Here is a 72,089-nt window from a genome sequence, read left to right as displayed (position 1 = left end):
GGAATGTTAAACTGAATACATAGTGTTGGCTACTGAGACAACTAAGATAACACAATTCTATTTCAGAGTGTTTGAGTCGACTACACAGAAACACGCTTTTGCATAACTCCAAAGGTCCTTGGCTATTTTTACACTGTATTGTACTGAAGACTATTCCGGTTTCTTTTCGCAGTGAGGGACAAAAGGCTTTCAACGTAGACAAAACGGCACTGTCTGACAGGGACTTTCTGAAAAGATACAAGATACAGATGTCTTATTAACAAACTATAGTTTTGGCAAGTCGGTTAGGACGTCTACTTTGTGCGTGACACAAGTAATCTTTCTAAAAATGGTTTACAGACAGATAATTTCACTGTATCACAATTCTAGTGGGTCAGACGTTTAGACACTAAGTTGACTGTGCCTTTAAACAGCTTGGAAAATTCGAGAAAATTATGTAATGGCTTTAGAAGCTTCTGATAGGCTAATTGACATCATTTGAGTTAATTGGAGGTGTACCTGTGGATGTATTTCAAGGCCTACCTTCAAACTCAGTACCTCTTTGCTTGACATCATGGGAAAATCAAAAGAAATCAGCCAAGACCTCAGACAAAAAATGGTAGAATCTGGTTCATCCTTGGGAGCAATTTCCTAACTCCTGAAGGTACCACGTTCATCTGAACAAACAATAGTACGAAAGTATAAACACCATGTGATCACGCACCGCTCAGGAAGGAGACCCAATCTGTCTCCTAGAGATGAACACACTTTGGTGTGAAAAGTGCAAATCAATCCCAGAACAACAGCAAAGGACATTGTGAAGATGAGTCCTATATGGACATAACCTGTTTACAGACAGGCTGCTCAGGGAAAAGCCACTGCTCCAAAACCACCATAAAAAGCCACACTACAGTTTTTCTAACTGCACATGGGGACTAAGATCTGACTGGAGAAATATCCTCTGGTCTGGTGGAACAAAAATAGAACTGTTTAGCCATAATGACCATCGTTATGTTTGGAGGAAAAAGGGGGAGGCTTGCAAGCCGAAGAACACCATCTCAACCCGTGAAGCACGGGGGTGGCAGCATCATGTTGTGGGGGTGCTTTGCTGCAGGAGGGACTGGTGCACTTCACAAAATAGATGGCATCATGAGGTAGGAAAATTATGTGGATATATTGAAGCAACATTTCAAGACATCAGTCAAGAAGTTAAAGCTTGGTCACAAATGGGTCCTCCAAATGGACAATGACCCCAAGCATACTTCCAAAGTTGTGGCAAAATGGCTTAAGGACAACAAAGTCAAGGTATTGGAGTGGCCATCACAAAGCCCTGACCGCAATCCCATAGAAAATTTGTGGGCAGAACTGAAAAAGCGTGTGCTAGCAATGAGGCCTACAAACCTGACTCAGTTACACCAGCTCTGTCAGGAGGAATTGGCCAGAATTCACCCAATTCATTGTGGGAAGCTTGTGGAAGGCTACCCAAAACGTTTGACCCAAGTTAAACAATTTAAAGGCAATGCTACCAAATACTAACTGAGTGTATGTAAACTTCTGAACCACTGGGAATGTGATGAAAGAAATAAAAGCTGATATAAATCATTCTCTCTACTATTATACTGCCATTTTTAAATTTTTAAAATAAAGTGGTGATAATCACTGATCTAAGACAGGGAATTTTTACTCTGATTAAATGTCAGGAATTGTGAAAAACTGAGTTTAAATGTATTTGGCTAAGGTGTATGTAAACTTCCGACTTCAACTATATATCCTACAGCAGTACTTCAGGGTCTGTGTTAGTTAAAGACTCACTGGCAATATTTAACCACATGGCACCCTATACCCCTACTGAATCTGGTCAAAAGTAGTGCACTGAAAATATAATAGGGTGCCATTTAGGACACTGCGTTGCCTGTCACTAAACCCATGAATCAAATATTGCGCGTGCCCAATCCACACGGTCCACACCATGTGACAGCCAATGGTGGAAGGCAGAGGCCCCCACAATACAGACACACATACATGGATGTCACTTTTCTCCTTTCTAGAAATACTATTGGGGCACAGTCGAAGGAGCTCAGTAAAAAGGAAGTGGTCTTTGCAGACAGGAAGTCGAAATATAATGTTCACATGGAGCAACTCTTTTAGTTTATTGTGGAAGACAGAATATTTCCGAAAGACAAAGTCATGGATAATAACAAAAACAACTAAGAGGAAGAACATACACAATGTAGACTTCATGAGAGTAGAAGATGGCTTTATTCTCATTGGTTTACATTTAATTGAATTAGTTCCATTAAGTGTGGATACCACCAGTATTTTATCTGGACATTCCTCAGTAACACTTTATTTGGATACTCCGTCTGTACTTGCTCAACAGACTATCTACAGACTACCGGTAACATTACAACTAACTATCTACTAACCCTAACCCTAACCTTAACGCTTACCCTAACCCTTATCCTAACCCTAAGCATAACCTTTACCCTAACCATTATTCTAAACCTAACCCTAACTCTAACCGTAACCTTAACAAGCAGTTGCTTATCAACAGATAGTTTGTTGATAGTATGGCCATCTGAAGAGCAGATCTGGACTATCCAAATAAAGTGTGTCCAAAAAATGCTTTACGTTCCTCATTACTTTTATGTGGCCCTTTTACGTACCTTCGATGACGCGTATACAGAACTTCAAAATGTCATAACTCCAGTACCTTCACAATTCATTTAGTGTGTGTCCCTAATGTCACCCTAGTCTCTATGTAGTGCACTACTTTTGGGCATGGTCTATAGGGGAATAGGGTGCCATTTGGGACACTACCTCAGACGTCCAAACCAGAGATCCCACTGCCGGCCTTACACGGTCTAACATATCACACACGGCTCACATTACATAGTCTGAATAGGGATTTCAGACGAGTTTCAAGCCCCTCAGCAGTTTCCTCCATAAAACAGGTCACCCCCTTCCCTGTATACAGATGTAGGATCTTAATTTGATCACCCTGTTGCAGGAGAACTTTCCTGCAATGCAGCACATTTAAAATGTATCAATCCCTACAAAAACTATCCAGGAATTATAATCCACATAATAATTCACATTTCCAGTTGCTTCAGGATTATATTCCTGCTGTAACAAACTGCCCCCAAAGAGCTCTGGTCAAAAGTAGTGCACTCTATAGGTAATAGGGTACCATTTGGGATGCAGCCAGGCCAGGGATGTTAAGGAGGGCCCAAGGCTCATACAGAGATCGAAGCACTTAAAGCTGAACACATTCCTCAGGAATGTGACAAACGACCCTTGCCTGTCCAATGAAGAGGGAGTATGTCAACATAGTCGGACGTAGATCTATTAGCGTGGCTAGCGCTTAACCTTCCTGAACATTAGCAGGTCGCACTAACGCATTGAACTAGAGCTAGAACGGACAGAGAATCCCACCAAGCACAATCATCCATTCTGGGGATCATGCTAAGTAACAGGAACAAAAACTGAACAATGAAAACCTGCTCAACTGATTTCACCAAATCCCCCAGGGCTCTATATGTACTCTATTGCCCCTGAACAAGGCAGTTAACCCACTGTTCCTAGGCCGTCATTGAAAATAAGAATTTGTTCTTAACTGACTTGCCTAGTTAAATAAAGGTTAAAAAATAATAATAATAATATCATGATTTGTGGAAATGATAAAATAATAGTGCCTCCGTCAGTATTAGGCCTGGTTTATTAATAAAAAGGGCAATCATAAAAGGAACCTTGCAATGGTACTAAACAAAATGCTCAAAGAAAGGTAATTCCATTGTAATTCTTATTCTCCAACATACAAGGAGCAGCAGCATCATCAATGAATTAAAGCGTAGAGAGATTCCGGATTGCCCCCCGTGAACTGGCTCTAATAATACAAGCTCAGTCGCAACCAGAGTCATCACAATCAGCTGCCATTTGCACTTATCTAATCTTGATAATACGCCCTAAGAGACACATGTTATTCTCTATGGGCCATCCCTGAATTGAATATGGTCTGCAGGGTGAAATGTCCCTCTCTTTCCCGCTCTCTCTTTCTCTCTCTCCCTCCCGCCCTCTCTCTCTCGCTCGCCCTCTCTCTATCCCACTCTCTTTCCCTCTCTCTCGCTTTCATCTTTGCTCTTCAATCCACCTATTCCCTATAATAATGCACTACTTTTTTACCAGAGCCTATTGAAAAGGTGGTATTCATAAGAGAGAGAAGGAGCTCGGTCATGTTCATGCAATGACACCACACCATCAGATGCAGTAACAGGACTAATGAGAAATTGAGATTGAGAGAACTTCATCAAGGAAGTACAAGCCAGGATCTGATGTCGTATCTTGATTTGAGCCAGTTTGCTACAGCAGGGAAATAATCCTGCAGAAACAGGAAATGTGAATTATTAAGAGCGTCTGCTAAATGACTTAAATGTAAATGTAAATGTAATGTGGATTATAATGTAGGGGTTGATACATTTTTCATTTGGGCAAATCAAGTCTGTCATTTTAAAGTTAGAAGCCTTTTTTACACCTTAATTACACTGCAGGTTGTGCAGGACAATTCTCGGCAACAAAAGGGTGATCAAATTAAGATCCTGCATCTGTAGTTAAATCGTTGTTCTCTCTGCTGTTACAGTCTTGTCCTGTGCACTGGCTGAAACAAATGATTAGCCTGTGGTACTTTGAGTAGGAATCACATACTCAGCTCCACATGCAGGAGTGGGGGAGGGGGGGGTGGTCAGTCATTCATACACCAACAGCATAGTTCCATGGCTCCAGTCACCTTGACATGTCATTCATGTCACACAATGCATGTGGTCGAATAACGGCCATAATAACAAAGCCGGAATTATGGAAGTTACTTAGTCTATAACATATTAACAACTCATGTCATAGGGTTTAAAAAATAATACAGCTTTGTCCAAAGACTTGCTGGACTTCCCCTATACAATAATCAGGTGTAGGAAGAGCTCCCTGAGCATTTGATAACTAAGAACACAAAAAGACACCATTGGTGACCATTATTATTGCATTCATTGACAGGGAGCAATATCTACAGGACCAATTTAACTGGCTCACGCTAAACAAGACCTGCGCCTCAACCTGAGGGCTGGTACTCTATAAGCCCTTGTGCTTAATGGGGGCTGCACAAAAAGACCCTAGAATAATATTGCCATTAGCCATTGTTTTTCAGTACTGACGAAAATGATGGTGAAGGATGACGACCTCTGAACCACAGCAACAGAATGATGCGATGGAGTGAATCATTACAGTTCTAGTACATTCTAATTCTTTAGTTCCAACACTGGGTTAAGAGTTTGCAAGACAGACCGATCTTTTTATTAGAGCAAAGTGCATTTGTTTGAACATTAAGGAATAGGTCAGCAACCTGCAATTCAGTTCCTTTTGCTCAATTGCACTTGGTGGTAAGCAGCTAAAAATGCTGTCTAAAATGCTGTTATACATTAATGAAAAATATAATCAGTGGTAAACGCTGTAAGCAGATTATTTCCCCATCATTCTGAGTAAGTCGCTCTATTTCATTCTCTTCATATACTGTCGCATTTGAATGGCTGATAGAGGAATTGAATGGCCAGAATCTGATTTACTTCTCCCCCACTCTTGCAACAATCATCAACTGACTTAGCAGTTGTAGCCTCAAGGAAATTCCAAAACACACAACTCTCTGGCAACGTGGGTACAAATCATGTCTTGGCCCTTCTCACCTGTCTGCCCCCCTCCCTCTAAATTCGGACAAAATAATAAATAAATAAACTACATTTTTAACACACTACCATCTCTCTGTCTGCGGCCTGCAGCGTACATCAACCTGGAGCTGTGTTGTGAGACAGGACAGGGAGGCCGGGGGTGACTACGGAGCCGAGCAGGGCAGGCAGAGGTGGCCCTGGACAGTATGGCGGCCTGCAGGGGAGGGGAACTTCCCCACTGGCTTCCTGGACCCCCCGGGGACAGTCCCTGTTCCCCTCCACCCCTCCTACAGGATCACAAATATTACATGGCCTGACCTACAGTAAATATAGTCCCGGAGTTTCAATACTCCCACACTGGGGTTGCGTCACAAATGGCACCCTATTCACTACTTTTGACCAGGACCCATCGGGCTCGTATTCTCTGAAAGTGAAGTGGTGAGAGAGTTTATAAGCATCTCTTTCTGGTATGAACCACCATTATTAATGTGATGAAGTTGTATTGTTGACCCAGATAATATGGATAGTGGATATACACTCCCCTATGTATTTATTTGGACAGTGAAGCTACAACTTTTAATTTGGCTCTATACTCCAGCATTTTGGACATGAGATCAAATGTTTTATAAGAGGCGGGGGGAAAAAATGAACGTTTAGTCCGCCCATTTGGTCCCATATTCCAAGGACTAAATGAAGTTTGTGACTTAATTTGCAGTTTGTTCGGATTGTGTTGTGCCGTATAGAAATGAATGGTAAATAATGTACTGTGTCATTTTGGAGTCCATTTTATTGTAAATAAGAATAGAATACGTTTCTGAACACTTCTACATTAATGTGGATGCTACTACCATGATCATGGATAACATGACTTGTGAATAATGATGTAATGATGAGTGAGGACGTTACAGAGGCATAAATATCATATGCTAACCTCGGTTATTTGTAACAGTGAGAGGTTAGCAATACTTTTTTTGGTACTTTTTACCCCTTTTTCGTGATATCCAATTGGTAGTTACAGTCTTGTCCCATCGCATGGCTATCCCGTACGGATTCGGGATAGCCATGCGTCCCCCGAAACACGACCCTGCCAAGCCGCACTGCTCGCTTAACCCAGAAGCCAGTCGCACCAATGTGTCGGAGGAAATACCGTACAACTGGTGACCGAAGTCAGCATGCATGCGCACAACCCGCCACAAGGAGTCGCTAGAGCACGATGAGACAAGGACATCCCGGGCCGGCAAAACCCTCCCCTAACCCGAACGATGCTGGGCCAATTATGCACCGCCTCATGGGTCTCCCTGTATCGCGGCCGGCTGCGACGCAGCCTTAGATCGAACCCGGGTCTTTAGTGATGCCTCTAGACCGCTGCGCCACTCGGGAGGCCTTGAGGTTAGCATGTTTTGAGGAGAGGATCTTTGTCCATCTATAACTTTCTCACTCATCATTATTCACGATTCATGCATGATTATCCGTAACCATGGTAGCATCCACATGAATGTAGAAGTGTTCAGAAGCATTCTATTCTTATTTCATGCCTTCTATACTAGATGTAAGGGTATTGTTTCGTGCAAGATTGAAGGCCAAGCAACCTCATTGTCCACTCTTTTACCATATCCATGCAGTTATATGATATACACTGTATGTTTAGATTGAGGAAGAGAAAAGATGCGATGTTGCACTACTATGAACCATGTTATGTTACAACGCTTTCCTTTGGTTTCCCTTGTGGCCATTAAAAAAAAAAACAGAAAAGAAGTGAGAGTGAGTTTTACCTACATGCATTTAAGTTGTGTCATTGCTGTCGCGTCAGCCAACCATCATCATAACAAAAGGTTGTGTTTCTGCCCTTTACTCAAGAACCATACCAGAAAAAAACAGTGTTTTACATTACTCTGTGTAATTGTTACACAAAGACAAACTGCGAATGGTAACCAGTGAATATGTTGTGGAGTAATGTAGTGTACTCTGGTGATAAAGCCCTCTACAGCGAGCTCCAAAAGTATTGGGACAATGAAAATGTCTTGTTTTGGATCTGTACTCCAGTATTTTGGATTTGAAATGATACAATGACTGTGATGTTAAGCTTTATTTTAAGGGTAATTTCATTCATATCGGGTGAACCCTTTAGAAATTACAGCACTTTTTGTACATAGCCCCCCCCCCCCCCCATTTTACGGTACCAAAAGTATTGGGACAAATTCACTTAATTAAATGTAGCTTACAGGAAAAAGTGAATATGTTGTTGAGTAATGTAGTGTACTCTGGTGTGCATACCGTGTCTTCCGTTTTTCATTGCCTACCACAGTATTTCAATGTATTGCAAAGGCAGGAGGGAGAAACTGCCTCTCAGCTAAACAACCACTGGAGCATCTATTGTGTGCAAAACACAAGTGTCACATCCATAGCAGAAACTTAAACACAAGTTAACACATGTGAAAACCACAACTCTATACTGTTGCTCTCTTTTCATCAAATGCATCTTTTTTTTCCCACACTGGTGCTCGTTTTATAATATAAACTGGGTGGTTCGAGCCCTGAATGCTGATTGGCTGACAGCTGTGTTATATCAGACCGTATACCATGGGTAGGCCAAAACATTTATTTTTACTGTTCTAATTACGTTGGTAACCAGTTTATGATAGCAATAAGGCACCTCAGGGGGGTTGTGGTATATGGCCAATATACCACTGCTAAGGGCTGTGTCCAGGCACTCCGTGTTGCGTCGTGTATAAGAAAATCCATTAGCCGTGGCTATATAACACACCTCCTCGGGCCTTATTGCTTAAATATAATGCCACACGTCATGGTATAATACAACACATGTTTACGGTCTACAAAACAGTAATTACTACAAAAACAGTGCAAATGTGAGCCGTGAAACCCTTGGAAACCAACAAGATCTTTCAAACATTCCGTTTCAAATATGTAATCAGTAACACTATAGGCTAGACCATGGCTCTCCAACCCTGTTCCTGGAGAGCTTACCCTTCTGTAGGTTTTCAATGCAACCCCAGTTGTAGCTAACCTGATTCACTTGATCAACCAGCTAATTATTAGAATCATGTGCGCTAGATTAGGGGTTGGAGCGAAAACCTACAGGACGGTAGCTCTCCAGGAACAGGGCTGGAAGAGCCCTAGTCTAGAGTGTAGACTACAAAGCAATGAAGTATGACATGAAATGAAGTGCATGTCTTCATGCATACCCACATACATCATGAGGAGGACTATGCTATTGTACACTACTGCCCAGAAATGATTAGAGACTGTATTTACCTTTTGATCCACTATTGAACATACAAGCTCCTTCACCGCAGCTAGCCCGGACAGATCGCTGGCATCCAAGCTCACCGTTTCCCTGGTGAGTCCGATCTGGAGGAGAAAAGACACCCCGTGGAAAGAGCACTGGGAGTTGGTGGGGCTCGGGGCGCTGAGACTCCCATTTGACAGCCGACCGTAGAGCGTTGCCGGCGGGCTTGGAGACGGCGAGGGAGTCGGTGGGGCCACTGGGTGGGGGGCCACAGAGAGGGGGTAAAGTCTAGGTAAGGGCGGAAGGGACGAACTGCTGCAGGCAGACATTGGCTAGCTTATGTCTTCTTGACGGGGTAAAGACGCAAAGTTGAACGACGTGTGTGATTTAGAAGAGCAGCTCGCAAGTTATTTTCAGCGCCATCGGGTATGTTGAAGCATCTTGGTCATCTTGTTGATAATATCCAGTCGGTTGAATAAGTAATAGATCATAGTGAACACAACCCCTATAGAATTAAACAAGTAGGCCTACTCTGAAGTGTAACTTGCGCCCTGTACACGTTTCCTCTTCGACAGCTCACATGAGATCCATAACAGTAAGTCATGTTTTAACGAAAGCCTGTTGATTCGTCCCACATTCTCAGCTCTACACACCATTCTGAGCACAGGTGTATCTGGAGGGAAAAAAATCGAGCTGCCAAAACTCCAAAAGCACCCAACCATTGGAGAATGTTCAGCCGCAGGGCAGAAACAGCCAGTTCTAATGGTGAGTAGAAGAAACAGGCACAGAGCAGCTCTCATCAGTTGCTCCTTGTAGCGGAACGTTTGTCATTCCCGAGAAATGACCTGGCAACAAAAAAAAAGCAAACGATGAAAGTAGGTAGGCTAAGGGAGAGACACTCCGGCCGGATCAATGCGCCAGATTATCATTGCTCATTGATTAGCCGTCAGTTACTGTCAATGAATAGTCTGCGAAACAGCTTGTTCTGTACACAATAATTTAATAAACATATTTTAAAGGGTAATAATAATATTGTCATTACAACAATAAAATAACAGTATTATTAGTGGTATTACTATGATCACTTGTTGTGCCTTTGCATAAGGAATTACAACTAGCCTAACAAACATCTGGAACCAAGAGACACATCTGGATATGTGCTCTCATTAGGATGGGAGACGTAAAACATGTTCATGCAATTGCTTGTAACTGTTATGCTATGCTTGATATTGTTCACTATAGCTTAACTTCCCCCATAAAACCTATAGGCGTGTACATTACCTTTTCGAAAACGGCGGTTTTTGCTCTCTGGAGATTAAACATTTGTTTTATTTCCAATCTTCCAAGAAGTTCGAACGCTTGAACTGTGAATTCGCGAAGGCAGAGTGTGCCTACAAACTCTATATTTTGGCATTGAGTGCGAAGCCAGAGTATTTTGCCAACTATCCGTTACTTTCCTCTCAAAACTTTTTCCCGTAGCCAGATCGCAACCAGTTCATGCGTATCCTATTATCGCACCATAGTAACTCCCGTCCCCACTCATTCGGTAACAACAGAACACAGGACTTTCTGGGACTAGAAGTTCTAGTTTTTGTTCCACCCACCAGCTTTGATGGTGCAGCAAGACAAGAAGAACTACATTACCCGACCGGCTTTGGGTGTGTGACGCCCTTGAAGTATAAGCTATTTTCTCAGCTATTTATCCCGTTATTTCTCTCAAAACTCTATGATGGCTGTAGTATCTGCGACCTCTAACGGTGCAAATGAAAACTCCTTGCTACATTGTTGTCCTGTTACCATAACAGCGTGCCTTTTACTGCTACAGTAGCAAGGTGGCAAGGTCTCACTCAGCTCGGTGTGTGGAACACTGTCTCAGAATACAATGTCAATAATATAGTAAGTAGGTTATTGTTATTTAGTCTACATGTATCCTTTGCATGTAGAGACAGTACTTTTCATTCATTGCATTTCATTACAAGGCAGCAAAATATTGACCTAGGTCATATATGCATCCCAAATTACACCCTATTCAATTTGTAGTGCACTACTTCTTACCAGGGCCAATGGTGCTCTGACCAAAAGTAGTGAATACCAATTGGAATGCAGACCATATCTGCCATCTAAAACAACATCACTTCTTCTTCCAGAAGCTTCTGAAGAACATCAACCTGGTGGTAGAGGTTGTTGACTTTATTATTTTACCTTTATTTAACCAGGCAAGTCAGTTAAGAACAAATTCTTATTTTCAATTACAACCTAGGAACAGTGGGTTAACTGCCTGTTCAGGGGCAGAATGACAGATTTGTACCTTGTCAGCTCAGGGGTTTGAACGTGCAACCTTCCGGTTATTAGTCCAACGCTCTAACCACTAGGCTACCCTGGCACCCCAGGAGGGGATTGATCATTCAAATGGACTCCTAAGGAGAGGAAACGGACCTTCTTCCTCCAAGCTGGCACCACATCAGAACAGCAGGGATGGGTGGAGGCTATATGTGAAGCACAGCTGAGCTCCAGGGACCATGCTACTAATGCATGTGTTGTGCAATAGACCTATTTGATTTGACATAGATTGTTTTACACCTTTATACTCATGTGGGCCTACTGGACTGTGGCAATGTGTGATTTTTGTGTGTGAAAGTTTTGCCAAAAGGAGGCATGGCATTAATATGATATTTTAGGCTTGTGTTTGCTTAAGTCGTGCCCTCAGTCTTCGATATCATCAGTGCTGCTGAAACAACTTGAATTGGGTTTTTCACTAGTCTACTTTTCACATTACATCCACCTGTTATCATTATTTGCTTTCAGTTGAATTCCATTCTTTAAAGAGCAATAATACCTTACTAGATATTGGTAGGAATCTACTTTGGCAGGATTCGTGCATTTCATGCTACAAGAAAGGAACCCAGTAGCCTATGTAATCCTTTGTTCTTTGACTCCGCAGTAGAACCATTTCCTGTGCTACGTGCATAATACATATTGTTTCTGACCTCAACCCCCTTTTATCTCCATCTGTATACATTTGCACAGCGGTGCCACTGGACCTGGCCAGAATGTATTGTAAATATTGACAGTTAGTTGCCATGGTACTGTATAATTCTCTTTCACAGGAATCCTGATACTAAAGCATTGGCCTAATGGATCAATAGATGTGTGTGTGTGTGTGTGTGTGTGTGTGTGTGTGTGTGTGTGTGTGTGTGTGTGTGTGTGTGTGTGTGTGTGCGTGCGTGCGTGCGTGCGTGCGTGCGTGCGTGCGTGCGTGTGGAAATACCTCAGGAAACACAGTAGTTGGAGGTTAAAGATTAAACAAAGGAAAGAGAAGACCGAGCAGACTGAGATGGAACTGAATCTGAGTGTGTGTCGAAATACAAAATACAGGTCAGCGCCAAACCTCAGGTTCAGTTGGAAAAGGAAGGAAGATCCTCTCTCCATGGATGTTCCTCTTAGTCAAGTTCTCCTCTACCTTGGTGCCAGACCCAGACCACCCTCTGAGAGGCATTGACCAGATCCCAATTGGCATCCTATTCCCTACTTTTGAACAAAGACCTGTGGGCCCCGGGAAAAAAAATTGCCATTTGGGACGTAACCTTGATTACACAGGTTACACACACTCCTGCAAACATGCTCACAGAGAGGGAGAGGAAGAGGAAGAGGAAGAGGAAGAGGAAGAGGGAGAGGGAGAGGGAGAATGAGTGTTTTAGAGCTAAGATCCATCGTCAGCAGAAAAATAAGTTGACTGTCAAGACAAATGTGTTATTTTTAACAGCAAGTCTTGAAATGCAACAGTTTTCTAGTGTGAGTAATGCACACACAGAAGTCTATGTCAGACATCCAGTTCAATACGCAGTGTGAGGCTGCTTACAAAATGGCACCCTATTCCCTATATAGTGCATTACTTTTGACCAGGTCCTTTGGGCTCTGGTCAAAAGTAATGCACTATACCGGGAATAGGGTGCCATTTAGAATGCATCCAGTGTCTCAGCCAGCTTATGTCAAGCCGTGCTTGAGCCAGTGCTCACGGCAGAGCAGAACACGAACGCACTAGTCACACAGGATTTATGAACACAGGACATCTAGAGACACACTGCAGGTGTGAACCGTTCAGCACTGGAAGAAACAAGCGTTTACAAACGCATTGATGGAGATTGTACGTTGTGGAGGCACGTCAAGTCAAGGACCAAAATAAAATAAAAACTCCAAAATCGCCAGTTTATTATTCTGCACACAAATATAGAGTGCAAAATGGAAATGTTTTGTTTATTCTAGAAATTCTTTATTTCTTGAGTTGGTGTATTGGGGGAGTTCTCAAACTGCTCAAGTGATCAGTACAGCTAGTCAATACAGTAGCAAAAAAAGAACCTCTCTCCTGGTGTCAGAAGATGGCAGTCTTTCCTTAAAGAAACAATTACTTCTCGTGAAGTTCAACAAGTTGTGGGTTGTAAATTGCCAGGAAAATGTATAGGCTACATTGTTTATATGTATGCAGACGCCTGTCATTTACCCAGTCTCCGACATGGATACACGTAAAATGTCATTGTGAATTGATTGAATCAATTAAACATGACACCCACACACATAAAACAATTGTTTTGTTGTTGTTCATTTACACTCTTGTCATCATAACATTCTTCTCAGAACCCATGGAACCCTAAATGTCCCCATAAAACCCGTACAAGTCCCATATCACTGGCACCACATCACTCTTCCCATGGGAAACTTTGGGGAGATTTAATTGTCGTACCAGGCAACACCCAACTTATGAATAGACTCACGCTTTGAGACTTAGACAGGATGAGAGGTCTAATTTGATACCACCAGATCCAAACGTTGTGTGTGAATTTGAAGTATGATACATTGAAGAAAACATTTAGCACATTGAAGTCTATATTTGATTATTTTCACAAAAACCTGTTGAGTAATACATTCAAAGGTTTTCACAATAATATTTTATATTTGCCTCCAATATAATGTATGTTATTAAATAGCCTATGCATTGATAAAGCTCACTTACTAGCAGTAACGGTTTTGGTTGAGTAGTGGTTGATGACCCGCACTGAAATCTGATACTCCCGCCCCTAACTTCTCTCATGTTTGCGCTATTGCACTCACTGTAAACTTGTTGTTTTCCCACATGCGATCAGTCGGTGCTGGGGGCTGTAGCGGGAGCAGAGTGCTAGGACTATTTCCATGCAATGTCGTTGTAGTTACATGTCTATTACTATGTGGATTGACTGATTTATCATCAAAACTAGCTTAAAAGGCAACGACTTACTGAAAAAGACTGTTACATTTTTGCAGGCATAATTTCAAAGAAATGGATCCCATAAGGAAGTGGACCCCTAAACAAGTTGTCGATTGGATGAGAGGTGAGTTGAGTGCCTTGCTGATTATAACATCACGTTAAACTGTTCCCAATCATAGTATAATAATGTCTGTGTAACCTCATTTATTTATGAATATCCTGTTTAACTGTATTTAAATTTCGTTGTCATAGCCTAGTTAATTGCCTGTTTGAATACAACTTTATGGTTTAATGTTTAGAATGAAGAATTTAACCTAGGTTTGAAGCTAGAATCCTTAATTGCTATATGCATTTTTTTTACTTATAAATTAATTATGTATACCCATTGATTTTTGAAGAATATAACTTAGAATTGTCCCATGAGCTCAGTTCAATTGTCATACCCTATCAAAACCAAAAATCTAAGATTGTTTTACACAAATGTCTGTAAACAACGGAATTTAAAACAAACACTGTACAGCCTCAAAACATGGTTACGACTATACATTTGATATCATGGACGGTCAGTCCATGCATCCATAGGTCTGTCTATGAATTTGAGAGTGGTTACATTTCTACAGTCCCATCCATCCCTTAGCTTTTTTTCTTTTTTCAATGAAGGATTCTAGCTTTAACTTTGATTGCTTTTAGTAACCAACAACTTTTAATTGCGTTTTGAGAACGTTGATTGAATAACTGTTATAAATGTCCACAAAAGTTACAGGTGAGTGTCGGTGTCTCTTATAAGTGGTTGTCGCATTGCAACTTTGTAACAAGGAAGTGTTATATTGCTTTTTGTAGGGGAGATATTAAGTATAATCTTTAAATCCATAGAAATTTTGATTTGATGAGAGGAAATTGTGTGCCAAATGCGAGGAGTGTTTATTTATGTTTACTTTAAAGTACACGTGCGCACTGAACAGAGCTCATTTAGGTATAGGTCGGTAGGCTACTAGGAGCTCGCAATTTTCTGTTGTTGAGAACCAAAGCTCAACTGTCATCTTGTATGATTCCACAAACACAGTACTTTTATCTAAAAACAGCACATTCCTTTTTGCTTTTAGCCTTTACGAAACCCATGTCACACACTTAGCTCCTTTGAATAGAGCCAAAATATAACCATGGCAGTGTGTTTCAAAAGGTGTTATGAACCCCTACCCCTGTCCTGTCTGTCATATATGACTAAATAAATTCCTCAAATTCCCAATGCATCACCATGCAGAGTTGATTCCATTGTAGACTGCACACTTTTCCATTCTGATAGAGATCATTAAATTTATGGAGGCAGGGTGACATCTCAGTGTGAAAGTCAGAGACACACTTCTATTGCCTTAAATATAACTCAGGCTGATTATATTCATTCCAATGGAAATACATGCTGTGGAAAAAATGCCCTCAAGTGTAATCCCAGCAACACTGAACCAGGGAAAGCCTTGCTTATGCCCTTATGATAAAACAGTATTGGTTATAAACTATGGGATTGTGATAGACATGACAGCATCTATCACCTTGCTTATTTCCTTACAATATAAACCTACTGTAGTCCCAGTTAAATTATGGGATTATGTTTGAGATGTGACAGCATCTGATCTGTAGGATTTCTACCAGGACAAACACATGGCACCCCATTCCCTTTATAGTCCCCTACTTTTGACCAGAGTCCTGGGGTCCTGGTCAAAAGTAGTGCACTATACAGATGTAGGATCATAACTTGATCACCCTGTTTGCAGGAGAACTTTCCTGCAATTCAGGAATGTAACACTTGCAGTGTATTTGAGTTTTAAAAAGGCTTCTGAAGTTAATTTCCACTTGACTTGATTATCCCTTATGAAAAATGTATCAACCCCTACCAAAACATCCATTAATTATAATCCACATAATAATTCCAATTTCATGTTGTGGGAGGATTATTTTCCTGCTGTGGAAAACTGGCTCAAATTAAGATCCTACATCTGTATATGGAATAGGGTACCATACAGGATGCAACCAAGCATTGGCCATTGTGTCAGCATTAACGGTGTATTCATATTCATTGCCACGTGTCGTTAAACTATGAATGATAACAGCAGGATACGCTTGACCTGTTAACAGGTCATCAGATTAGGAAGAGTGGACCGTCAGAGAGCCATGAATTAGCATTCAGTCAGGAGATGACAATGAAGGAAGCTATCTTTATTTAGAGTACTGCTGCTGTCATGAATTGAAAAAGTGTTTTGGACCGATGAAAGGAGCCAAGCCATCAAGCTAATGTGTTGCATAACATTTACATATTGTACATCTTGAGTCAGTCTATATATCTGCCTAAGGAGCCAAGCTAGAGAGAGTCCTTATGAGCTGAACTGCCAATGCACAATAAACAAAGATGCACGACTTGTTTATTAAAATGGGTGGTATATAGGGCTGTTTAAAAAGTACTGTGTTTGTACACAAAATCTCTGCCTCCCGTATCTACTGATCATGGTAGAATTGAGCTCTGTTCTGTCAATAGGCGATTAACAATGCAGCCCAACCCCACAAAACCCTCTGCTTTGTTCTGTTATTACTGACCGTACCCATCCCTTTTAGAGTGGGGACAATGAATGGCCAAGCAGTAATTCCAGACAATAAAGGGGGTGACTGAACAAGAGCTCTGCTACAAAGGTCCGCAGCATCATGCTGTGAGCGGGGTCAAAAGGTTACGGCAGGAACTCATCAGCCATGCTTGTCTGTATTTAACAGGCATCTGCTCTGAGCTCAGATTCATCCTGCAGGAACTTGCTATGCTTCTATGTACAGTGCATTCAGAAAGTATTCAGACCCCTTGACTATTTCCACATTTTGTTACGTTACAGTCTCATTCTAAAATGGATTCATTGAAAGTTTATTCCTCATCAATCTACACACAATACCCCATAATGGCAACGCGAAAACAGGTTTTTAGAATAAAATAAAAAAACAGAAATACCTTATATATACATAAATAGTCAGACCCTTTGCTATGGTGTGGTCCTTCTGTAGCTCAGTTGGTAGAGCATGGCGCTTGTAACGCCAGGGTAGTGGGTTCGATCCCCGGGACCACCCATACGTAGAATGTATGCACACATGACTGTAAGTCGCTTTGGTTAAAAGCGTCTGCTAAATGGCATATATATATTATTATTATTTATTATATTATTTTATTATTATTATTATTATTATATATTATTATTATTATATTATTATATTATATTATTATTATTATTATTATATTATCAACATCCTTGAGATGTTTCTACAGCCTGATTGTAGTCCACCTGTGGTAAATTCAATTGATTGGATATGATTTGGAAAGACACACACCTGGCTATATAAGGTCCTACAGCTGACAGCGTATGTCAGAGCAAAAACCAAGTCATGAGGTTGAAGGAATAGTCCGTAGAGTTCAGAGACAGGATTGTGTCAAGGCACAGATCTGGGGAAGGGTACCAAAACATTTCTGCAACATTGAAGGTCATCAAGAACACAGTGGCCTACATCATTCTTAAATGGAAGAAGTTTGGAACCACCAAGACTCTTCCTAGCGCTGGCCACCCGGGAAAGCTGAGCAATCGGGGGAGAGGGGCCTTAGTCAGGGAGGTGACCAAGAACCCAATGGTCACTCTGACATTGGGACAACCTTCCAGAAGGACAACCATCTTTGCAGCACTCCACCAATCAGACCTTAATGGTAGAGTGCCCAGGCGGAAGCCACTCCTAAGTCAAAGTGATGCTCACTGAAAGGGATGTCAACAAATGTATCCACAACATAAGCTTTTAGTGTGTATGGAACTTTTCTGGGATCTTTTGTTCCAGCTCATGAAACATGGGACTAACACTTTGCATGTTGCATTTATATTTTTGTCCAGTATTAGATCAACACAAATAAGATTACATGGACAGGGGGGTGAAATCCTAGATCAGCACTCATATTCTGAGAGGCTTGATACACACGCCATTGATCTGAGCTCAGATCTTACCTACCATCAGGCCTCAAGCTGTTGTGATCCCTGTGGAAAACGTGCTGAACGATCCGTGAACTGGTCCCGTAGCTCCTGTTCAGTGTTTACAATGTTTTTTCTGTTGGCAAAAATGATTGCCGTCCTCAATCTTTGGCTGTGGCTCAGTTTGTTTACACCACCAGCCAGACACCAGCAGCAGGTTCCTTCATGAAAGGAACCTGCATGGACACATGAGTAGAGTTTGCTGGCCGAATGTACTTACAGTAGCACCTCTGAACAGAGTGCCAGCTGTCGTTTGCAAACCGAGTGCAAATCGATTTTCGACATGGGAAAATGTTGTCGGTCAGACGTCCACCAGCTGGTTGGAGATGAACAGCAGCTGAACGGCAGATCAACATTCAGTGCGGTGTGTGTGTGTGGTCCCTAAGGTGTCTTTACATTGAAATACTTTCTATTTGAATTGGCATACCTTCACATGCATGTAAATAGGGAGACACCATTTTGTGGAGCTCTCTTGCGGGTATTTGGCCCCAGCAGTTAGGTAGCTATAAACACATGAATAAACAGAGCATAATATAATAATAACAGATAACTGATTGACTGTGAGCAGTAAGAAATTATATGTTGTATATCCTTCCCCTATGAGAAGAACTTTGAAAACACACAACTCACATACACTAGCAGTAAATATACTGCACTAGTGTTCAGGCATGTCCGCATTTTCCCCCGCTCTTCTGACAGGTGTGATTACAGAGGAAGATTGTGACTGATAGTAAATCAAGATTTAAGACTTTAGATGTAGGTAATGGAACTCCCAATTCTGTTACTGACTGAAGAAAGTGTCTGATAAGTTGCAAAAGTTTGAAATAAGGGTTATCAAGCGGTTATCCTTATTTTATTAGATCCAGCCATAACACAAAATGTAGCTGCACTTTAGTATCTTTCATTTTGGCATGACACAATGCCACAATGTCTTGCATTGAACTTGGGTTCTTCCACAGCCACAGGACAGGAGCATCCAGTTTATGTACTTGTTTATGAGGGAGGAGGACGACTCCTTGGAGCAAGTCTCAAATGGCACCGTCGCCCCTATATAGTGCACCACTTATGATTAGAGCTCTATGAGCCCTGGTCAAAAGTAGTGCGCTATATAGGGAATAGAGTGCCATTTGGGACATATACCAAGTTTCATCTTGGCGACACCTCAGTCTGAGTCATGAGACTCTTTCACCTCACCACCCTCTGCCATTGGCTAAGCTTATCAGGAGTGAAACCAGGCTTATTTTTACGGGTCCACCCACTACCACAGTCCAAAAGGGTGACATGTCACATGCAGTACCAGTCAAAATGTTGGACACACCTACTCATTCAAGGGTTTTTCTTTATTTGTACTATTTTCTACATTGTAGAATAATAGTGAAAACATTAGAACTTTGAAATAACACATATGGAATCATGTAGTAACCAAAAAATGTTTAACAAATCCAAATATATTTTATATTTGAGATTCTTCAAAGTAGCCACCCTTTGCCTTGATGACAGCTTTGCACCCTCTTGGCATTCTCTCAACCAGCCTCATGAGGTAGTCACTTGGAATGCATTTCAATTAACAGGTGTGCCTTTGTTAAAAGTTAATTTGTGAAATGTAGTTCCTTCTTAATGCGTTTGAGCCAATCAGTTGTGTTGTGACAAGGTAGGGGTGGTATACAGAAGATAGTCCTATTTGGTAAAAGACCTAGTCCATATTATGGCAAGAACAGCTCAAATAACCAAAGAAAAATGACAGTCCATCATTACTTTAAGGCATGAAGGTCAGTCAATACGGAAATTTTCAAGTGCAGTCGAAGAAATCGTCAAGCGCAATGATGAAACTGTCTCTCGTGAGGACTGCCACAGGAAAGGAAGACCCAGAGTTACACCTGGTGCAGAGGATAAGTTCATTAGAGTTGCCAGCCTCAGAAATTGCAGCCCAAATAAATGCTTCACAGAGTTCAAGTAACAGACACATTTCAACATCAACAGAGGAGACTGCGTGAATCAGGCCTTCATGGTCGAATTGCTGCAAAGAAACCACCACTAAAGGACACCAATAAGAAGAAGAGACTTGCTTGGGCCAAGAAACACTAGCAATGCTTTTCTGATGACACTGTCAGTGGTTTATTTATAATTCAGGGCACACTTACCTAGCATGGCTATCACAGCATTCTGCAGTGATACGCCATCCCATCTGGTTTGCGCTTAGTGGGACTATCATTTATTTTTCAACAGGACAATGACCCAACACACCTCCAGGCTGTGTAAGGGCTATTTGACAAAGAAGGAGAGTGATGAAGTGCTGCATCAGGTGACTGGCCTCCACAATCACACAACCACAACCCAATTGAGATGGTTTGGGATGAGTTGGACCACAGAGTGAAGGAAAAACAAGTGCTCAGCATATGTGGGAACTCCTTCAAGGCTGTTGGAAAAGCATTCCTGTCACGTTCTGACCATAGAGAGCTGTTTATTCTCTGTTGGTTGGGGCGTGTTAGTGACTAGGGTGGGTCATCTAGGTGATTAATGTTTTATGTTGGCCTGGTATGGTTCCCAATCAGAGACAGCTGTTTATCGTTGTCTCTGATTGGGGATCATATTTAGGCAACCTTTTCCTCATTGTCCTTTGTGGGATCTTGTCTACAGATAGTTGCCTGTGTGCACACCAGTAACTTCACATTTCTTTTGTGCTTATTTGTTTTTGTTTGGTGAGTTTCTATTAATTAAAATATGTGGAACTCTATGCACCAATTATTTCGACGAGCGTGACAATTCCAGGCGAAGCTTGTTGAGAGAATGCCAGTGTGTGTAAAGCTGTCATCAAGGCAAAGGGGGGCTACTTTGAAGAATCAAAAATATATTTGGATTTGTTTTACACTTTTTTGGTTACCACATGATTCCATATGTGTTATTTGATTATTCTATAATGTAGAAAATAGTACAAATAAAGAAACACCCTTGAATGAGTAGGTGTGTCCAAACTTTTGACTGGTACTGTACATATTCTTGCTTGTTGCATTTATGTGGGACCAGCCCCCCAATGACTGATTTCTGTGAACAATGAACCTATACGGCCTTGTAGTTTAAACTGATTAATGGCACAACACCAGCGCTTCGTCAATGTATTTTGATTGAAACAAGGAAGATTGGCAGGCTAGGATAGGCAGCTGCATTTAGCATGTGTTCTGAATGAGTGATTGGAATGACGCTTACGAAAGCCTACAGGTCTTGATACGATGCGTTATCACTATGCCGTGCACACCAATGGTTGGCCACAACATTATCACTATACAGTACACCCTAATGGTAGGCCACAACATTATCACTACACAGTACACACTAATGGTAGGCCACAACATTATCACTACACAGTACACCCTAATGGTAGGCCACAACATTATCACTACACAGTACACACTAATGGTAGGCCACAACATTATCACTACACAGTACACCCTAATGGTTGGCCACAACATTATCACTACACAGTACACACTAATGGTTGGCCACAACATTATCACTATACAGTACACCCTAATGGTAGGCCACAACATTATCACTACACAGTACACACTAATGGTTGGCCACAACATTATCACTATACAGTACACCCTAATGGTAGGCCACAACATTATCACTACACAGTACACACTAATGGTTGGCCACAACATTATCACTATACAGTACACCCTAATGGTAGGCCACAACATTATCACTATACAGTACACCCTAATGGTAGGCCACAACATTATCACTACACAGTACACACTAATGGTTGGCCACAACATTATCACTACACAATACACACTATTGGGGGCCAGAACTGACTCATCCAGAACAGCACATCCTGTTTTAGCCTACATGTTACCACTAGTTTCTCTGACGTACACTATCACCCGTGGGAACATAGATAGAGGAGGCGGTTACTCATTTGATATTATTATCACTATCATGACTCACTATTATGTCTCATAACTTTTCAGATTAGCGGGGCTTGGAAACTTTCTCTTCATTGTCTCCATCCAGTTCATGTCTGTCAGAAATGTTTCCATGGGAACAAAAATTATATTAATTAACCCTGCTACCTAGAGCCATGTATTAACCCTTTGCTGGTCCCCAACGTTTGGAGAGATCTGTGAAGACTCGGCACTGCCACCAGTTGTGCGAACTCCATACATTCAGAGATCACAGGATAGGCTAGTATTGTACCAATTCTGGATTTTTTCCCCCAGAATACGCACACACACAACAACACAGTATTTTGTTTAAGTTCAGCACAATTGTTTTGTCTGGTCAAGGAAATCCTTTGTTTGAGATAAGGTGTGTTCCTGTGTTTCCTCTTTCGTTCCCTGTCTGAATGGCCAGTGTGTGTGAGAGATGGATGGGAGTGGCAGAGACAGCGTTGAGTCTATGAATAGTTTCAATGCTTTCGAACACTCTCTCTTCCTTTCGATTCCTGACCACCACCACCCCTGTTCTATTGTGAGGGGTGAAGTAAACATTCTGCCTCTGGAATGCAGGTCCAAACTCCACTCATTCATGCCATGTCCACCCCAGCCAGCACAACACATGCCTTTTGTGTGCTGTGCTGAACAAGCCAAAGGCCGCTTTCACTTCAGTTCAGTGTAATGTCCAATCTGTCAAACCTACAGTGCTCCTGAATTACTACGAACACATTGACTCTCCAATTCACTGAGATTCTACGCTGGACCACTGCTACACGTCTTTTCGACACAGGTATAAAGCCATCTCTCGTCCTCCTTTTGGCAAATCTGACCATGATTCCATTTAGCTCCTTCCCGCCTACAAAACAAAGACTCAATAGGGAAGTTTCGGTATTCAGGTCTGTACGACTGTTTTGATCACGTGGACTTGAATACGTTCCAGGTCGCCTCTCAAGATAAAATCAATCAATGCGCAGTCACCGGATTGATAAAAAGAATTCATAGATTATGTGATACCTAATAAAAAAACTGTGGATTGATGGCAGGGAAGCTGAAGGAGAAAGATGCTGCTTATGAACATGGCAAGGTGACCGGCGACAATAACATGGTTAGACATTACAAGCATTGTAACGGCAGATTTCCTCTTCGTCTGAAGAGGAGTAAGGATCGGACCAAGATGCAGCGTGGTAAGTGTCCATAACTTTAATCAAAGAAAGCACTGAACACTGAATACAATTATAACAAAAGAAACGTGAAGAAACGAAAACGAAACAGTACCGTGTGGCGACAAACACTGACACGGAAACAAACACCCACTAACCAACAGTGAAACCCAGGCTACCTAAGTATGATTCTCAATCAGAGACAGCTAACAACACCTGCCTTTGATTGAGAACCATACTAGGCCGAAACAGAAACCAAACATAGAAAAACAAACATAGACTGCCCACCCCAACTCACGCCCTGACCATACTAAATAAAGACAAAACAAGGGAAATAAAGGTCAGAACGTGACAGTACCCCCCCCCCCCCCAAAGGTGCGGACACTGGCCGCAAAACTTGAACCTATAGGGGAGGGTCTGGCCATGGTGGCAGCTCTGGTGTGGGACGTGGACCCCACTTTACCACAGTTTTTCTCCGCCTCATTGTCCGCCTCGACCCTTGCCGCTGACCTTGGACTGGGGACCCTAGAAATGGGTCTCGAATGGACGGGAGATTCCGGCAGCGCCGGACAGGTGGGAGACTCCGGAAGCTCTGGAGTGAAGGGCGACTCTGGCATCGCCTGGCTGACTGAAGGCTTTGGCAGCTCCTGGCTGACTGGCAGCTCCTGGCTGACTGGCGGCTCCTGGCTGGCCGACGGCTCTGGAAGCTCCTGGCTGACTGACGGCTCTGGCGGCTCCTGGTTGGCTGGCGGCTCCTGGCTGACTGGCGGCTCAGGACAGACTGGTGGCTCAGGACAGACTGGCGGCTCAGGGCAGACGGGAGACTCCGGCAGCTCTGGAGTGAAGGGCGACTCTGGCATCGCCTGGCTGACTGACGGCTTTGGCAGCTCCTGGCTGACTGGCAGCTCCTGGCTGGCCGGCGGCTCTGGCGGCTCCTGGCTGGCTGGCGGCTCCTGGCTGACTGGCGGCTCAGGATACACTTGCTGCTCAGGACAGACTGGCGGCTCAGGGCAGACGGGAGACTCTGGTGGCGCTGGAGAGGAGGAAAGGCGGCTCTGGCGGCTCCTGGCTGGCTGGCGGCTCCTGGCTGACTGGCGGCTCAGGACAGACTGGCGGCTCAGGACAGACTGGCTCTGGTGGCTCAGGACAGACAGGAGACTCTGGCGGCTCAGGACAGACGGGAGACTCTGGCGGCGCAGGACAGACGGGAGACTCTGGCGGCTCAGGGCAGACGGGAGACTCTGGCGGCGCTGGAGAGGAGGAAAGGCTCTGGCAGCGCTGGACAGGCGGGAGCACCTGTAGACAGAAGACGGAGAAACAGCCAGGTGTGGGGGGCGCCTCTGGACTGAGGGGGTCGCCTCTGGACTGAGGGGGGCGCCTCTGGACTGAGGGGGGGCGCCTTTGGACTGAGGGGGGGCGCCTCTGGACTTGAGGGGGGGAGCCTCTGGACTGAGGGGCTGCGGCACTGGATTACTAAAAGAAAGCCAGCCACGTCGTGGACACCAAGTTTCTGGCCCAGATGACAGCTCCTTCGCCACTGACCTTTAGCTGAATGTCCCTTTGGGTGCACACTGCCTGCCCTCCAGGACACCTACAAGAAGGCCAAGTATATCATCAGGGACCTCGGCCACCTTCAAAATGATGTCACCGTGTGACGCACCGGTGCATCAATCGACTCTATTAATGAACACACAATTAGCCATGCCATGCTTGGTTAAAACATTTGAACTCACAACACATCATGGTATATACATCCTTTTGAATTGATGGTTTACCTTAAAAGGAAAGTGACATACTTGAGGAGGAAATCACCAAAGTTCTGGATGAAGCTACATGGGTTTTGCTTTGTTTTTATCTTGCTGAAAAATTATTAACTGGATATTTCTGTGGAATGCGATTGCAGCCTGAGCCCTCTATAGGGGTTTAGTGACCTCAATGATGTTCTCAGTAACCCACTTTTTCTTTGCAGAAATCTCCCTAATCAGGTGATCAAATGTCAATACTCGTAGAGACCGTATGGGTGATGTTTGCTTTCCTTGTTAGTGCTGTCTATGGGTCTATTTTCTTTATCATACACAGTTGAGTGTACTGTTGAAGACTCCTTTATATCAGTGCTACTGTATTAGAATGATATTACATTCCGAGACACTCATCAAGTTCTCATTAGAGTTATCCGAAGGTTCTGTCTCAACTTGGAGACATTTGGGAAATCTTGAAATTCTGTCAATAAAGCTCTCAAAACAATGCTCTTACACATGTCTGTTGTTACTGGATAGAGCTAGGGGTGTGTTATAGAGTTGAACTGAGGACATGTTCCCTGCATCCCAAATGGCACACTATATTGATGGGCTCTCATCACTCTAAAGGGAATAGGGTGCAATTTGGGGTGCAACCAACAGGCTAACATGTCTACAGTTCAACTCTATAACATACCCCTAGCTCTATCCAGTAACAACAGACAAATGTAAGAGCATTGTGTGTTATCAATAGCGGGTGATGGGCTGTGTAGCATGACAATGGCTGGTGGTCTCTGGCTGTTCAGAGAGATTACTGCCCTCATCAGGTATCTGAAATGTTATCCTACACGCTAGTTATCTCTTAATCACGACCCTTATGGGAAACATATGAACCCTCAGACCAAGAAACCCAAACATCAATCAAACATTCTTCAAAACAAACCCAAAGTCAACAGTCAACACGGTCAGTACACCCAAGTTGATGGAATTAATGACCTTGGTCAAATGTCTTGGAAACATATTTTGGAGGAGGAAAATGTCATTTTCTCCACTTATTGCAACTGGTTGTTTACCAACTTAATTAGAACAGTAAAAAAAAAAGTGTCATACCCATGTACACAGTCTGATATACCATGGCTTTCAACCAATCAGCATTCAGGGATCAAACCATCGAGTTTATAATTGTAAATAAATCAGTGTTTTTTTGCACATGTGCATAACTATAGATAAACCCGACAGTTTGAGTGATGAAAGTTGGACAGCAGATCTCTAAATCTCTGTACAAGAAACACTTGGACAAACTTTTTTTCAACCCTCTAAAAAATAAAATAAGTAAATAATAATAATTTTTAAAAAACATTTGGACAAACTTTTTTTTAAAAGTATTGTTAGGCTGTTTTCTGGCAATGGTGAAGTTATTATGTGCCAGATGTTAAGACAACAAACTGTTATAAATGGCCTATTTGTGAGATTAATCTGTTATTTCAATAGACATAGGCTACTGACTAAAATCTGGGTTTATAATTGCAATTATAGTTGTCTATCTACAACTGTTAAAAAGTTGCCGTGCAACCCGCAAACCAATTCCTTTCCAGTGCACTCCATACGATCGATCGAGTCGGGAAAGTCTGTGTGCGCGGTCAGGACTGATTTCTTTGAACAATAACATGACTACAACCTCATCTGCAATATGTCAAACTACCGCAAATAAAGCACAAGCTACACGCTGTTTATATGTTTTGTATTTTGCAACTTTCTCACTATCTATTACCAGAGTGTGCATCTGCCTGGCAGTGTTTCATGTTACAAATCAGGTTGTGGGGGACTCAAGATAGGCAGGTTTGTTTCACTGTCTGGATGTTCTGGCTGTTTTTTCTTGTGTTTGTGTGCACTGGGCAAGTAGGCATGATCATAATCCATAACCAACCCTCCAGTAAATCGCGATGAACTCACTTACAAAACTCCTGTTTTGGACAAGACTGACTTTATTACCAAAATTATCCTACTTAAACTTTGAAGTCAATTTTTACACTAGAATGAATGTTTCTGACTCATGTCGATGCCACATAGGCCGTTTAAAACCAGAGAAGTTGGTTCTATGGGGCAAATTCTACTTTCTGTGGGGTGTGGCCAATTCAAATTCATGTTTTGAATTGAATTAAATTCCCGGAAATCTGAATTGGACCCAACCCTGGCCTGACATCTTGCTTTCCCTTTGCCCTCCTAGAACTCCTTTCCTCTCTCACTGTCATCCTTTGATTTCTTTAAGTATACACCAAGGGCTTTCTTCTTCTTCCTCAATCCTGACACTAGAAAATGGTCAACAAGGTCTCATACTCCTGGCCCACCTACATCTCCACCCTTTGGCACAGGGGATAATTAAATTGTCCAAGCATTTAGAATGTGCATTTAATCAAATATGTACAACCTCTATCCCCACAGAAGGTCAAAACACTTAGAAACATGACTTTGATTGTGTACAGATTAACCAGAGTATTTTAGTGTAACGACATACAGTCATTAGCTTGTGCTAACACAAAGGTGGCAGGAGGCAACACATTAATGGCTAGTTAAGAGGGGTCTCTGTAAACTCTGGGCATGTGGCCCAAATGGCACCCTATTCCCTACATAGTGCACTCATTTTTACCAGAGCTCTGTGCCCCTGCGGTGTAATCATTAGTCGAAACAGTTGAACTAGTGTTTCTATTGGACAAATTCATGTAGGTCCTGTCCCGTTTTGTTCTGATTTCTTATATGGAATCAGTGTAATGAATATAATCTACCCCTGGTCAAAAGTAGGGCACTACATAGGGAATACGGTGCCATTTGGGACATAGTGTCAGAGTGAGCCATCTGTCATGTAGCACGGCATTCCAAGCCAACATGAGCCATGGAATTCAATGGCGACATATGGCGACAGTTGCTTTTTTGTTGACTATTTACAACAAACATGTCCATTTTGGGGACCAGTTGCTGATGCCGTTTGGGCCAGAAGGTCTGAACAACAGATGAGAGCACACTATGTGATAGAATAGCCACTGGTCATAACCGCTGCTATGTGCAATGTGTGGAATTCTGGGTGGCTCGATGTGTCATCAACGGTGGTCAGAGATCAGTTTCATCCGGGTTCTTGCTAGACAGTGCTATCCTGAGAAATGCCTGAGTGATGGACTTGTATTGACTCACTACCAATGTTTCCTTCTTTGGCACGTGTGTGGTATCTCTGTCACAATCCGTCTCCGTCTCTCTTTCCCAGGCCTGGACGACAGCCTACAGCAGTATGTCCCGTACTTTGAGCGGGAGAAGATTGACGGGGAGCAGCTGTTGAAGATCTCCCACCAGGACCTCCTAGAGCTGGGGATGACCAGGATCGGACACCAGGAACTGGTGCTGGAGGCTGTCGACCTGCTCTGTGCTCTGGTTAGTGATCTAAAATGTCCAGTATCCAATCAGTGGATAACGTTTAGTCACCCTTTGGATAGTCCCCTAGGCGTATCCTGTGTATGATTATGCAGATGCTCAAACTATCAACAAGCTTCATATCCAAGCATCCAATATCTGTGCATCACGTAGTTTGATCATGGTTTTATCCCGTCAATTTTTCATTGCCATGTCCCAAATGGCAGTGCAATAATCTATAAATCACTCTAAAAGTTAAGTGGGCATTAACACAAAGGGTCAAATTGTGATAACATTCATTCCACTCTGATGTTGAATGATTCTGGTGGAGAGGTCGTTTTTTTCTAAGACATGATGGGATTGTGCAGTATGTAGTCCTACTGGGTCAAGGGGTTGCTTCTGGTGCATATGATAGTATAGTTAAGATACTAATAGTGAGTTGGTTAGTGGATTATGCCACAGCCTTCGTATCAAGTGGCTTGCTTGACTTTTTTAGGGGGGTATCTTGAAATATCATCTTGTTTTCGAGGGGTCTTGGTCCTTCTGTAGCTCAGTTGGTAGAGCGTGGCACTTGTAACGCCAGGGTAGTGGGTTCGATCCCCGGGACCACCCATACGTAGAATGTATGCACACATGACTGTAAGTCGCTTTGGATAAAAGCGTCTGCTAAATGGCATATTATTATTATTATTAAACAAAAGCAAACAAACCCCTTGTTGTGCCCTCAGGCAGAGGGATAGTCATCTAGCAAAGAGTCAGCTCAGCTTGAGCGAGTCTAAGCGGCCCATAGATGACAGAAGCTGGCATTGGTCAGGAAACAGGGATTAGGGAGGAATGTCCGGTCAGATGCCTCTCTCTCGCTCTCTCGCTCTCTCACTCACTCTCTCCCTTAATATTTCTTTCTCTATATATCTTTCTCTCTCTGCCCCACCTCCCTGTCTCTCTCCCACTCTCTCTCTCTCTCTCTCTCTCTCTCTCTCTCTCTCTCTCTCTCTCTCTCTCTCTCTCTCTCTCTCTCTCTCTCTCTCTCTCTTCTCTCTCTCTCTCTTTCTCTCCATTCTTTTCTCTCAATTTTTCCACCCTCCCTCTCTCTTTCTCCATCATTCTCTCTGTCTCTCTCTCTTTGCACCACGCACACACGCTTTCTCTCTATCCCGCTCTCTCTCATAACCCCTTCTCTCTCTTTTTCTCTACCCTCCCTGGGCAAATGACTGGTTCCAGAACAGAAGAGGGATGGTGACTGTCGATTATGAACACAAACAATGCCCACAAAGAGTGTCTCTCTCCTCCTCTCTCTGTCTCTGTCTCTGTCTCTCTCTCTGTCTCTGTCTCTGTCTCTGTCTCTCTCTCTGTCTCTGTCTCTGTCTCTCTCTCTCCACCCCCATCCCACTTTCTTTATTCACCTCCCCCTTCCTCTCTCTATCTCTCTCAGTGTGCTGATGTAAGAATTATACACTGTGCTGGGTTGGGTTTTCAGGCCCGGATGGAAAAGCGGTGTGCTAGCCTGGTCGCCCCAGATCTGTTTGCGCCATCTTTTCAACTCCTATTGGATATACACAAACAGATCTACCCTGACCAGGCTAGAAAACCATGTGCTGCATGATAGTGCTTCATTCTCTGAACTAGGTTCAGTGTGAAGTGTGCGATACAGTACCCCTCTGTGGGAAATTGAAAAAGGAGAGTACAGTATAATCCGTGCTTTACTTCATTGTGAAGTCTGGGTGAATAGGGTCTGGCCCACAGGCTAGAGAATGGGGCCTGATACCTCCTAGTGTGAGAATTTACTAACTCAATAGTAGGACAGAGAGTAACCGACTGGCACAGGGCAACTGACTGGGGACGAAACAGAAGAGTGACTGTCAATTATGAACACAAACAATGGCCACAAAGAAAGTGTGTGTGTGTCTCTCTACAGTGTGCTAGTCCAGTGTTTTTTTTGGTTCTGCTATTTCAGCCCTCAGTTGTTCAATGAACCTACAGTTCCATAAGTTTACCTTACTGTACATTTTTGTTTGGTCCCATCAATCCCCCAGCATTCTGCAGTGTCAGATATTTCCCTTTTCCCATTTTGTGGCCTCATGGTCCATCCGTGATCCATAAGATGGGTGAAATGCTTTGGTGGTAGTGTGCCGGATCTTGTTATCTTTTAAGAGAGGTTTGGTGAGGAAATGAACTGGGATCTTGAACATGTCCAACTTAAGATGTAATAGATACTGCCTGCCCATTATATAGAAGTAAGAGAGAGGGCTTGCTTGGTGGGTTGCATCCCAAATGGCACCCTATTCCCTACATAGCACATTACTTTTGACCCTCATCCTATGAGCCATGGTAAAAAAGTGGTGCACTATGAAGGGAATAAGGTTCTATTTGGGATGCAACACGGGACTCTCTGGGCAAAGCTTTATTTTCTCAGGGAGAAATCTCCTGGTGCTCAGGAAACAGATGTGACTTCACCCCTCCCACCTGTCTCACACACACACGTCCCTTTCAGGAAAAGCCATTGCACCACTGTTCCTGCGGTTTCCGTCCGGTGGTGTCAGATAATTCGCTCCACCCCCAGCCTCACCTCTCCACTGCATCCAAAATGGCACCCTATTCGCTACATAGAGCACTACCTTTGACCAGAGCCTGAGTCAAAAGGAGTCCACTTGGGAATAGAATGCCATTTGGGACGCAGACCCTCCTCTCCAACTGTGTCCCATTCAGCGGAACCGCTGTACATCTCAGAGTCGACAGAACACTTTCTCCTTTTCCTCCCTCTCTCACACGCTCTCTTCCTAGCTTACTTCCCTCTCCCTTTTCCCCTCTTCAGTGCCTGGACAGGAACAGGAATTCCGTTGGCTGCAGATGTTTTCATTGCTTCTATGCTTCAGGATAGGAACAAACGCGCTGAACAGCTGTTTAGCTGGAGGCTTGTGTGTGTGTGTGTGTGTGTGTGTGTGTGTGTGTGTGTGTGTGTGTGTGTGTGTGTGTGTGTGTGTGTGTGTGTGTGTGTGTGTGTGTGTGTGTGTGTGTGTGTGTGTGTGTGTGTGTGTGTGTGTGTGTGTGTGTGTGTGTGTGTGTGTGTGTGCGTGCGTGCGTGCGTGTGCGCGCGTGTGTGTGTGCGTGCGTGCGTGCGTGTGTGTTTAGTGATCATGTTAATGATTAACAGAGATTGGAGCGTTTGATGTCAATCAAACCTTGATGACTGGCTGTTGGGCTCTCCCATCCTATAATTCTTTGCACTTAAATAAGGCTGTTTTAGCTCTGTCTACCACAGCTGTGGTACAGGGCCAGTGATCTTCAGGTGTTAGCCTGCTATAAATCCTTAGAGCTGTGTTTAGACATCATAACATCCTGGAAGATCAAACAGTGTAAGCGTTTAAGTATATTGTCGGTGGAAGCGGCGATCACCATTCTTTCTATTTTTTTTTCAATCTTTTCCTTGTTCACACACACACACACACTTTCTCACAGAACACACTGGTGATTTGAGGTCATTGAGGTAGACGTGGTGGGGAATATGTTGTAGTCAGATGATGGGCCATGCACAGGCTGCCATGGTGACTGGTCCTGAGGAATGTAGGAGGACTTATTAGTCTGGAATATGCACACTATTCTGTCTGTAGTGCACTACTTCAAATAATGAAACATTGTAAAATCATCCGCACAACTGGACCGTTTTGTGTTTTGGGAGCATTTTGTGATGTCCCCACAATGTTCCCACAACGTAAATAAACATTCAGACATAATGTGTTCTGGGAGCGTTTTGTGATGTCCCCACAATGTTCCCACAGACTGTTCCCACAACGTAAATAAACATTCAGACATAATGTGTTCTGGGAGCATTTTGTGATGTCCCCACAATGTTCCCACCAGACTGTTCCCACAACGTAAATAAACATTCAGACATAATGTGTTCTGGGAACGTTCCTGCAACATCAGGTGAAGGTTTTTTGCACCCTAAATGAAACATTGTGGAATCAGAAAATAGGTGTTCTAGGAACGTCCAGGCGAAGGTTTTATGCAAACATTCTATAATCATCAACACGAATGGACAGTTTTTTGTTGTTGTAAGAACATTTGCCGCAACCTGGTTTGCTGGGATGAGACTCTGGCCAAGAGTAGTGCACTATAGATGGAATAGGGTGCCATTTGGGACACGGCCAATGTTTGCTGAACCCAAGCCGTGTGGTTTTCAACGGAATTGACAACAGCACAAATGATCATCATGCTTAATGACAGTTTTGTTATGCGACTATGCGGAAACTGAATCAAAATACCTGAGTGCATTTTTCAGCTATGATTGTCGTGTTATGAGAATATTTCCACACATTTTACAGGACATTTTAGTCACTTAGCAGATGCTCTTATCCAGAACGACTCAATTAGGGTAAACGATACGACCACATATCCCCGTCATTAAAACTAAGAACATTCTTTCAGAACTACGGGGTGGAGACAGACGACCTGAAGACTCTGGTGTGTCGTATGAGAGCGGCGTCCAACAACCTCCAGAACTCAGCGTCTGAGCGCAGGAAGAACCCGTCGTACGAGAGGCAAAACTCCCACAAACCCCCCAACGACTTCCTCTCTGCCGTGGTGGAGCTAATCGGAGCCGCCAAGAGTCTGCTGGCCTGGCTGGACAGGTAGACGCAACACACACGCACACACACATCCATGCACACACACGCTTGCAAACACACACAGGTAAGCATACACACACACACACACATGCATGTGCGCACACACACAGACACGCTTAGCATTTCACCAGGAAGGAAGGCGTTCTATTAGGCTCTATTAGTGCCTATGTTAACATACATGTTATCTTGTTAAAGTCCTGACTCGAGGAATGTTTTTACTGTCTGCTAGTCAAAACAGAGTGAAGTAATGCAGGGTTCGACATCAGGTATATTTCCTGTGCTTGTATCAGCTTCAGACACACTCCGTAGGGTCTCAGCTGCGAAATAAAACATCCGTATTGACAGATCACAGCAGTTATGATCAGTAACCCCTCAAAACACGTGAGGGTGTGTAGTGCAGCCCACGTACATGACGAGCAAAAGCACTTCTCATCAGATCAACAACAATAATTGCAAATCAATCACAGACCTGGGTTGTTATTGTTGTTTAAATGCTTTTTTCATGCGCCTGTCACATAGCAACTCTCCTGAATGATTATACAGAATATACAGATACACTATACAGAATTGTCATATCCACTTCCAGAATTGCACCTGGTATTGTTGGCCGTGTTTGTAACACCTACTGTTGGGTGTTCCTATACTATTTCCATTGTTCACTTGAACGTCTCTAACCATCCTGTCTTTTCTCTGGTATGGCTGACTGATTGTTATGTTTGTACTCGCATTGAGAGGATTCCTGTGTTACTTGTTTAAAGTTTACTGTGTGCTGTTTGACTGTGGTTAGGGCTTTGGCTGTCATGAAATGTTTTCAGCCGGAGGTCGTCAAGCAAATAACTGTCAAGCAAATAACTGCCAAGTAAATAACTGCCAAGCAAATAAATGTCAAGCAAATAACTGCCAAGCAAATAACTGCCAAGTAAATAACTGTCAAGTAAATAACTGTCAAGCAAATAACTGTCAAGCAAATAACTGCCAAGCAAATAACTGCCAAGCAAATAACTGCCAAGCAAATAACTGCCAAGTAAATAACTGTTAAGCAAATAACTGCCGGTCTCACTGTAATTGCTCGTAAATTAACATAAACATATTTAGCATCTCCTGGCTTCCACGCATAGCCTACAAGCCACTGAAGCAAAAGTTTTGGAACGTAACATTTTTTAAAAAGTCCAATAAATCCATGTAATATAGCCTACACCTTCACAGTAAATTCATGATTTATTTTAGATAGGTCTAAAAAAAAAACATGATATGAAGAAAATGTAGTCTATTTCAGAAGAACAGAATAGCATACTCTGAGTTGTCCTTATGTTAGGCTCTGATATTGCTATGCCGTATGGCTGTGGGCTACACTAGTTCATGTAGCAAACAAAATTGGCTTAAAATTCCATGTCATAATTTAAAAAAAAATGTTACAGTATGAAGAATACAATTGAACAAAGCTGAATAAAATAGAAAGGATATTTTCGCCAAAAGATTTCCAGGGAAGTGCGCAGATGCGGCTATTCTGTGTTGAGTGGCTAACAAAGAAACAGGTCCTCCTATATGCTTAATTTAGAGTTATTCATGCAACTTAATTGTGATACAAACTTTGGGCTATATATTTTGATTTTTAAAACATTCCAAGGCTGAATGATGCGACTCTAATTATGATTTGAAAAAAAGTCACACGAAAGGCATTAGGTCTGCTTTGTTTCTTTTGCAGGCTGCAAATATCATCAGTGTCTCATTCACAATTTGACAAGCACTTGATCATATTCTCACCAGGCCTTGAATTTCCTGAATTTCCTGGTGGCATCCCCCTTGTCTGACCGTAATGCCCCATAAAGAAATTCATGCCTTTTGCGGCTAAAATGGCCGTTGTGCGCGTGGGCTGAATATAATAATTATAATTCTCTTCTTCCAGCTGCCGTGCCTCGAAGCACCTCTCACTCATATAGCTCTCTCAGATATCAAACTGCTCTTCATGTAATTGGGTCATTCTCACAGGCATCTCAGCCAAAAAACAGGCTACAAGTGAAGACAGACACTTTGGGGGATGCAAATTCCGAGGTGCATTTTGAAGATGTTAGATGAACTGTCAACATCTAGCCTACTTTCTGTCAGTCAACAAGATGAGTAGGCCTTACGAACAGCAAGCGCACTAGCCTATGTCAATCTACTATCCCCCAGAGGTCAACTTGTCTTTCTGTGCAAGAAATAAATATTTCAAACATAGTCTGGGACAGTTGTAGGATGGGATAGATCCCAAATTAATACAACCACTCACATTAAAATGTTTTAAAGCAGTGAGGCTGATGCAACAGATCAGAACGTTTAGCTTAAAAGATTGATAAACTATTTGACTATTTCTTCACATTTTAAGCGCAGCAAAAGTGACCACAAATACGATTTTCCATGTAATGCTTTATTTTAAAGATGCATTTTATGGTGAAAATCTGACAGCATTTTAGGATCAAGCATACATTTTCAGGCCTCCCGGGTGGCGCAGTGGTTTAAGGCTAGCTGTGGCACCAGAGATTCTGGGTTCGAGCCCAGGCTCTGTCGTAGCCGGTCGCGACCAGGAGGCCCATGGGTCACAATTGGCCCAGCGTCATCCGGGTTAGGGAGGGTATAGCCGGCAGGGATGTCCTTGTCTCATCGCGCACTAGCGACTCCTGTGTCGAGCCGGGCACAGTGCACGCTGACCAGGTCGCCAGGTGTACGGTGTCTCCTCCGACACATTGGTGCGGCTGGCTTCTGGGTTGGATGTGCATTGTTTCAAGAAGCAGTGCGGCTAATTTGAGTTACGTTTCGGAGGACGCATGGCTCTCGACCTTCGCCTCTCCCAAGTCCGTACGGGAGATGCAGCGACGAGACAAGACTGTAACTACTACCAATTGGGGGGAGAAGAAAAAACATAAACTGTCTCTTAGGCTCTACACCGGTTGTAAAGCGGATTAATGTGCTTAGTTTTGTTGTTGTTGATTTACTGCACACACTGGGCATCATTCACTAGTGATAATACATCATTCACAAGTGATAGGCTAATATTGTCACCCATCAGACTATTCTTAATTTAATTTTGCCTTTACAAATACTAAATAATATAAATGTATGTGTGCAATTAGTTTGGATTTTGTCACGTTCTGACCTTTATTTCCTGTGTTTTGTATTTAGTTAGTATGGTCAGGGCGTGAGTTGGGTGGGCAGTCTATTTGTTTTTCTATGATTTGGGTATTTCTATGTTTCGGCCTAGTATGGTTCTCAATCAGAGGCAGGTGTCATTAGTTGTCTCTGATTGAGAATCATACTTAGGTAGCCTGGGTTTCACTGTGTGTTGGTGGGTGATTGTTCCTGTCTCTGTCTTTGCACCAGATAGGACTGTTTTGAGTTTTCACATTTCTTGTTTTTTGTAGTTAGTTGTTCATGTGTACCTTAACGTATTAAAAAGAACCATGGACACTTACCACGCCGCGTATTGGTCCTCTGATCCGTTTCGCCTCTCCTCTTCGGAAGAAGAGGAGGAAATTCATTACAGATTTAGAATGGACCATTATCATGCACCTGTCTCGAAACAGGGGCAGGGGGAAAAATACATGTCGTTGATGTACTTACAGTGGGGCAAAAAAGTATTTAGTCAGCCACCAATTGTGCAAGTTCTCCCACTTAAAAAGATGAGAGAGGCCTGTAATTTTCATCATAGGTACACTTCAACCATGACAGACAAAATGAGAAAAAAACATCCAGAAAATCACATTGTAGGATTTTTCATGAATTTATTTGCAAATTATGGTGGAAAATAAGTATTTGGTCAATAACAAAAGTTTATCTCAATACTTTGTTATATACCCTTTGTTGGCAATGACCGAGGTCAAACGTTTTCTGTAAGTCTTCACAAGGTTTTCACACACTGTTGCTGGTATTTTTTCCCTTTCCTCCATGCAGATCTCCTCTAGAGCAGTGATGTTTTGGGGCTGTTGCTGGGCAACTCGGACTTTCAACTCCCTCCAAAGATTTTCTATGGGGTTGAGATCTGGAGACTGGCTAGGCCACTCCAGGACCTTGAAATGCTTCTTACGAAGCCACTCCTTCATTGCCCGGGCGGTGTGTTTGGGATCATTGTCATGCTGAAAGACCCAGCCACGTTTCATCTTCAATGCCCTTGCTGATGGAAGGAGGTTTTCACTCAAAATCTCACAATGCATGACCCCATTCATTCTTTCCTTTACACGGATCGGTCGTCCTGGTCCCTTTGCAGAAAAACAGCCCCAAAGCATGATGTTTCCACCCCTATGCTTCACAGTAGGTATGGTGTTATTTGGATGCAACTCAGCATTCTTTGTCCTCCAAACACGACGAGTTGAGTTTTTACCCAAAATTTATATTTTGGTTTCATCTGACCATATGACATTCTCCCAATCTTCTTCTGGATCATCCAAATGCTCTCTAGCAAACTTCAGACTGGCCTGGACATGTACTGGCTTAAGCAGGGGGACACGTCTGGCACTGCAGGATTTGAGTCCCTGGTGGCATAGTGTGTTACTGATGGTAGGCTTTGTTACTTTGCTCCCAGCTCTTTTCAGGTCATTCACTAGGTCCCCCCGTGTGGTTCTGGGATTTTTGCTCACCGTTCTTGTGATCATTTTGACCCCACGGGGTGAGATCTTGCGTGGAGCCCCAGATCTAGGGAGATTATCAGTGGTCTTGTATGTCTTCCATTTCCTAATAATTGCTCCCACAGTTGATTTCTTCAAACCAAGCTGCTTACCTATTGCAGATTCAGTCTTCCCAGCCTGGTGCAGGTCTACAATTTTGTTTCTGGTGTCCTTTGACAGCTCTTTGGTCTTGGCCATAGTGGAGTTTGGAGTGTGACTGTTTGAGGTTGTGGACAGGTGTCTTTTATACAAGTTCAAACAGGTGCCATTAATACAGGTAACAAGTGGAGGACAGAGGAGCCTCTTAAAGAAGAAGTTACAGGTCTGTGAGAGCCAGAAATCTTGCTTGTTTGTAGGTGACCAAATACTTATTTTCCACCATAATTTGCAAATAATTTCATTAAAAATCCTACAATGTGAATTTCTGGATTTTTTTCCTTCTCATTTTGTCTGTCATAGTTTAAGTGTACCCATGATGACAATTACAGGCCTCTCTCATCTTTTTAAGTGGGAGAACTTGGTGGTTGACTGAATACTTTTTTGCCCCACTGTAGATAGCGAATGGAGGAAGCTTTTCCCATGGTTAATTTTCATGTCAGGTAGACTATACTCCTGTTGTAAAGCAAAGCAATTAGGAAAGTTGATAAATAAATATAGTAGGCCTAGCCTATAGAAAGCTGATGGATTGATTGAAAACAAATGCATTGATGTCATGGTGATTAGATGGACAATAGTGTGCTGAGTACCAGGCAGTTAGCAAGTTTGGTAGGCCACTAATGACCATCAGCAGCATTTGAAAAAAAAAAATATTTCACTTTATTTAACCAGGTAGGCAAGTTGAGAACAAGTTCTCATTTACAATTGCGACCTGGCCAAGATAAAGCAAATCAGTTCGACACATACAACAACACATGGAGTAAAACAAACAAACAGTCAATAATACAGTAGAAAAATAAGTCTATATACAATGTGAGCAAATGAGGTGAGATAAGGGAGGTAAAGGCAAAAAAAAAGGCCATGGTGGCAAAGTAAATACAACATAGCAATATAGCATCAGAGCTTGGAGAAGACTAATTACCATGACTAAATGGTCACGGGGAATTTGACTGCGGTCATGTAATAGGGCCACCGTAAAAGCTCTAAATGTGGTGCGTTTCATGGAGGTGACTGACTCATGTCTCACCTCTGGTTTGTGTCTATGACAGGACTCCTTTGACAGGGATCAGTGACTTCACCTCCACTAAGAACCGGATCATTCAGCTGTGTCTGGAGCTCACCTCCACTGTTCAGAAGGTTTGTACTCTGATAATCACTATTCACTCTCATGAGGTTTCATAGGACTTTGGGAAGACTATAATGTAACAACTTTTGTGGGTTTGAGGAATGAGCATGATGGATCTTGCACCCTCAGTAAATGTCTTTCATGCTTGTAGTCAACACCGAAATACACACAGAGCCTTTTTCATGAACATTCTGCGAAACAAAAATGGCTGCTTTTTTAAAAGTCATGTAAAAGCAAAATATCTCGGAGAAAATTCTCTGTGGTTTCAAAGTTAGCCCATCTTACAATAACGTCTGTGAAAGGAGACCTTAAAAACCCTGCATGAGAGGCTACTTAATTTGCTCTATTACACATTCAGGTGGAGCTCAAATAGGAAGTGTTAGCTGAAGGTGTGCCCTATTCAGACACACACCACAGGATGCAATAAGAGCAGGACCACTGACAGTTCAAAGCACGTATGTTTCCACTGAAGACCTCCACCAGCAGCACGTGGAAGGAGGAAAGATCAAAACGTGTTTAGTAGCCCAATTTTGCTGTCCTCCACAAAACCCATAGTGAAGGATAGAGCCTGTGTCCCAAATGGCACCCTTTTCACTATTTAGTGTACTACCTTTGACCAGGGCCCATAGGTTCCGGGTTAAAAGTAGCGCACTAAATAGGGAATAGGACACAGAGTCGGAGCAGTGTCCTCACTACTCCCCATAGTTAAGAACTGTCATGCAATCATCTTGTCACACTGTTTATAGGGAGTTTGTTATTTAAGTGCCCACAAGAACTATTGTCCCTGCATATCTGGGCAACTTTTGCATTCCTGTTTGCGTTCACTCCCCAGTGTTTTATTTCACAAATACTTGTCCCACCACTGTGTAGCTTTGAGTGTTTTGACTGTAGCATCTTCTCACATATACTTCTGTCCTTAATTGCAGGACTGCACAGTTTATGAGATGGAGGAGAAGATACTACAAGTAGTAAGTAATGGTTCCTCTTTTTATCTCTGGTTTGGACTCTGTTTACTAGTTCAGCCCTGGAGCTTCAAAATAAACTCAAACGCACACAGATATACACACAGGCATACATGCAAGGAAGCACACTCACGCATACAGTACCCACAGGCATGCATGTACATATGCACGCACGCACGCACACACACACACACACACACACACACACACACACACACACACACACACACACACACACGCACGCACGCACGCACGCACGCACGCACGCACGCACACACACACACACACACACACACACACACACACACACACACACACACACACACACACACACACACACACACACACACACACACACACACACACACACACACACACACACACACACACAGTCACACTTGTGGGGACACACACATTTAACACATTTTTCCACAAACACACTAAACACACACACACACACACACAGTCTTGTATAACTCACCTTGTGGGGACACAATTCAGTCCCATTTAAAATCCTATTTTTCCTGAATCCCAAACCTAACGCTAACTCTAAACCTAACGCCAAAACCTAACCTTAACCCTAAACAGCCTCTAACCCTAAAACTAACCGTATCTCCTAACCTTAAACCTAATTCTAACCCAAACACTAGTTCTAACCTTAACCCCCTAGAAGTAGCATTTGACCTTGTGGGGACTAACAAGCGGGGTGGTGGCACCGGGATCCTCATCTCTCCCAAGTGGTCATTCTCTCTTTCTCCCCTTACCCATCTGTCTATCGCCTCCTTTGAATTCCATGCTGTCAATGTCCCCAAGCTCACCTCTCACAGTTCAAATTTTTGTTTGTTTACTATTCATGTGGGGAAGCACACACACATACAAACACAAACACACATACACTAACAAACACACACTTCCCTTTTACAGTCACGGGCTGTGTTCCCGTATGGGTGTAGGGCTTAATTTATACAAATGACACCCTATTCCCTATATAGTGCACTATTTTTGACCCTATAAGTCCTGGGCAAAAGTAATGCACTACATAGAGAATAGCGTGCCATTTGGGAGGCATCCCAGTTCCGTGATGGTCCACAGAAGCCCTGCTTCCACATCCTGTGTTAGATAACACTGCCAAAGGGGCCGTTTGTTCACACAGTCAGCTAAAAACTTCCTTAACTAACCGATAATATTATTTTGGATTATCTGCAGTTTCCCTCAGAGCCTGACCCGATGTATCACCTCAGCCTCCCATGCTAGGCTGTTTACTGCCAAGTTGTACAGTGCTAATGCAAGTCTTTCTCTGACCTCCGTGGTCTGTGTCAGGCCTCAGTGTTCTGTAGAGTTCTCCAGGAACAAACAGCTCCCTTTGTTTTGACGATCCAAACTACAGCCTCACACACCAAGTAATGACAACGTTATGGCATCATGCCTTGTAGGAGACCCTACCCGTCTGACGAAATTAGGACACCTTGTGGCGCAACTGACGTGTCCCACGACACGTTTTTATCAGACGACAAATCCAAAGCAAAAGAATGTGCCACATACCCTGTGAAAAATGATCATTTTTCAATTCAATGAGGGCAGTGTACAGAGATACAAGCACAAGGCAAAGTAACACCCATGCTTAAATGCCTTTTGAAAGAACCCCAGTAATTATCAGCCATTAGCCAATCCAGTCAGGACGTGTGTGACTACAGTCTGTCCCTCCCCTCTCCTGAATTTTAGCTCCATGAATGATCACACACCAGAGATCCACCAAACCAAAGTCCTCAACAAAATAGCTCTTAACAAGGACCCTAACCTTGTCCCCAGGCTAATTGCGCATACATTGGGAGGCAGTGTCTTGTGAATGAGATTACAACAACCATGGTTATTTCCCAATCCAGTGAAATCTATTGGTGTTATGAGACGTTGTAGCTGAGTGTATTCTGTTATATGTTCCATTCCAGTCTGTGGCTCTGAACGTAATCTGTGAGCAGACAATGAGGATGACCTCCGACCCTCAGAAGAGTCAGTCGGCCTGTCTGGAGGAGGTCCACATCACCAACGTCAGACCTGGAGAAGGACTGGTGAGAAGAGTTAGCATGCGTCCAAAGTGGCACCATATGCCCTATATAGTGCACTACTTTTGACCAGGGCCCATAGGGATCTTACATGATCAGCCCAAGCTAGATGTACTGTTTGAAATCTCAGTCTCTGAGATCGATTGCTTCTTCCTTATGTTGCCCTGGATCTTCTCAGGGGATGTATATCAAATCCACCTACGACGGGCTTCACGTCATCACTGGAACCACAGAACATGTGAGTATCCCGTCCATTCTGATAGTAGTAGTCCAAGATGGTCTGGAGGGATCCAGTCAGGGTGAATGAACTCCGGTGATGTTTATCTGCTCATCCTCTATCTATCATCCTCTGTCCTCCAGTCTCCGGCAGACAGAACACACAGGATCCATGCTGGAGACGAGGTCATCCAGGTCAACAAGCAGACAGTGGTAGGTGGTTCTTCTTCACTAACCCCTATTGATCAATTGTACCACTTACCCAGGGCAGAGAGAGATCTCTGTTTTCTTTCCTGTTTAATCTTGCCCAACAAGAAAGCCAGGCAGAGGATAGCTCGTTTCATTGCAGCATGAGAGTACAGTCGCAAATGGAAATGGGTTGTTGATGGGGTTTGTTGATAGTTGTGACGATGTTGGTTATGCTGAGGGTTGGGATGCTGGCTGTGTCTGACGAGCTGGCGTCCAATCTGTCTGTCTTTGGTGTCTCCAGGTGGGCTGGCAGCTGAAGAACCTGGTGGGTAAGCTGAAGGCGGACACCGCCGGCGTTAGTCTGGTGGTGAAGAAGAGGCCCTCGGGTACCTGTAGCTTCACCCCGGCCCCCCTAAAGAACATGCGCTGGAGGCCCCCCCTGGTGCAGGTAGAGCGCCATCACACACACACAGTGGGTTGAAGAACACCTGTAGGGCAGGTGTCTCCCCTTATCCCCCTTTGATATCCTAGTGTTGAATCAATTCTGGATGTATTTTCATCTGTCACCATAGGTGTGAAATATGTGTGCGTGGTATCCCAAAGCTGTTTCTTTTTGGTGGGGTTTGACAAGAGAGTTCCTCAGCCAACCAGGCTGCGTCTTCCACTGGGTGGGTTGTAAGGGTGAACAATGAATCCCTTCTTCCCCTCTTTCTTAAAAAAAGAAATAAAAAAGAACAGCACAAAGTCCGAGCATGTACTGATGTCAGACATGTTTTGAACGTGACTCATGTTCACAGAGACAATGGGTCTAATGTGACCTAATAGGCTCTGTTCAGGATGTGTGTTTCAAATAGATTGCATAGTGCTTAAATGTCAGTTGTGGGCTGAGTCCGTGTGCCCTGAATACCCTCTAATCTTCGAGTCCAGAGAGATCTCTAGTCTGAGAGTCTTACCAATCCCTGACTGTCTACACCTCGTCTCTTAGTTCACCGTTAGAGGCTACACTCCGCCCAGACCTAACAAAGGTCACACGTTGGTTTTCAGACAGACAAACACAAAAAAAATGGACCCTGTAAAGCCTTTTAGATCTGTTTATGTAATTACAGTAATCTAAAAAGGACTTGATTCCTGCGTTAGCGACAATATTGGGCCTTGGGAAAGAGCTGAGAACCTCTGAAGTGGGCAGGAAGCCATTAAAGGTTCAAAAACAACAACCTTGTTGTGTAATAAGTCGTCTGCTAAGTGTAGTGTGTCCATGCCAGGTCTCAGGTCCTCACAGTCGTACTAAACCAGGCCACTATTGGTGGATTTACCAAACGAAAGTTAGCTTAATTAGAAATAATGCCATATTACGTAATGGTAGTGTTTCATTTAGCTGATACAGTGTACTTGTAGAGAATGTTCTCTGGTTTTAACAGCTAAGCTGCCTCACACATTTAACACATATCTCTGCCCAGGATATCAGTGACTTTACATGACAACATTTTTGTAAGATCTTTCTTCTAAAAACAAGTATTTTGTTGTTTTGTGTATTAGAGTGCCCCCAGTATGCCCAAGATCCAGTCTCCAAAACATGCCCCCTCTGAAGCCCCCATGAAGAAAGAGAAGCAGACCAATCTGGACCTGTTTATCCCTCCTCCCCCCACTGTCCCATACACCCCACGGTGAGTGTCTGAGTCAATCGGTCACTTATACAGTCTGTCTGTCTCTCTGTCTTTGTACCCATCATTGTATTTATCACAGGAGACTGGTGGGAGGAGCCATTGGAGGACGGGCTCATTGTAATGGCTGGAATTGAATAAATAGCTCCTCTCACCAGCCTCCTCTAGAATTCACATTAGTGCTCTGTTAGCTGACCTTGACATTTCCCTTCTTTTCCAACTCATATACCGCTCATCCAAGGGATGGGAAGTCTAAAGTGAGTGTGAAGGTCCAACTGAGACCAAAGGGTTCTCAGTCTCCTAACTCCTTCCTGGATGAGGGTAGACGACGCTTCACCATCGCAGACTATGACAACAAGATCAAAGTCTGTCCTCCCCCTGAGCCCAACATCCAACCAGCCCCAGTAGCCCGCCTGAGACAACGGACCTCCACAAGGGGTCAGTACCATAACAGACACACATGCACGCTCGCACACACAAGCACACACCAACAAGAACTCCAGCTAGCACATTTGGTTCCTTGGAAGTTGTGGGAACTAGTAGGTTGACTCATAAATTGCATTTCATTTTCTCCCCGGTCCCTAAATGTCTTTGCTAGGTGAAAGAAGCAGAGATGCATTCATTATATAATTTATGGCATTATTCTAGTGAGCAAGCGTTTATTTAGTCTTCTAGGGCAACATATAATGACTGAAGAGAAGCTGCCTGTATCTAAGTATAGTTGACTAACAAATAGCCTACCAAAATGTTGGAAATTATAAGCAGATCAATTCCTGCACCCCCATTCAGAAAGATTGATGAGATCGATATTGGCAGTAATAGTGGTAGTAATTACAGAACATTTGAACTGTACTTTACAGGTAAACAGCGGCCCCTGTCCATGCCTGTCGACTCGTGTTTGGGCATGTCGGATTCGTCCTCCAGACCCTGGCCTCAAGGGAGGAAAGGTAAGCATGCTACAGCTACAGTACACCTGCCTGGTTGAAACACCGCCAAAACAAAGCAGCGCAGTAACTCAGGATGTGTCCCAAATGGCACCAAATTCCCTAAATAGTGCACTACATTTCACCAGAGCCCATCTGGCTCTGGTCAAAAGTAGTGCACTATTTACGGAATAGCCCAGCTAGCACATTTGGTTCCTTGGAAGTTGTGGGGACGTACGCTTTCACTATGGTTCCCTGAAAGATTTACTGGGAGGCTTTATTAACGTTCTGAGAACAGAAATGATAGGTTATTTAATGACATTCTGAGAACATGTTTCGATAAAACTTTTAATAACATTGCTACCTTAGTTGGGGTTAACTGTTTTAAACTCTAAGCACAGATAGGACACATGGATACTAATTTGCTTAGGTATTAATTATGCAAAATTTGAACACTACCAACAAAAGGAGCTGATCAAAAGTGGGGGAGGGAGCTTAAAGGGACCAAATTCGGTCTCAATTACCAATTTCCAAGGGAGACTGTATCCGGTACAAAGGCAACAAAGGGAGAAGGGTTCTCATTGTGGACAAACTCTTTATAGATGGACAGCTATTCCGAGACAGCTCCATAACACCATGGCTGATTGTCAATTCTACAGAGACTTCAGGCTACAAAAAAAAGAAAGTATGGGAACTGTAAAAATATCTGAACACTATGAAGTGGATATGAACACACACATACTCAATTACATGCTCGCCTACACATATGGACTTATACATACACACACACACACACACACACACACACACACACACACACACACACACACACACACACACACACACACACACACACACACACACACACACACACACACACACACACACACACACACACACACACACACACACACACACACACACACACACACACACACCTGAGCTCTCTCTCTTCTCTCACTATCTTTCTCTCTTTTCTCTTCTCTCTCTCCATTATTGAGAACTGTTTTATAATTTAATGTGTTTATTGTTTGTCTATCTTTTTTATGTATTTGTCTACAAGTTTATAAATGTTTACAACAAGCAAGGGGACGATATCAGAATAGGGGCATTGGGGAATAATAACATGTTGTACGGAATACATTTGTACTGTTGTGAAGCCGTCTCTAGAGTAATGCAAGGTCTCTTGCATGATCATGTGAAACGTCAATTGCTATGGAATTGCTGGGATGTGTTTTTCAATGATGTTTGAGGTAATTAAGATGGAACTATGACGGTGATACGATATGGAATACAACTATCACCATGAATATTAAGGCTATACACACTACATGTTACACACAAATACATTCAACCATGCAAATTGGCAAATTATTCGAAATAAGTATAGCCAGTTATAATTGTGATGGTTTAGCAGATTAGAAAAAAGAAGATCAGTCCATGCCTATGGCTAAAAGAAAAGGAATGTAACATATACTGGAAACTCACTCTACCTCCATAGATGAAGTTACGTGGAAAAAGTAATGGGGTGGTGAAATATTTTTCTGTCATGGACAAAGGAACTCAAAAGGAGTGATGATAGTAATTAACAAAAATTTTGATCTGAACGTGCAAATAGGAAGGTGGATCCTTTTGAATATGAAAATGGATGAAAAAAGATTTGGCTCATTAATCTATATGGTCCAAATCATGGTGATCCATACTTCTTTGAAATCATTTATACCAATTTATTGAACTTATCAAATCCTTATGGTAGGAGACTATAACACAGTGTTAAGTATCTCAATGGACCATAAAGGTAATCACTCTACAAACTATCATCACCGTGCCCTTAAGGAAATCACAAATATTATGGACACATTAGAAATAGTGGATATTTGGAGACTAAAAAACCCTGACCTTGAGAGAGATATATGGAGGAGACGTAACTTCTTGACGCACCCATCCAGTTAGCGGGATCATTTTCATCAACACCTGCTGAATTGCAGCGCACCAAATTAAAATTAAATTACTAAACATATTTAATTTTTATGAAATCACAAGTGCAATATAGCAAAAAACAGCTTAGCTTGTTGTTAATCCACCTGGTGTGTCAGATTTCAATACAGCTTTTCGGCGAAAGCGTAACAAGCGTTTATGTAAGAACATCTCTCTCAGTAGACAAAATATTACTAACACCTAGCAGCCAAGTAGATTGGTCACGAAAGTCAGAAAAGCAATAGATTAAATCGCTTACCTTTGATGATCTTCGGATGTTTGCACTCACAAGACTCCTAGTTACACAATAAATGTTCCTTTTGTTCCATAAAGATTATTTTTATACCCAAAATACCTCCATTTGTTTGGCGCGTTATGTTCAGAAATCCACAGGCTCGAGCGGTTATGACATCACAGATGAAAATTCCAAATAGTATCCGTAATGTCCACAGAAACATGTCAAAAGTTTTTATAATCAATCCTCAGGTTGTTTTAAAAATATATAATCGATAATATATCAACCGGGATTGTTGCTTTTTTAATATGAGAGGGAGAGACAATGGCTGCCCCACTCTGTTGCGCAAGCAAAACTCTGCGAACACCCAGCTATCCACTGACACGATGTTATCTTTCTCACTCATTTTTCAAAATAAAAATTTTAAGCCCGAAACTATGTCTAAAGACTGTTGACACCTTGAGGAAGCCATAGGAAAAGGAATCTGGTTGATATCCCTTTTAATGGAGTGAAGGCAGGCTATGGAACATGGAGCTTTCAAAATAGAAACCACTTCCTGGTTTGATTTTCCTCAGGTTTTCGCCTGCAATATCAGTTCTGTTATACTCACAGACAATATTTTGACAGTTTTCTATCCTAATCTGACAATTATATGCATATTCTAGTTTCTGGGCCTGAGAAATAGGCCGTTTCAAATTGGTACGTTTTTTAGCCAAAAACGAAAATCCTGCCCCCTACACTCAAGAAGTTAATCAAGCTAGTCGTCTTGACTACTTTCTTATCTCTTTCTCTCTTGCATCAAAGGTTAAAACAAGTTTTAATAGGAGACAGAATGTGATCAGATCATCATCTAATTTGCATTCACATAACTCTTATAGATTCTTCACGTGGATGGGGATATTGAACATTTTATCAAAATGGCAGCAGAGAACTGGAAGGAAAAGCGACGGAAGGAGGAATTGGCTTTGGGGGTGACCAGTGAAATATACCTGTTGGAGCGTGTGTTACGGGTTGGTGTTGCTATGGTGACCAGTGAGCTGAGATAAGGCGGGGCTTTACCTAGCAAAGACTTATAGATGACCTGGAGCCAGTGGGTTTGGCGACGAATATGAAGCGAGCCAACAAGGTCACAGTATATGGGGCTTTGGTGACAAAATGGATGGCACTGTGATAGACTGCATCCAATTTGCTAAGTAGAGTGTTGGAGGCTATTTTGTAAATTACATCTGAATTACATTTTGTACATTTTGTAAATGACATCACCGAAGTCAAGGATCGGTAGGATAGTCAGTTTTACGATGAGAAGCCGATTGTAGATTTAATTTTGGATTGGATATGCTTAATGTGAGTACAGGTGGATAGCAATAAAAACGATACTACAGAGATACAAAATAAGTTAGATGAAAAACAAAAAGAACTAGAGGAACTTATTCAAGAATGATCTAATGTAATCTATTATAAAAGAAAGCAAACTGGATGGAATATAGAGAAAAATGCACAAAATTCTTCCTGAATCTCCAATACAGGAACGCTAACAAAATTTGCATAAACTCGTTACTGAAGACGGAGACATCTATGATTCTCTGAATTATATTAAAAGACGAAGCTAATTATTTTAGGCAGGTATTCTCTTTTCCGTCTCATCCTCTCCCACTGAATGAAAATTACGGTAAGGAATTATTTCCAAATAATATAAAAAAATGGAAAATTATCAAATGTACTGAAAGATCAGTGCAAAGGCCAAATTACAGAGGAAGAACTTTTTTGAGGCTATTAAATCTTTTCAGTCTGGATAAACCCCAGGGCTTGATGGCATACCGGTAGAAACTAAAAGCTCCATTGTTAGATTGTTTTAACTAATCCTATAGAAATGGTAGTCTGTCAGGTACTCAGCAGGAAGGTGATTCAAAAATACTAGCACTCAGAATTAAAAGGGTTTTACCAGGTATTGTTCATCCTGATCAGACATTTTTTTTTTACATGGATGATACTTTGGAGATAATATATGACAACTACTAGAAGTAATAGATCATCATGAAACATCTAAGAGGCCAGGCCTGGTATTTATAGAGGATTTTGAAAAGGCATTTGACAAAGTAAGACTGGATTTTATTTATAAATGCCTGGATTTGTTCAATTTCGGTAATTCTCTTATAAAATGGGCAAAAATAATGTATAGCAATTCCAGGTGTAAAATAGTACATAATGACTACTTCTCAGAGAAATTGTCAAGAGGAGTTAAACAAGGGTGTCTGCTGTCACCATATCTATTTGTTATGGCCATCAAAAAGCTAGCTATTAAAATCAGATCCAATAACAACATTAGAGGATTAGAGATCCAAGGCTTAAAAACAAAGGTGTCCATGTATGCCGATGACTCAGGTTTTATATTAAGTCCGCAAGCTAGATCCCTGCAATGTTTCATTGAAGATCTAGATAACTTTTCTGTACTCTCTGGACTAAAACCTAATTATGATAAGTGCACACTATTATGTATTGGATCTTTAAAAAATATAACTTTTACATTACCCTGCAGTTTACCTCTAAAATGGGCTGATGGTGAAGTAGACATACTTGGTACTCATATCACAAAAGATATAAGCTCTCCTCAATGATTTTCAATAGAAAACTTGTCCAAATAGACAAGACCCCGCAACCATGGAGAGGTAAATGCCTGTCTATTTATGGAAAAATTGCCCAGTTTAACTCCTTAGTAAAATCTCAGTTTACTCATGTCACTGCCTACTCCTGATGATTCATTTTTAAAATCATATGAGCAAAAAAATATTTAGCTTTATCTGAGACGCTAAACCAGACAAAATTAAACGTGCCTATCTATAAACGTCCCTTTTTCAGGACCCTGTCTTTCAAAGATAATTCTTAAAAATACAAATAACTTCACAGATCTTAATTGTAAAGGGTTTAAACACTGTCTCCCATGCTTGTTCAGTGAACCATAAACAATTAATGAACATGCACCTGTGGAACGGTCATTAAGACACTAACAGCTTACAGACGGTAGGCAATTATGGTCACAGTTGTGAAAACGTAGGACACTAAATAGGCCTTTCTACTGACTCTGAAAAACACCAAAATAAAGATGCCCAGGGACCCTGCTCATCTGCTTGAACGTGTCTTAAACATGCTGCAAGGAGGCTTGAGGACTGCAGATGTGGCCGTGCGTTACAGGGAAGACATTCTCCTCCCTCATGTGGTACCCGTCCTGCAGACTCATCCTGACATGACCCTCCAGCATGACAATGCCACCAGCCATATTTCTCGTTCTGTGCGTGAGCCGGATCTCAATGCCATTGAGTACATCTGGGACCTGTTGGATCGGAGGGTGAGGGCTAGGGCCATTCCCCCCAGAAATGTCTGGGAACTTGCGGGTGCCTTGGTGGAAGAGTGGGGTAACATCTCACAGCGAGACCTGGCAAATCTGGTGCAGTCCATGAGGAGGAGATGCACTGGAGTACTTAATGCAGCTGGTGACCACACCATATACTGACAGTTACTTTAGATTTTGAATGAATATGAATTGGGTGGGTTGAGATAAGCTTCACTTATTCAAAAGTTTTACTTGAACCCTAACTGGTTATCAAGTAAAAAAACTCATCCATTATTTAAAAATGGCCTTTTTATCTTTGTGCAGATTGCCATGTCTCATTTTCAATTAATTTCAAACAAGCATTGCAGAGCTGGCTACAATTTCAATTTCGTCCCCATGAAAAGAACAAAGAACAAATATTACGGTTGAACTCAAATGTGCTGGTTGATAAAATACCTGTATTTATGGGAAAGACGTTTGAAAAGGGTATTTTATTCTTACATTTTATTGTAAATTGGAATGGTGGAGTTATGTCCTTCATGGAGTTATCAGAATTGTACGGAAAGGTCTATTCAATCCAAGAGTACAACCAATTGATTACAGCATTACCCCAAAATGGAGGAGGCAGGTGGCAGCGGGAGGAGGTAGGGAACTGGTCTGTCTGCCTAAAATAAAGGATCAAAACTGGCGGAGGATTAAAAATAGCATAAATAGGAAAGTATACCAGTTTCATTTGAGGACCAGGATGTTGTCAACTGTGCCATACAGATTGCAAAATAGTTGGGAAGAGATTTTTGATGTACCGATTCCATGATACAGGGTGTATGAGTTGACATATAAAACAAAGCAAGATTCAAGACTTTGTGCATTTCAGCTAAAATTATTAAATAGAATTCTTGCCACCAACAAAATGTTGAATATTTGAGGCATAAAATTGAACAATACAGAATCAATAGACCATTTATTTTTATTGGTAACCTGTTTCTGGTTTTGAGGAATGGCTGAAAATGCATAGCATTGATCTTTTCTAGAAATAGTACTGTTAGGAGATCTGAGAACATTTAAATACTAATACTCTTAGTAAAACTATTTATCTTCAACGCAATCTGTGGATTCTGTTCTGTTAAACATCACATCAAGTTGAAAGACTGAAATTCTTTAGTTCCACAGAGAATTTTTTAAATTGATTCTTAATGAGGGACAGCTATTGGAGAGCTGTGGGGGATATTGAACTTTCTGGGGGAACATGAGCTGAGTATTGACCCTACTTGAACCATGACTGGAATAATGAAACCTGCAAATATATTGAAAACAATAAATAAAAAGTATTTTTTTAATTAAACATTTATTTTAGCACACCATCTGAAGTCACATGGAATTAATTCCCACAGAGAACATTGATTCTTATTCATTAACAAGTTCTCTGAACTTTCTGGGAACATGACTTCTACTTGAACCATGGAGAAACCTGTATAAAGAAAACGGTATGCTGAAGTACTGAAATTCCCACAGAGAACATTGATTCTTAATAACGTTCTCTGAACTTTCTGGGAACATGACTTCTACTTGAACCATGGGGAAACCTGTATAAAACGTTATGCTGAAGTACTGAAATTCCCACAGAGAACATTGATTCTTAATAACGTTCTCTGAACTTTCTGGGAACATGACTTCTACTTGAACCATGGAGAAACCTGTATAAAACGTTATGCTGAAGTACTGAAATTCCCACAGAGAACATTGATTCTTAATAACGTTCTCTGAACTTTCTGGGAACATGACTTCTACTTGAACCATGGGAAACCTGTATAAAACGTTATGCTGAAGTACTGAAATTCCCACAGAGAACATTGATTCTTAATAACGTTCTCTGAACTTTCTGGGAACATGACTTCTACTTGAACCATGGGGAAACCTGTATAAAACGTTATGCTGAAGTACTGAAATTCCCACAGAGAACATTGATTCTTAATAACGTTCTCTGAACTTTCTGGGACATGACTTCTACTTGAACCATGGGGAAACCTGTATAAAACGTTATGCTGAAGTACTGAAATTCCCACAGAGAACATTGATTCTTAATAACGTTCTCTGAACTTTCTGGGAACATGACTTCTACTTGAACCATGGGGAAACCTGTATAAAACGTTATGCTGAAGTACTGAAATTCCCACAGAGAACATTGATTCTTAATAACGTTCTCTGAACTTTCTGGGAACATGACTTCTACTTGAACCATGGAGAAACCTGTATAAAACGTTATGCTGAAGTACTGAAATTCCCACAGAGAACATTGATTCTTAATAACGTTCTCTGAACTTTCTGGGAACATGACTTCTACTTGAACCATGGGGAAACCTGTATAAAACGTTATGCTGAAGTACTGAAATTCCCACAGAGAACATTGATTCTTAATAACGTTCTCTGAACTTTCTGGGAACATGACTTCTACTTGAACCATGGAGAAACCTGTATAAAACGTTATGCTGAAGTACTGAAATTCCCACAGAGAACATTGATTCTTAATAACGTTCTCTGAACTTTCTGGGAACATGACTTCCACTTGAACCATGGAGAAACCTGTATAAAACGTTATGCTGAAGTACTGAAATTCCCACAGAGAACATTGATTCTTAATAACGTTCTCTGAACTTTCTGGGAACATGACTTCTACTTGAACCATGGAGAAACCTGTATAAAACGTTATGCTGAAGTACTGAAATTCCCACAGAGAACATTGATTCTTAATAACGTTCTCTGAACTTTCTGGGAACATGACTTCTACTTGAACCATGGGGAAACCTGTATAAAACGTTATGCTGAAGTACTGAAATTCCCACAGAGAACATTGATTCTTAATAACGTTCTCTGAACTTTCTGGGAACATGACTTCTACTTGAACCATGGGGAAACCTGTATAAAACGTTATGCTGAAGTACTGAAATTCCCACAGAGAACATTGATTCTTAATAACGTTCTCTGAACTTTCTGGGAACATGACTTCTACTTGAACCATGGAGAAACCTGTATAAAACGTTATGCTGAAGTACTGAAATTCCCACAGAGAACATTGATTCTTAATAACGTTCTCTGAACTTTCTGGGAACATGACTTCTACTTGAACCATGGAGAAACCTGTATAAAACGTTATGCTGAAGTACTGAAATTCCCACAGAGAACATTGATTCTTAATAACGTTCTCTGAACTTTCTGGGAACATGACTTCTACTTGAACCATGGAGAAACCTGTATAAAACGTTATGCTGAAGTACTGAAATTCCCACAGAAGTACGTTGTTTCTTAACATTCACCTGAACAATTTGAGAAAATTACTTTAAAATAGAACCCTGGGGAAACCATTAGGAAACGTTATGCTGAAGTATTGAAATTCCCACCTTAGAAACATATGCTTCTCAGAATGTTATGTGCTAGCTGGGTATCCTGCACCATTCCCAGAACATTGTGGGAAGATTGCATGCAAAATAACCATAGGACAACCACACTCTCATCAACGTCTAACAAACATATGGCTCTCAGAACGTAATGTGCAAGCTCTGAGGGTTTCATTTGGGACGGAACCTAACTGAGGCTAATCTACTGTTATCAGAATGGCCATTTCACAGGCTTATTTACTCTGCAGAACAAACTGAGGCCGGCTCTGACTGCATGCCTCAAATTCTTAAGTCGTTGTTCATTAACTTTAGGGTAAGCTCCAGCATAACCACAGTTGATTTTGGCCTCAACTCCTTCTTAGACTGACTTAACCTTGAACAGAGAGGGTTCGGCAGGTGTTGTGTAAGTGCTGATGTAAAAAGGGCTTTATTAAATCCATTTGAATAATTGATTGAGATGCCTGTCTGTCTGTCTGTTTACCCCTACAGGAGAGGACATCCTCCACAGATACCTGAGTAACGAGCGGATCGCCACCATCTCTGAGGAGGCCCCGTACTTTCCCCTACCCTACAGACCCCTGGAGGGGCGGTCTGGCCAGCTGATCCATGGCGTCGACCACATTAGGGGCTCCCAGTGCTTCATCAATGCTGACCTGCACAACAGCACCACCATCCCATACCGGGAGGCATCATCCAAAAATTCATCAGCTACGACTGTGATCCCTGCTGCTGCTACTCCCAAACATCCTCCTTCGGAACCCACTTCGATCCTGGGGGGCTGGCTAGCCCGCCTCAGACTGCTGAGTCATTGACGAGTGCCTCGACCCAGTGGAACATGTCGTCGTCCCCCCCACCGTGCCTTTACCTTGCTATCATCGAATAATGGTCTGGCTACTCTACTCAGTATTCCGACTTACAGGTACCAAACCTGGAACATTCTGTTGGAACTTGGAGCGCTAAGCAGCCTTTGGAAGCTCTGACGGAAGGTCTTGCTTAATTTCAACACCACATAATGTAGTGGTAGACCATTTTGTTGGATCTCTTGCTACATTTGAACTCCTCGGGGTGACACATTTTTCGTTTAGATTCAAAATGCTGACAGATTCTGACAGTGTTCCATCTTTTGTGGAGGGATTAAAGAAAATGCCAAGTATAAAGAAGTATTATAGAAAACAGTGGAGCTTCTGTTTCTGCTCATTCTCCTTATCATGAGAAGGATTATAATTCAGGTTTAGGAAACGTTTGCCTTGCTTCTGTAGGTGAACTCTCCTATGTGTAAACTGTTAAGTTATTTATTTTGTGTCTGTCTAGAGACTTCTTGTAAATATGTTTAGATCTTTTTCAGAAGTTGATTTGATTTCAGTTGGAAGTTGATATAGATACAATTCCTATCATTTTTATTGGAGCTAGTGTGCTTCTCTCTTCATAGTGTTCCATGTTATTATGCGCTGGAAATGACTGCCAGAGTTGGCCTTTTTTTTAAGCTACCGTGTGTCCAGTGCTGTAACAAACCGTGTCAGTGTGTGTGTGTGTGTGTGTGTGTGTGTGTGTGTGTGAGTGTGTGTGAGTGAGTGAGTGAGCGTCAGTGCGTGCATATTTTTGTGAAGTTCAGGTAACATTTTTAAAAAACGTGTAACTACTTTATCTCACTAACTGGTCCTCAATAAAGCTGGTGTGAACATTGATGTGTTTCAACACTTACAGGGGGCACTGTTTTGAAGCCACCGCACCTCCATCTTGGCATTCCAACTCCTTTGTAAAAAAATATTTAGGAAGATATGGAAATGCATTTATTAATGTCTACATTTGGTTTTTACCACATTTATTATATTACTGACACCTTAATGCAGATGCCTAAATTATATTATAGGAGCTAAACATAGAAATAAAACATTGAAACATTGTATTTTTTATACTTAATTAAATACAGTGCCTTGGTCCTTGAAACCTTTAATTGCAATACTGTAGAATTCCGCCAATTCCTATGGAGGACTGAGCCTACTGGGGAGTACCAATATGGCTGCATGGTGGCTTCAAAGACTCTCAATAGCCAATACATAGAAAACTCAATCCAGGGTTTGTATACATCATTGGGTGTGACTCACTGTGAAACCATAACATGATGTCATGACCAGGAAGACAGTGCCTTAGCAAGAGTAACCATACATACTAAACATATGGAGCTGTGAAGCTTGTCTTAAAGGAGGAAATCAGTGTGGTAATTCCAATAAATGGGTCTCTTTAATATATTTCTGCACCATAGGAACAAGTTTTACGCATAAATGTCTAGCAACTCACAAGACTTTGCAAGTGCTTTGCAATATGAATACCTCTGTAATAGTTTCAAAACTATAATAAAAACGTGCAATTCACTTTTGGTTGCGTCTTTTCTGTTTGTTCTTTCTTCTCAACAATAATTAGAAAAAGTCATTTTTGAAGTTCTGCAATTATTCTATAATTATCACAATTATCATAGAGTTTGTTGTCGCTTAAAGCTCTGACACTGTTTGATCACAGAAAGGACTATACACAGTATTTCACAATCAGCCTGGAACAGTGGTGTCAGTAAGCCTGGGCTTGTTTTTGAAGGTAAAATATATACAGTGCATTCGGAAGTATTCAGACCCCTTGACTATTTCCTCATTTTGTTACGTCACAGTCTTATTCTAAAATGGATGGACATTTTTTTTAGCTCATCAATCTTCACACAATAACCCATAAACGTGAGACATCTGTGGCATTGTGTTGTGTGACAAAACTGCACATTTTTAGAATGGCCTTTTATAGTCCCCAGCACAAGGTGCACTTGTGTAATGATCATGCTGTTTAATCAGCTTCTTGATATGCCACACCTGTCAAGTGGATGGATTATCTTGGCAAATGAGAAATGTTCACTAACAAGGATTTTAACAAATTTGTGCAAAAACAATTGCATATGTCATGTTTTGTCATAGATTGTCATGTCTTGTCCCTGTGCTTTCTCTTCTATTCGTTTCCCCCTGCTGGTCTTATTAGGTTTTTTCCCTCTCTCTATCTCTCTCTCTCTCTCTCTCTCTCTATCGTTCCGTTCCTGCTCCCAGCTGTTCCTCATTCTCCTAACTACCTCGTTTACTCTTTCACACCTGTCCCCTATTTTGCCCTCTGATTAGAGTCCCTATTTCTCCCTCTGTTTCCGCTTCTGTCCTTGTCGGATCCTTGTTTGCTGTACTGTGTTCTTGTTCCGTCCTGTCGTGTTTTTGCCTTCATCAGATGCTGCGTGTGAGCAGGTGTCTCTGTCAGCTACGGCCTGCGCCTACCCGAAGCGACCTGCAGTCTGCGGCCGCTTCTCCTGTCCTTCCCCTCTACAGACTAGAGGATTTCTGTTATGGATTCGGGATTTGTCGTTTTCTGTTGTGGACTTGAATAAACTCTGTTTCTGTTAAGTCGCTTTTGGGTCCTCACTTCACCCGCATAACAGCATATGGAAAATGTCTGGGATCTTCTATTTCAGCTCATGAACCATGGGAGCAACACTTTACATGTTGCGGTTATATTTTTGATCAGTATATTCGGGACTCTGACATTGCTTTGTTTTCTATTGATAGGTTTACTGCACGGTTGGAGCTAGAAACATAAGCATTTCGCTGCACCTGCGATAACATCTGCAAAATATGTGTACGCAACCAATAAAATTGGACTCGAATTTGACAGCAATAGCTAAGACACAGACAGCAACAGACAAGACACAGACAACAACATACAAGAAACAGAAGAGGGCAGATGGAGAGAGAACAGAGGCGGGTTGACCATCACACACAGTAGACCATCACGTCAAGCTGCTCTATAGATTATAATGAGTTGTATTTATTTGCACAATTTATAAGAGGTGAAATACAGACAGTGGAAAAGTAAAAATGGTTTACAAAGCATTTGCATTTCCAGGACGGGATGAGAGAAGAGGGTAGACAAGAGGAAGTAAAATATAATACTAAGAGACAGCAACGGAAGAGCAGTGGTGGAAAAAGTATCAAACTGGCATACTTGAGTAAAAGTAAAGATACCTTAATAGAAAATGACTCAAGTAAAAGTAAAAGTCACCAAGTAAAGTTCTACTTGTGTAAAAGTCAAAAGTCTAAAAGTATTTGGTTTCAAATATAATTAAGTATCAAAAGTTAAAGTAAAAGTATAAATCATTTAAAATATCTTATATTAAGCAAACCAGATTGCACCATTTTCTTATTTTTTTAATTTACGGAAAGCCAGGGGCACGCTCCAACATTCAGATATAATTTACAAACAAAGCATGTGTGTTTAGTGAGTCCTCCAGATCAGAGGCAGTAGGGTTGACCAGGTAAGTACGTGAATTGGACTCTTCCTGTCCTGCAAAGCATTCAAAATAAACGAGTACTTTTGGGTGTCAAGGAAAATGTATGGAGTAAAAAGTACAATGTTTTCTTTAGGAATGTAGTGAAATAAAAGTATAAAATATAAATGGTAAAGTAAAGTACAGATACCCCAAAAAACGACTTAAGTGGTACTTTAAAGTATTTTTTACTTAAGTACTTTACACTACTGCAGAAGAGATACAACAACAGATGACACAGAGGAAGGGATGGAGAGGGGCAGAGGAGGGGTGAGCACACACTAGACTGTATCACCTGTTGGATTCTGGCTGGACATATACTTATTCATGTTACCATACTAGAACTTATTGATTACTTTACATGTATAAGAAATGTATATGTTGGGGGTCAATGAAGGGTGAATAGCAACGTTGTCATTTAAGTCATTTACATTTAAGTCATTTAGCAGACGCTCTTATCCAGAGCGACTTACAAATTGGTGCATTCACCTTATGACATCCAGTGGGGCAGCCACTTTACAATAGTGCATCTAAATCCTTTAAGGGGGGGGGGGGTGAGAAGGATTACTTTATCCTATCCTAGGTATTCCTTAAAGAGGTGGGGTTTCAGGTGTCTCCGGAAGGTGGTGATTGACTCCGCTGTCCTGGCGTTGTGAGGGAGTTTGTTCCACCATTGTGGGGCCAGAGCAGCGAACAGTTTTGACTGGGCTGAGCGGGAACTGTACTTCCTCAGTGGTAGGGAGGCGAGCAGGCCAGAGGTGGATGAACGCAGTGCCCTTGTTTGGGTGTAGGGCCTGATCAGAGCCTGGAGGTACTGAGGTGCCGTTCCCCTCACAGCTCCGTAGGCAAGCACCATGGTCTTGTAACGGATGCGAGCTTCAACTGGAAGCAGTGGAGAGAGCGGAGGAGCGGGGTGACGTGAGAGAACTTGGGAAGGTTGAACACCAGACGGGCTGCGGCGTTCTGGATGAGTTGTAGGGGTTTAATGGCACAGGCAGGGAGCCCAGCCAACAGCGAGTTGCAGTAATCCAGACGGGAGATGACAAGTGCCTGGATTAGGACCTGCGCCGATTCCTGTGTGAGGCAGGGTCGTACTCTGCGGATGTTGTAGAGCATGAACCTACAGGAACGGGCCACCGCCTTGATGTTAGTTGAGAACGACAGGGTGTTGTCCAGGATCACGCCAAGGTTCTTAGCGCTCTGGGAGGAGGACACAATGGAGTTGTCAACCGTGATGGCGAGATCATGGAACGGGCAGTCCTTCCCCGGGAGGAAGAGCAGCTCCGTCTTGCCGAGGTTCAGCTTGAGGTGGTGATCCGTCATCCACACTGATATGTCTGCCAGACATGCAGAGATGCGATTCGCTACCTGGTCATCAGAAGGGGGAAAGGAGAAGATTAATTGTGTGTCATCTGCATAGCAATGATAGGAGAGACCATGTGAGGTTATGACAGAGCCAAGTGACTTGGTGTATAGCGAGAATAGGAGAGGGCCTAGAACAGAGCCCTGGGGGACACCAGTGGTGAGAGCGTGTGGTGAGGAGACAGATTCTCGCCACGCCACCTGGTAGGAGTGACCTGTCAGGTAGGACGCAATCCAAGCGTGGGCCGCGCCGGAGATGCCCAACTCAGAGAGGGTGGAGAGGAGGATCTGATGGTTCACAGTATCGAAGGCAGCCGATAGGTCTAGAAGGATGAGAGCATAGGAGAGAGAGTTAGCTTTAGCAGTGCGGAGCGCCTCCGTGATACAGAGAAGAGCAGTCTCAGTTGAATGACTAGTCTTGAAACCTGACTGATTTGGATCAAGAAGGTCATTCTGAGAGAGATAGCAGGAGAGCTGGCCAAGGACGGCACGTTCAAGAGTTTTGGAGAGAAAAGAAAGAAGGGATACTGGTCTGTAGTTGTTGACATCGGAGGGATCGAGTGTAGGTTTTTTCAGAAGGGGTGCAACTCTCGCACTCTTGAAGACGGAAGGGATGGGATGAGTTGATGAGCGAGGTGAGGTAAGGGAGAAGGTCTCCGGAAATGGTCTGGAGAAGAGAGGAGGTGATAGGGTCAAGCGGGCAGGTTGTTGGGCGGCCGGCCGTCACAAGACGCGAGATTTCATCTGGAGAGAGAGGGGAGAAAGAGGTCAGAGCACAGGGTAGGGCAGTGTGAGCAGAACCAGCGGTGTCGTTTGACTTAGCAAACGAGGATCGGATGTCGTCGACCTTCTTTTCAAAATGGTTGACGAAGTCATCTGCAGAGAGGGAGGATGGGGGGAGGGGGGAGGAGGATTCAGGAGGGAGGAGAAGGTGGCAAAGAGCTTCCTAGGGTTAGAGGCAGATGCTTGGAATTTAGAGTGGTAGAAAGTGGCTTTAGCAGCAGAGACAGAGGAGGAAAATGTAGAGAGGAGGGAGTGAAAGGATGCCAGGTCCGCAGGGAGGCGAGTTTTCCTCCATTTCCACTCGGCTGCCCGGAGCCCTGTTCTGTGAGCTCGCAATGAGTCGTCGAGCCACGGAGCGGGAGGGGAGGACCGAGCCGGCCTGGAGGATAGGGGACATAGAGAGTAAAAGGATGCAGAAAGGGAGGAGAGGAGGGTTGAGGAGGCAGAATCAGGAGATAGGTTGGAGAAGGTTTGAGCAGAGGGAAGAGATGATAGGATGGAAGAGGAGAGAGTAGCGGGGGAGAGAGAGCGAAGGTTGGGACGGCGCGATACCATCCGAGTAGGGGCAGTGTGGGAAGTGTTGGATGAGAGCGAGAGGGAAAAGGATACAAGGTGGTGGTCGGAGACTTGGAGGGGAGTTGCAATGAGGTTAGTGGAAGAACAGCATCTAGTAAAGATGAGGTTGAGCGTATTGCCTGCCTTGTGAGTAGGGGGGGTGAGAGGGTGAGGTCAAAAGAGGAGAGGAGTGGAAAGAAGGAGGCAGAGAGGAATGAGTCAAAGGTAGACGTGGGGAGGTTAAAGTCGCCCAGAACTGTGAGAGGTGAGCCGTCCTCAGGAAAGGAGCTTATCAAGGCATCAAGCTCATTGATGAACTCTCCGAGGGAACCTGGAGGGCGATAAATGATAAGGATGTTAAGCTTGAAAGGGCTGGTAACTGTGACAGCATGGAATTCAAAGGAGGCGATAGACAGATGGGTAAGGGGAGAAAGAGAGAATGACCACTTGGGAGAGATGAGGATCCCGGTGCCACCACCCCGCTGACCAGAAGCTCTCGGGGTGTGCGAGAACACGTGGGCGGACGAAGAGAGAGCAGTGGGAGTAGCAGTGTTATCTGTGGTGATCCATGTTTCCGTCAGTGCCAAGAAGTCGAGGGACTGGAGGGAGGCATAGGCTGAGATGAACTCTGCCTTGTTGACCGCAGATCGGCAGTTCCAGAGGCTACCGGAGACCTGGAACTCCACGTGGGTCGTGTGCGCTGGGACCACCAGATTAGGGTGGCCGCGGCCACGCGGTGTGGAGCGTTTGTATGGTCTGTGCAGAGAGGAGAGAACAGGGATAGACAGACACATAATTGACAGGCTACAGAAGAGGCTACGCTAATGCAAAGGAGATTGGAATGACAAGTGGACTACACGTCTCGAATGTTCAGAAAGTTAAGCTTACGTAGCAAGAATCTTATTGACTAAAATGATTAAAATGATACAGTACTGCTGAAGTAGGCTAGCTGGCAGTGGCTGCGTTGTTGACTTTGTAGGCTAGCTGGCAGTGGCTGCGTTGTTGACACTACACTAATCAAGTCGTTCCGTTGAGTGTAATAGTTTCTACAGTGCTGCTATTCGGGGGCTAGCTGGCTAGCTAGCAGTGTTGATTACGTTACGTTGCGTTAAAAGAACGACAATAGCTGGCTAGCTAACCTAGAAAGTCGCTCTAGACTACACAATTATCTTTGATACAAAGACGGCTATGTAGCTAGCTATGTAGCTAGCTACGATCAAACAAATCAAACCGTTGTACTGTAATGAAATGAAATGAAAATGTGATACTACCTGTGGAGCGAAGTGGAATGCGACCGGGTTGTTGAGTTCTATTCGGTAGACGTTGGCTAGCTGTTGGATAGCTAGCAGTGTCTCCTACGTTAAGGACGACAAATAGCTGGCTAGCTAACCTCGGTAAATTAAGATAATCACTCTAAGACTACACACTCTAAACTACACAATTATCTTGGATACAAAGACAGCAAAGACAACTATGTAGCTAGCTAACACTACACTAATCAAGTCGTTCAGTTGAGTGTAATAGTTTCTACAGTGCTGCTATTCGGTAGACGGTGGACTGCTATTCGGTAGACGGCTAGCTGGCTAGCTGCCGGGCAGATAGCAGTGTAGACTACGTAATACGATAATTACGCAATTATCTTTGATACAAAGACGGCTATGTAGCTAGCTAAGAAGAAATGGCTAAGATTGCTAAGATTAGACAAATCAAACCGTTGTACTATAATGAAATGTAATGAAGTGTAATGAAAAGTTATACTACCTGCGGACCGAAATGCGGACCGAAATGCGGATGCGACCGCTGGCTCCAACCCGGTTGCTGTGTATAGAACGTTACTGGGTGAGATAAGGGGAAGTTCCAAAAATGTATATTCTGTTCAAACTTGTTATTGCTGAATATTAATATGAATAATATAAAGAAGGAGGCAAAGAGCAACAGACTAGTTTCAGTTCCTGATCATTCAGGCCAGTTGCTGTGGAACTAGGACCATGAGAGATGTGGAACTCAACTCGAGATAAGGTCAACAGTTGAAGAGAGAAGACGCTGCTGGGAGGGGGGCCATAGGGGCCCACCCCGAAGACCATCTGACTACAGTCCTATCCCATACACACACACTTCCACACCCATGAGGGTCCTAGACTTAGGCAGGGCCATGACACTACCGGTAAGAGGAACCGACTGAGTTTCTGCCTAACAACAGAGAAGGATTGTTTATCTAAGACATACTGTACAAGGAGGTGACTCATGGTCGGAGGGTACAAATATGTGCTTTTGTGACTTGTATGTTGTGGTCACAGCTGAAGCACCCAGTCGGTTGAATAAACTTGGTTCAAGCTTTTTCTTGTTGTCCGTTTGAGCTGCTCTATGGATTATAATTACTGCACAGTAATTGTGTGTGTGTGTGTGTGTGTGTGTGTGTGTGTGTGTGTGTGTGTGTGTGTGTGTGTGTGTGTGTGTGTGTGTGTGTGTGTGTGTGTGTGTGTGTGTGTGTGTGTGTGTGTGTGTGTGTGTGTGTGTGTGTGTGTGAAGTAGTTGAGTGGTTTTTGGCAATATACTGTAGATGTATGTGTTCCAGAGTAGAGAGTGTTCCGGAGTACAGAGAACTACAGTAACTACTGTAATTGAGTACTGGCAGTGTCTGCTGTGGCAGATGGGAAGGTTATCAGTATCTAATCTCTCAATATTCGAATCTCTCAATGGTCATCTCAAAGTGTACCAAATTCATGGCTTTAGCTGTTGAAATACTTTGTTGGTGGGGGCCCGGGCCCCCACAGTGCCCCCGGGCCCTCACTGTCATGCTATTGAGGATCACCATTGGCAGTCAGTTTTATTTAATTTATTTAACATAAAATATCTTGCTGGTCAAATGTAGTCCATTTTAGCATTGAATGTAACAAATTAAAGCATATTATTATAAACTAATTTCATTGTGAAAAGTAATGTAAAATTGCTTATAATACTCGGAAGAAAAATAAAATAAAAATCAACAACAAATCGCAGACCACCTGCAGTACACCGGGTTGAAAACCACTGTAAGTATACAGAATTGCTCTTTATTTGCAGCCCGTTGTCATTCCGAGAGTCTGTATGAACTGTTGTGACTAATGCCTACAGATGTAGAATGCTGCTGTTTGTTCTCCTGTGCATCTCCCCTCCCTGGATCAAGCTCTCCTGCCACTTAACCTTCAGGACAGAGTTTGGAGGTGAAATGGAGGCCGGATCAATACTTCTCCACGTTTTTTTCTATTTAATTAATAGAATAAATGTTTGTACTAAAAAACAACACGCTACTTTATCTTTATCATTGCTAATGTTGCTGACAGTCATGACCTCCCTTCAGACAAAATCATTGAGTGTTTGAGATGAGAATGGCTTTAGTTTAGGGGATACAGAAATGTATGCCCTTAATTGACAGTCATGGCAGACAAAATAATTGGATGAGAATGGCTTGTGTAGTATTCAAAGCTTAAACGGTAATGTGTACTATTCTCCCAGGCAATGTTTTTCCAACCAAGCATTCACTTGTCTTGTCAGAACATATGATCCTCATGCTGAGAAAGCAGAAGGACACATCGACACGTCAGACTTTGCTGTCGACCAAGCGACAGAGTGGAAGAAGAAGCGCTAAGGTTTTTCTGTGCATGGCGATGATCTCATTTAAAAGTTTCCATTTGGCCAGAAGGAAAACAGAGTGGTGTGGGGTTAACCACAGTCTTCTTGGTCTGTGTTTGGGGTTTTGTACATTGTTTGAATGTATGGTTCTATCAAAGAAACACACATACTCTTCTCCTCATGTACAGTTGAAGTCAGAAGTTTACATACACTTAGGTTGGAGTCATTAAAACTCGTTTTTCAACCACTCCACAAATGTATTGTTAACAAACCATAGTTTTGGTAAGTCGGTTAGGACATACACTGTGTGCATGACATGAGTAATTTTTCCAACAATTGTTTACAGACAGATTATTTAACTTATAATTCACTGTATCACAATTCCAGTGGGTCAGAAGTTTACAAACACTAAGTTGACTGTGCCTTTAAACAGCTTGGAAAATTCCAGAAAATTATAGGCTAATTGATAGGCTAATTGACAGTATTTGAGTCAATTGGAGGTGTACCTGTGGATGTATTTCAAGGCCTACCTTCAAACTCAGTGCCTCTTTGCTTGACATCATGGGAAAATCAAAATAAATCAGCCAAGACCTCAGAAAAACAATTGTAGACCTCCACAAGTCTGGTTCCTTGGGAGCAATTTCCAAACGCCTGAAGGTACCACATTCACCTGTACAAACAATAGTATGCAGGTATAAACACCATGGGACCATGCAGCCGTCATACCGCTCAGGAAGGAGATGCGTTCGTTCTGTCTCCTAGAGATGAACATACTTTGGTCGAAGAAGCCGAAGAACACCATCCCAACCGTGAAGCAGCACCATGATGTGGGGGTGCTTTGCTGCAGGAGGGACTGGTGCACTTCACAATACAGATGGCATCATGGGGAAGGACAATTAGGTGGATATATTGAAGCAACATCTCAAGACATCAGTCAGGAAGTTAAAGCTTGGTCGCAAATGGGTTTTCCAAATGGACAATGACCATCAAGCATATTTCCAAGGTTGTGGCAAAATGGCTTAAGGACAACAAAGTCAAGGTATTGGAGTGGCCATCACAAAGCCCTGACCTCATTCCCATAGAAAAGTTGTGGGCAGAACTGAAAAAGCATGTGTAAACAAGGAGGCCTACAAACCTGACTCAGTTACACCAGCTCTGTCAGGAGGAATGGGCCAAAATTCACCCAACTTATGGTGGGAAGCTTGTGGAAGGATACCCAAAACATTTGACCCAAGTTAAACAATTTAAAGGCAATGCTACCAAATACTAATTAACTGTATGTACACTTATGACCAATTGGGAATGTGATGAAAGAAATAAAAGCTGAAATAAATAATTCTCTCTACTATTATTCCGACATTTCACATTCTTAAAATAAAGTGGTGATCCTAACTGACCTAAGACAGGGGATTTTTACTAGGAATTGTGAAATACTGAGTTTAAAATGTATCTGGCTAAGGTGTATGAAAACTTCAGACTTCAACTATATGTTATTCTTATTTTGCCTTTAAGTAGATAGGTTCATTTCTTGGCCCATGTAATGGTAAAAGTGAGACATCTTTTTTTGATCACAGGCATGACTTCCAACACATAAGAGTTATGACTTTCTCACAGTAAGAGTCAGCTGAAAGCTTCCCCTCTGCACAGCACACCTCCCAGGCTGCAGGGAATTGCTGGGCTTTTGCACACGTCAAAATCAAACATAGTCTTTTGTACAGTAAGCTTCCCTTGCTGTCTAACATCTGTCCAGTATATTTCAAATGGTGATGTGTATTATCACACTTGGCCAATTATAATCTTGTTTTCTCTGTCAGTTATCGTTGCTTTTGATCTGAAAATATACATGCAGAACACATTCAATAACCGCTGGTCTGCTGTTGACCCCCTTTTGTGGTTTCGCTAAGGTTTCAGTTAAAACACAAGACATAGCGTAGTATTTGTTGATCTGACCGAGGAGATGAACAAGTGAGTGTAAAAGAGATGGCAAGAGAAGAAAGGAGGGAAGTGGATGCAGGCTGGGAGGTCGTAGTTTATGCAATGCTGAGGTCAAAGGCACAGTCCACTGGTAGAGGATGTGGGCAGATACTGTGAAAATAGAGCTGGATTTGTGTGAACACTACGGTCCTACTGTTCACATGGTGTGAAGGCTGCATGTTATTGGTTATTGTTATTGGTTGCATGCTATTGTATGTTATCTGAGTTAAACTTGGTCTCATGGGGCCATATTACAATTTCCCTTAGTTGTGTCATGTTTTGTCTTATATTGTCTTGTCATTATGCTTTCCCTTCTGTTCGTTTCCCCCTGCTGGTCTTATTAGGTTCGTTCCCTTTTTCTCTCTCCCTCCCTCTCTCTCCTCTCTCTATCGTTCCGTTCCTGCTCCCAGCTGTTCCTATTCCCCTACTCAATCATCTAGTCTTTTCACACCTGTTCCTTATCTTGCCCTCTGATTAGAGTCCCTATTTCTCCCCTTGTTTTCCGTTTCTGTCCTGTCGGATCCTTGTATATTGTTCGCCGTGCTGTGTCTTTGTCTCGCCCTGTCGTGTCTTGTTTCCCTCAGATGCTGCGTGTGAGCAGGTGTCTGAGTCTGCTACGGTCGGTGCCTTCCCGAGGCAACCTACAGTTAATGGTCGAGTCTCCAGTCTGTCCTCGTCACTACGAGTGGAATTAAGTTTTTTATGTTTTGTTTTCTGCTCTGATTGTCCAGGAGTATTGCCTATTTCCTTTACTGGAATAAAGACTCTGTTTTCGCCAAGTCGCTTTTGGGTCCTCATTCACCTGCATAACAAGTTGGCCATCATGACATCGGACATCTGACTAGTTAAATAAAGGTTAAATAAATAAATAAATGTTTTAAATGATCTGGAAGCTCCTAAGTACATAAAACATTGTGCATACCGGTTTGGTATTATGGTTTTTAAGGCAGGGCTTCTCCATGTTACAGCTGGCTGTTTAAACTGTCTACTTCTGCTCCTGCTACACTGAATGAGTTGTCAGAGAAGAACACCAGAGGTCGTAGTCTCTCAAGGGATTTACATGGATCGTTCATTTCATTTTCAAAGGATTTTTCCCCAGTGTTATTGATGAGGATAGACCGAAATGAGCTGGGAGATGGAGGGAACACAGTGTGATGACCGGTGAGGCCGGGGATCGCATATGTGCTGAGGTTGACGGCCTTAACCGCTCGACCAACCTCAGGCGTTACATAGATCTTTCTAACAAATTACTCTAACAAATTGGGGGGGGGGGCAGGTAGCCTAGTGGTTAGAGTCACTGGAGACAATCTGAGCAGCTGACCAAAGACTGTGTTAATGTGAGGGCTCCTGGCCCCGTCCAACTACTTTGTTGACACATGCTGATTTGCAAGCGCTGATGCTAATATTTGCTAGTTGGAGTGGGATATCTTTAGACAATAAGTACACTCAGACTCCATGTCTGTTGTTTTAAATGAAACAACGAGAGCCTCATGTTAGCCCAGTGTTGAATGTTGTGTTTCTGCACCATTTATGCCCACCCAGGGATGTGTATCGCTGCCTCGCTCCACCTCCTCCCCCTTGTCACTCCACTGTCCCTGTGTCTGCCCCTACCAGCATTATGACGTCAGAGAGCATTAAGTCCAGCTGGCTGGATGCCCCTTCTCCGGAGAGGGCAGTGGGCAGGTCCTCCCCTCAGAGAGGAAGTTGGATTAGGGGCTGAGGCCCCGGGTGTAAAGAAGGGTGAGCTGTGTTAGCTTTTCTGTGTCGACACCCAACATCATACCCTGACTATACTGGATTGGCACACAAGATGACATAGAAGCCTAGTTAATTAACACCCACACATCTATACAGAGTGTTCTTATGAAATTATAATAAGAGTTGACAAACTTGTTTTGAATGATAACATATGTGAATGACAGCACATTTCAGTGCCAAATCTTGATTTATTATACTTCCCATGATTTTTAGAGGACGCATCTGATGAGATGGAGGCACTGTACGTCAATCTAAAGCAGGACAGACTATCGCCAACTGGAGAACTGACGAGGGACTTCAGAGGGTCATTCATGTGATGCTGCAGAAATGACAAAGTCAATGAGAAGCTGCATCTGGTCAGGACCCTCAACAGCACTTCATCGGTGAGTCCACACTTTGATGATGTCACCTTTCTGGTCGCTACAGTATATAACAGGGTCATGTTCTCTACGGCGAACCTTAGAAAAACGTTTTGCAACTGGAAACGTAAATAACCATTTCTCATTGGACAAGTTCAGGTAGTAGCTCCCTGATTTCACTCATTTTCAGTGTGTTTTCTCCCTGATGGGCACAATCCTGATCTCTTAAGTAGCTTGTCAATTCACAAACTAAATGGGAGTATATACCAAACTATGAATATAGAAAGTTGAGTCTGCTTATGTTATTCATTTTCATTCCTGGGCTACAGTATCATGCCATAATTTTTCAACTCTGTAGGTGTCACCTGTGGTATCTGTTTCACAGGCAAAATAAGCGGACCTGTTGACCATAGAACATGTGCTGGCGATGCTCACTGCATGGAGGGATTGTCAGTGGAGGGTTAGCAACTGTCACTTCTGCAGGAGATCATTCACCACAAGAAAGACCCACCAGGTGGCAGCAGAGAGCTGTCTTTCCCTTTCAGAGCGCAATGGAGGGATCAGGCTCCGTATGTGTCAAGCAAGCAGGAGTGCTTTTATGGACAGGGACCTGATCCTAGATCAGCACCCTCTACTCTGAGATGCTTTGTGGACACAGCCCAGATGCTTTTCTTCAGGCAGATGCAAAGATACTGTAGCTTATTTAAAATACATACGTATAGTTGAAGGTGAGAAAAAATGAAGTTGTGTTCATTTTATTGAGGATATTCCTGAAAATTTGCTTTGGGTATTCCCAGACTTTCTTGTAAAAAAAAATGGTTATACATGTTTGATTCAATGTTATAATTTTAAGAATGTATTTTTTTATGCAGTGCCACGCAGAGATTATGGGAATATGATGCTCCGTGCTAATAATAGGACATATTTATTCAGTCTGATATTCCACTAACTCACAAATGAGTGCTAGATAACAGGGTCCATAAATTACACCATGTTATACTATTTTCTTCCCACTGTTGTTACACTGAAATAAGGGCTGTTTATTCAAGGAGCACGCACACCTATTTAAGTTACACACCTAGTTCAATTACTGTAGCAAAGGAAGCAATGGCCTAAGCTAATGTTATCTGGACAATACTATCTTTATTTAACTAGGCAAGTCAGTTAAGAAGAAATTATTAATTACAATCACAGCCTAGGAACAGTGGGTTAACTGGTCTAGGTACAGTGGGTTAACTGGTTATAGGAACAGTGGGTTAACTGCTTGTTCAGCGGCAGAACGGCAGATTTTTACCTTGTCAGCTCGGGGGATTCGATCTAGCAACCTTTCAGTTACTGGCCCAATGCTCTAACCACTAGGCTACCTGCCACCCCATAAAGAAATGACTGAGAATTAGCATTAATATGGAAGTAACTTGTACTGTTTACATTTTGTACCAATCTATCAAGAATATGCAGTACAAAACAAGTCAGAGCTTTTGAAATGGTGGATTGACTTATCTGTAGGCCACATGGCTCCAAATAGGACACTGTTGGTACTCATTACACCTGCTGGTATTTCTCCACAGAAGCATTCGCACACTGAAATGAGTATTAAGACATGCCATCTGGGGTGACCGTGAAATGTTCCACGTATTGTAAAGAAACTGCATGTAAATGCTGAAACAAAGTTCTGTGAATGAAGTTGACAGAAAGGAGCCTCGAAGATGCAGATGATATCTTGGCCATCTGTTGCCGGCCCTTTGTGTCAAAGCACAAAGAAGGAGACTTTGCTGGCTGCCCTCCCTGTCAACCTCACCGCTCTAACACCAACTCATTTGAATGAGAATGAGAATGAACGGGGGCGTTATTTCGTCTTTCTCCATTAGAGGTGTTATGCCCTGATGGAGGGCCTGTCGATCCTCGCTGTAGTCCTCGGGGTAGGTAGAGAGAATTCACCTTGCAACTTTAATAAGGTGAACAGAATTGAAATGTGTTTACCAGGATGTTATCCTATGTGACTCCCCCTCAGGGGTAACACACTAGATATGTAACTGGGGTCAGATGGAAGGCAAGGCAACAGAGAGGGAAGCCTGCTGCAGGGGACGTTTCTGGATGGCTACCTAATATAACGCTGCCACGTGTTTATTATGTTTGATGACGAAGGCTCTTCTCAAACCGACCACTGTAACTTGGAGTGGTTGTGTGGGTCTTGGGTACTGTGAGTGTGTACGAGCTTGAGCTGTGAAATCAATCGTGACGTTCTGAGGACATGACACACGATATCGAAATGGACAACAGAGAATGAGACTTAAAAAACCATCAAGAGATGTAATGGCAAACAATGTCAGAGTGCAGGTTTTCAACGAACATGTTAGAAACCCAAACCACGTCTCCATCCGCAGTTTTAACTCGGAAAATCATACCGTCTAAAAATACAAAACAGCTGTGAGGGGAACGAATAGTTTCTGTACAATTGTATAAACGCCAACGGGTAACTTGTTTGTGTTTGCGTCGGTAAAATGAATTATGCAAGAGGATGGTGGTGGAAACTCCTTTATGCGCAACTATTCATTTAATAACCATGTTATCGGGAATAAAAGTTGGATTCACACGATGATATGGCGTGTGGTCCTCCCACTGCGACTCGGGAAGCCACAGAGTTTATTAGGCTACGGTGAAATGATGATGAACTTCACAAGGGGGTGGTGAAAGTGCACGGTGAATCCTTTCCAAGAAATATCACAGGGCCTTATTCTGGTGACATGATGATTGATGCTTGACTGCCATTTGACAGATAAACATATTTTCGCTGTTATCAATAATAATCTCATGTAGACTAGCCTACCAGCACAGCCTACTGCACTGTAGGCCTATATGGGAGCTGTTGGCTAGAGCACGTGCTCCAAAACCAGAGCAAGCACATTTGCTATTGTTGGGGCCAGAGGAGTTAACACAGCCTATTCATATCCAACTATGGCACAGTTGCTTACAACTGTAAAATGTAGTGGAGGCTGGTGGGAGGAGCTGTAGGAGGACGGGCTCATTGTAATGGCTGGAATGGAGTAGATGGAATGGTATCAAACCATACGGAAATGGTCTCAAAATGATTTAATCATGAGAGGATTTGGGTGCATGGCTGCCTGTTTCCAAAGCTTTTTTCTGCATGAATAGATTTAGAAATGTCCCGTGAATCCCTGGGCTGTATACATACATATCTAGCAGACTCAGACCTTCTCCACTCAAGTGTACAGAGAGCAATGTCAACAGCAACTTTAATGTTGTTCCATTCATTAATCCGTACCTGAGGTGCTCAGTCACACATACACACGCACACACGGGTGGTTATGGGGCACATGAGATTAAGTTGAATTAACGACACACGGTTTCACCATCCAAGCAGACATGATTCTATATCATGGTTGACAATCACAG

The 72,089-nt window shown here is 42.7% G+C and overlaps 2 protein-coding genes across 3 annotated transcripts in view; one reads left to right on the top strand and one right to left on the bottom strand.

Moving 5' to 3' along the window:
* Positions 1-10,459, bottom strand: part of LOC123994887 (serine/threonine-protein kinase D3-like) — a 53,796-nt gene extending 43,337 nt beyond the window's left edge. The window contains exons 1-2 of one of the 2 annotated variants that reach the window (XM_046297958.1): positions 10,216-10,459; positions 8,961-9,779 (exon numbers count right to left, since the gene is read on the bottom strand). In XM_046297958.1, coding sequence (XP_046153914.1) covers positions 8,961-9,263 — 303 coding nt within the window. In that variant the 5' untranslated portion in view covers positions 9,264-9,779; positions 10,216-10,459. The remainder of the gene's footprint in view (positions 1-8,960; positions 9,780-10,215) is intronic. The other variant, XM_046297960.1, reaches the window with a different exon arrangement.
* A 3,609-nt stretch (positions 10,460-14,068) lies between these two features.
* Positions 14,069-56,302, top strand: cnksr3 (cnksr family member 3). The gene is made up of 13 exons (XM_046297957.1): positions 14,069-14,297; positions 28,301-28,464; positions 32,869-33,071; positions 38,911-38,998; positions 39,914-39,955; positions 41,896-42,015; positions 42,188-42,247; positions 42,370-42,438; positions 42,716-42,862; positions 43,951-44,078; positions 44,317-44,513; positions 44,936-45,022; positions 54,420-56,302. Exons 1-13 carry the CDS (start codon positions 14,246-14,248, stop codon positions 54,740-54,742), a joined length of 1,680 nt encoding a protein of 559 aa, XP_046153913.1. The 5' UTR covers positions 14,069-14,245; the 3' UTR covers positions 54,743-56,302.
* Positions 56,303-72,089: the final 15,787 nt, after the last annotated feature.

The sequence above is a fragment of the Oncorhynchus gorbuscha genome, linkage group LG14 (genome assembly GCF_021184085.1).
Source record: "Oncorhynchus gorbuscha isolate QuinsamMale2020 ecotype Even-year linkage group LG14, OgorEven_v1.0, whole genome shotgun sequence".
Classification (NCBI taxonomy): Eukaryota; Metazoa; Chordata; class Actinopteri; order Salmoniformes; family Salmonidae; genus Oncorhynchus; species Oncorhynchus gorbuscha.
The sequence above is the reverse complement of the archived record's forward strand: the minus strand, read 5'-3'. Positions and strand labels throughout refer to the sequence as shown.

What these genes read in the sequence shown, in the direction of transcription:
- cnksr3 (XM_046297957.1), top strand. Translation starts at nt 14,246, where the DNA reads ATGGATCCCATAAGGAAGTGGACCCCTAAACAAGTTGTCGATTGGATG. An exon ending in CTGCTGGCCTGGCTGGACAG is followed by an intron (nt 33,072 to 38,910) that starts GTAGACGCAACA and finishes TGTCTATGACAG; the next exon opens with GACTCCTTTGACAGGGATCA. An exon ending in TCAGACCTGGAGAAGGACTG is followed by an intron (nt 42,016 to 42,187) that starts GTGAGAAGAGTT and finishes GGATCTTCTCAG; the next exon opens with GGGATGTATATCAAATCCAC.